Genomic DNA, 72,089 nt, shown 5'->3' with positions numbered 1-72,089 from the left:
GCTGAACATTTATTGGCTCCTACATTGGAATCAAAGGAAATGTATTCAGGATTATACGACACTTGAAGGTTAGAGTAAGTAGGCTGATAGCAGAGAGCTAACAGAATGGGTAAAACAAAACGAAGAATATATGTGTTCTGAAAGAAAGATAATAACTGTTCTTTGGAGTGATATTCCCATATGGACTGATAATCAATGCCTCTACTTGTTTTGTTCGGAATAATGGTGTGTGTGTGGGAGGGGGGGGGGGGGTTCCTCCAGGATAACATCCGACATCCCAGCAGGAATAAATAAAAGCTGTGTTACGATACGCCAACACAGATGTAACACAGTGGTCCAAACGCATGGATAAAACTGGCCCGCATGGCCCGCATGGCCAGCTAAAAGGTCTGTAAAACAGGAAGATATAACAGCCGTAGAGAAACACAACGCAGAAACTAAAGGCTCCACATCTCTGGACTACTTATCCGTAGATAAAGTCAGTGCGAAATGTGAACAAAATAAATGTCAGCGAAGATAGGTTTAGTTCCTACAGAAAAAGAGACGCCGTGACAAACATGTGTCAGGCTCTCAGCTCTCCACCCATAATAGCACCCCCTTGACTATTCTCCCCCAGCAACAGAGGATCTTATGGCAAGCTAGAGATGTAGTTCCAAACAGGGATCCGTTTCTACACCAAGCACTACTCCAGTCCCACGAGGCAGCATGATGAGAGGAAATCCCATCAGTCTATCCAAACCTAGAGCTATTAAAATATCCCAAGCCCCCAAAAAAATAAAACAACAAAATAAAAAGATCCCCAGCCAAACTGTGACGGCATTCAGAACTCATAAACAACTCAATGAACAGCTGGAAGAAGTTACAACACAAATAGGCAGCACTAACAAGACACCCAGACCGTGTAATACTATCTAGCAAATCCCCACGAGGAAAAACTGTCTCAACACCCATAGAGCATATTACCAGGTGTCAGTCACAGCTGTCCGGCAAGCGGATGAAACTTCTATAGATGAAGCACGGGAGAGATTAGTACACCATCCAGTCGTCCTTTCTGAGTTAATGGGGTTTAAACAAAACATGGCCCAGCTCCGTGACGGAGCTGCCAAATGATTTGAATGGGCAAACGACATTCTCACCGTATACAGGTGTAACAAGGGGGACATGGAACATGTATTTAGGACATACACAAGCTGCTAAACTAGTTATTCTCACTAGAGCCTGTGCTCTCTCCCAAGACAAAATTGCACACATTTTTACTGACTCCCGCTATGCTTGGAGGTCTATGATTTGGAAGGAGAGACTTTTCCTTACCAGTTCAGGGTAAAAACAAAGTAGCAAACGCACAGTATATTGGGCAATTACTAGAAAGCATCCAGTTACCCAGAGAACTAGCTATAATCAAACGTGAAGCTGTGGTCAGGATGTTGTTTCATTAGGTAACGAATTGATGGTCTGTAACGAGTTTCCAGATGGTAACGAGTTTCCAGATGGTAACGAGTTTCCAGATGGTCTGTAACTCTCCTCCTCATCTGGGTTTCCAGATGGTCTGTAACTCTCCTCCTCATCTGGGTTTCCAGATGGTCTGTAACTCTCCTCCTCATCTGGGTTTCCAGATGGTCTGTAACTCTCCTCCTCATCTGGGTTTCCAGATGGTCTGTAACTTTCCTCCTGATCTGGGTTTCCAGATGGTCTGTAACTCTCCTCCTGATCTGGGTTTCCAGATGGTCTGTTACTCTCCTCCTCATCTGGGTTTCCAGATTGTCTGTAACTCTCCTCCTCATCTGCCCACTCGATGGCGCTGCAGAAATGCAATCTGACACACCTGAAAGGGTACAGTGGCGTTGGATGGAGGCGGGTTACAAACTACGCGATGATGGTCTCTGGCGTCACCAGAATGGCCACCAGGTGGTGCCACCAACATTGTTGCCCTGTCTTGTACTCATGTTTCATGGAATTAATCATGTGTCCAAAACGGGGATGGTAAGATTATGCAAACAAGAATGGTTTGCACCAAAACGTTTCTCATTAGCAGCACAGATGTGCAAATTGTTTAATATGCCAAAAGCATAAAACAATAAAACCAACCACTCGATTGTCACGTTCGTCGTAATGATTGGACCAAGGCGCAGCGTGCGTAGAGTTCCACATATTTTAATTAATAGAAACTCACCAAACAAAACAACAAAAGCACAAACGAAACCTGAAGCTACTGCTGTGCACACAGGCAACTATCTGTAGACAAGATCCCACAAAAACACAAAGGGGAAATGGCTGCCTAAATATGATCTCCAATCAGAGAGAACAATAAACAGCTGTCTCTGATTGGAAACCATACCAGGCCAACATGAACCATTAAACACCTAGATGACCCACCCTAGTCACTATCACTCCCCAACCAACAGAGAATAAACAGCTCTCTATGGTCAGGGCTTGACATATATGGCCAATATACCACGGCTAAGGGCTGTGTCCAAGCACTAAAATATCAATATATCCTGTTCTATCGTGCTATCATATCCACAATAAACCCCTGGAGGTTTTGAGGGGAAGGTATCTATCTGGTCATGACTCCATGGTTTGACAGGTACTTTTCAGTGGTGGAAAAAGTATGCAATTTACATACTCTGAGTAAAGTAAAAGTAAAAGTAAAGATACCTTAATAGAAAATTACTACTTGAGTAAAAGTAAAGATACCTTAATAGAAAATTACTACTTGAGTAAAAGTAAAGATACCTTAATAGAAAATTACTACTTGAGTAAAAGTAAAGATACCTTAATAGAAAATTACTACTTGAGTAAAAGTAAAGATACCTTAATAGAAAATTACTACTTGAGTAAAAGTAAAGATACCTTAATAGAAAATTACTACTTGAGTAAAAGTCTACAAGTATTTCGTTTAAAATATAGATAAGTATCAAAAGGTTTTGAGTATCCTAAACTATTTACTAGTGCTGCCCACTCATTAATTAATGAATTGATTTGCATCACTCTCATTCATACACACTCTGCCATCAGCCACAGAAACAGACCTGATTCCTTTATTTTCTTTCAAAAACAGTTATTTAAGAAAGACAGACTCCTGCCCTGCATGCTTCAATACCCTCCCTGCATGCTTCAATACCCTCCCTGCATGCTTCCAATACCCTCCCTGCATGCTTCCAATACCCTCCCTGCATGCTTCAATACCCTCCCTGCATGCTTCAATACCCTCCCTGCATGCTTCAATACCCTCCCTGCATGCTTCCAATACCCTCCCTGCATGCTTCAATACCCTCCCTGCATGCTTCAATACCCTCCCTGCATGCTTCCAATACCCTCCCTGCATGCTTCAATACCCTCCCTGCATGCTTCCAATACCCTCCCTGCATGCTTCAATACCCTCCCTGCATGCTTCCAATACCCTCCCTGCATGCTTCAATACCCTCCTTGCATGCTTCAATACCCTCCCTGCATGCTTACAATACCCTCCCTGCATGCTTCCAATACCCTCCCTGCATGCTTCCAATACCCTCCCTGCATGCTTCCAATACCCTCCCTGCATGCTTCCAATACCCTCCCTGCATGCTTCAATACCCTCCCTGCATGCTTCAATACCCTCCTTGCATGCTTCAATACCCTCCCTGCATGCTTCCAATACCCTCCCTGCATGCTTCCAATACCCTCCCTGCATGCTTCCAATACCCTCCCTGCATGCTTCCAATACCCTCCCTGCATGCTTCCAATACCCTCCCTGCATGCTTCCAATACCCTCCCTGCATGCTTCCAATACCCTCCCTGCATGCTTCCAATACCCTCCCTGCATGCTTCCAATACCCTCCCTGCATGCTTCCAATACCCTCCCTGCATGCTTCCAATACCCTCCCTGCATGCTTCCAATACCATCCCTCCCTCCACCCCTCCTTCCTTTCCTCCCTCCCTCCCTCCCTCTCTCCCTCCCCCCTCCCTCCTTTCCTCCCTCCCTCCCTCCCTCCCTCCCTCCTACGCACTGACCTGGTTTTGACAGGTGGTTTTGACAGGTGGTTTTGACAGGTGGTTTTGACAGGTGTAACATACTTTATAAGCTTGAATTACCTGTTTCTCTCACCGTCAATGACTCAACTGGTGAAACAACTTTCAGTATCATAGTGACTACCCACACATGGATTTGTATTTATTGATACTTCTTATATTAAACACAAATAAGTTTACACATGTAGACTGTTAGCCGATAAACATCTGCCTGTGTAGAACAGCTGTGCTGTGATATCACAACCACCAGGTGCCGCTGTTGTGCCTTTTTCAAAACCAAACACCACACAGACAGTCCTTTCCATCTATTGTCTGTATAGCCTACAGTATGTAATGGAACTCAACGACAATGAGATATCGCTGCTGGTATTAGTTTTTGATTTGATTTATTAGGATCCTCATTAGCCAACGCCAATTGTGACAGGTAGTCTTGCTGGGGTCCGACACATAACGAAAAATACATTACTGACAAAATACTTCACAATTTAGATACATTTAAAAACGTTAACATGTAGTGTGTGTGTGTGTGTGTGTGTGTGTGTCAGTTACACATACATGTCAGTACATACACACAACAAGTAAGTCACATGTCAGTACATACACACAACAAGTAGGTCACATGTCAGTACACACACACCACAAGTAAGTCACATGACAGTACAGACACACAACCAGTAAGTCACATGTCAGTACAGACACACAACCAGTAAGTCACATGTCAGTACAGACACACAACCAGTAGGTCACATGTCAGTACAGACATACAACCAGTAGGTCACATGTCAGTACACACAACCAGTAGGTCACATGTCAGTACAGACAACCAGTAGGTCACATGTCAGTACATAAACACAACCAGTAGGTCACATGGGGGAGAGGCGTTGTGCCGTGAGGTGTTGCTTTATTTGTTTGTTGAAACCAGGTTTGCTGTTCACTTGCACTATATAAGAGTTCCATAAACTCATAGCTATGTATAATACTGCACTCATAGCTATGTATAATACTGTACTCATAGCTATGTATAATACTGTATAATACTGTACTCATAGCTCTGTATAATACTGTACTCATAGCTATGTATAATACTGTATAATACTGTACTCATAGCTATGTATAATACTGTACTCATAGCTCTGTATAATACTGTACTCATAGCTATGTATAATACTGTACTCGTAGCTATGTATAATACTGTATAATACTGTACTCATAGCTATGTATAATACTGTATAATACTGTACTCATATCTATGTATAATACTGTATAATACTGTACTCATAGCTATGTATAATACTGTATAATACTGTACTCATATCTATGTATAATACTGTATAATACTGTACTCATAGCTATGTATAATACTGCATAATACTGTACTCATAGCTATGTATAATACTGTACTCATAGCTATGTATAATACTGTATAATACTGTACTCATAGCTATGTATAATACTGTACGTTTCCTTACATTTGTTAAAAAGAAACAAGTTTGCAAAATTATGAAGGAGCTTTCTTTCCTTATAGTATTAACCACTAGATGTTTACTAACCAGGCAAGTCAGTTAAGAACAAATTCTTATTTTCAATGACGGCCTAGGAACAGTGGGTTAACTGCCTGTTCAGGTGCAGAATGACAGCTCGGGCATCTTCCGGTTACTAGTCCAACGCTCTAACCACTAGGCTACCCTGCCGCCCCTGTCAGCAGTGGTCTAGTTTACTAGTACTGGTTGTTATTAGGGACAAGCCGATCCTCCATCCCAAAGTGCAGCACTTACGGGCAGACAATGTGTGAAGTACGGACTTTTGCTCCCTATGCAAGCTGCAAACCATGCATGACCTCAGCTCAGTTGGTAGAGCATGACACTTGTGGGTTGTTTGTTTCTAGTCCCACGGGGGCCCAGTACGAGAACAAGTATGCATCTGCTAAATGACCAAAACATATATACATATATATATATATATATACAGTACCAGTCAAAAGTTTGGACACATCTACTCATTCAAGGGTTTGTCTTTATTTTTACTATTTTCTACATTGTAGAATAATAGTGAAGACATCAAACCTATGACTTTCCCACATATGCTGAGCACTTGTTGGCTGCTTTTCCTTGACTCTGCAGTCCAACTCATCCCAAACCATCTCAATTGGGTTGAGGTCAGGTGACTGTTGAAGCCAGGTCATCTGATGCAGCACTCCATCACTCTCCTTCTTGGTCAAATAGCCCTTACACAGCCTGGAGGTGTGTTTTGGGTCATTGTCCTGTTGAAAAACAATGATAGTCCCACTAAGAGCAAACCAGATGGGATGGCGTATCTCTGCAGAATGCTGTGGTAGACATGCTGGTTAAGTAAAGTCTAAATAAATCACTGACAGTGTCACCAGCAAAGCAACCCCACACAATCGCACCTCCTTAATGCTTCATGGTGGGAACCACACAGAGTTCATTCATTCACCCACTCTGCATCTCACAAAGACACGGTGGTTGGAACCAAGAATCGCTAATTTCCAACGGTCTAATGTCCATTGCTCGTGTTTCTTGGCACAAGAAAGTCTCTTCTTCTTATTGGTGTCCTTTAGTAGTGGTTTATATATAGCAATTCGACCATGAAGGCCTGATTCACACTGATCTCCTCTGTACAGTTGATACTATTACTTGAACTCTGTGAAGCATTTTTTTGGACTCCAATTTCTGAGGCTGGTAACTCTAATGAACTTATCCTCTGCAGCAGAGGTAACTCTGGGTCTTCCTTTCCTCACGAGAGCCAGTTTCATTATAGAGCTTGATGGTTTTTGCGACTTCCCTTGAAGTTCAACGTTCATGTATTAAAGAAATGATGGACTGTCGTTTCTCTTTAATTATTTGAGCTGTTCTTACCATAATATTGATTTGGTATTTTACCAAATAAGGATATCTTATGTACACCACCCCTACCTTGTCACAACACAACTGATTGGCTCAAACGCATTAAGATGGAAAGAAACTCCACAAATTAACTTTTAACACACCTGTTAATTGAAATGCATTCCAGGTGACTACCTCATGTAGTTGGTTGAGAGAATGCCAAGAGCGTGCAAAGTTGTCATCAAGGCAAAGGGTGGCTACTTGGAAGAATCTTAAATATAAAATATATTTTGATTTGTTTAACACTTTTTTGGTTGCTACCTGATTCCATATGTGTTATTTTATAGTTTGTATGTATTTACTATTATTCTACAATGTAGAAAATATTAAAAAAATAAAGAAAAACCATTGAATGAGTACTTGTGTCCAAACTTTTGACTTGTATTGTAAGTGCTGGCACAGCTTATACACTAGGAAAGTGAAACTCACATTTTCACAGCCATTGCCCTGCAGCAATATCATAAAAATAATCTCTAGAGATTCATCATACGAATACATCTGTTGAATGAACAGGCTTTCCATTGAGTGTGATATTATTACAATAATACAATATTGTTGGTTTGAATATTTTTTTCCTCATGAGAACAGCCTTTCCTGAAGGCCCCCTAGTAGTGTCACAATATAATATAATGTAGTATGGCCCTTTGTGATGAGGTGCCAGTTGGCACCAGTTCATACTTTCTCTTTCCCATCACATGTTATTCCAAAGGGTGCGAGCATGATGAGCAGCAGATTGCTCAAAGTGTTCCCATATGATAGAAAACGAGAGTGATCTCTGCAGAAAACCATCGGTAACAAGTCGTCTCTGTCTCCATCTTACTTCCTCAGCCATGTCTGCCTCTGAAACCTATTCATTCCATTTCAAAACGGTCCTCTGGGGACCGAAATATCTGTTCATTTATATCTATATCTGAGCCATAATGAAACAAAGAAGTAGGTTTGCATCAAGCTAATGCAACAGGAGAGAGAGAGAGAGAGAGAGACACACACACAGAGAGAGACTGAGAGACAGAGAGAGACAGAGAGAAAGAGAGAGAAAGAGACAGAGAGAGAGAGAGACAGTCAGAGGGAGAGAGACAGTTAGAGAGAGAGACAGTCAGAGAGAGAGACAGTCAGAGAGAGAGACAGTCAGAGAGAGAGACAGTCAGAGAGAGAGAGACAGACAGAGAGACCTCCTGCCAAGTGCATGACCATATTAGATACACATATTTCCCTCAGATTACACAGATCCACAAAGAATTCTAAAACAAACCCAATTTTGATAAAATCCCATATCTACTGGGTGAAATAGCAGTGTGCCATCACAGCAGCAAGATTTGTGACCTGTTGCCACGAGAAAAGGTCAACCAGTGAAGAACAAACACCATTGAAAATATAACCCATATTTATGTTTATTTATTTTCCCTTTTGTACTTTAACTTTAATTTGCACATCATTACAACAGTGTATATATACAACACTGTGTATATACATAATATGACATTTGTAATGTATTTATTCTTTTGGAACTTCTGTAAGTGTAATGTTAACTGTACATTTTTTATTGTTTATTTAACTTTTGTTTATTATCTATTTCACTTGCTTTGGCAGTGTTAAGATATGTTTCCCATGCCAATAAAGCCCCTTAAATTGAATTGACAGTGTCACGTTCTGACCTTTATTTCCGTTGTTTTGTATTTATTTAGTATGGTCAGGGCGTGAGTTGGGTGGGCAGTCTATGTTTGTTTTTCTATGTTTTGGGGCATTTCTATGTTTTCGGCCTAGTATGGTTCTCAATCAGAGGCAGGTGTCATTAGTTGTCTCTGATTGAGAATCATACTTAGGTAGCCTGGGTTGCACTGTTTGTTTGTGGGTGATTGTCTATGTTGATGGCTTGTTTCAGCACAGGTCTCATTCTGTAGCTTCACGGTCGAATTTGGTTTATTGTTTTTGTTACTCGTTTGTATAGTGTTCAGTCTTTCTTTATTAAAGATTTTACCATGGACACTTACCACGCCGCATATTGGTCCTCTGATCCTTCTCGCCTCTCCTCTTCAGACGAAGAGGAGGACGGCCGTGACAGAATCACCCACCAACCAAGGACCAAGCGGCGTGGTAGAAAACAGCGACGACAGCAGCAGCAGCAGCAACAACAACAGCGGCCGGTATCACAGGACTCCTGGACATGGGAGGAGATACTGAACGGAGAGGGACCCTGGGCACAGGCTGGGGAATATCGCCGCCCCAAAGCAGAGCTGGAGGCAGCGAAAGCTGAGCGGCGGCGATATGAGGAGGCAGCACGGCAGTGCGACAGGTACGAGAGACAGCCCCAAATTTTTTTTGGGGGGGGGCACACGAGGGGTGGAGCTAGGCCAGGTAGCAGACCTGCGCTCACCCCTCGTGCTTATTATAAGCAGCGCGATACTGGGCAGGCACCGTGTTATGCGGTTAAGCGCACGGTGTCGCCAGTACGTGTCCATAGCCCGGTGCGCTATAGGACAGCCCCCCGAGAGTGTCATGCGAGTGCGGGCATCGAGCCAGGGCGTATGGTGCCTGCTCAGCGGGTCTGGTCGCCGGTACGCAGTTTTGGCCCAGGGTATCCTGCGCCGGCTCTGCGTGCTGTGTCTCCGGGGCGCTGGGAGGGTGCAGTGCGTCCTCTGCCCGCGCTCCGCTCGTACCGGGCGACTGTGGGAATGGAGCCGAAGGGAGAGGTGCGTGTAGTAAGCATTAGATCTCCCGTGCTTACCCACAGCCCGGTTCAACCTGTGCCTGCACTCTGGACGGTCCGGGCTAGAGTGGTTATCCAGCCTGGGGAAGTGGTGCCAAGGTTGCGCACCAGAGCTCCAGTGCTCCCCCACAGCCCGGTCTTTCAGGTGCCTCCTCTTAACCCCAAGCCTCCTGAAGGTCTTCCCAGCCTGGTGGTTCCTGTGGCAGCCCCACGCACCAGGCTGTCTCTCTGTCTCCTCCCTGCAGGTGGTCCTGTCTGTCCGGCGCTGCTGCCGGAGTCTCCCGCCTGTCCGGCGCCTCTGCCGGAGTCTCCCGCCTGTCCGGCGCCTCTGCCGGAGTCTCCCGCCTGTCCGGCGCCTCTGCCGGAGTCTCCCGCCTGTCCGGCGCCTCTGCCGGAGTCTCCCGCCTGTCCGGCGCCTCTGCCGGAGTCTCCCGCCTGTCCGGCGCCTCTGCCGGAGTCTCCCGCCTGTCCGGCGCCTCTGCCGGAGTCTCCCGCCTGTCCGGCGCCTCTGCCGGAGCCTCCCGCCTGTCCGGCGCCTCTGCCGGAGCCTCCCGCCTGTCCGGCGCCTCTGCCGGAGCCTCCCGCCTGTCCGGCGCCTCTGCCGGAGCCTCCCGCCTGTCCGGCGCCTCTGCCGGAGCCTCCCGCCTGTCCGGCGCCTCTGCCGGAGCCTCCCGCCTGTCCGGCGCCTCTGCCGGAGCCTCCCGCCTGTCCGGCGCCTCTGCCGGAGCCTCCCGCCTGTCCGGCGCCGCTGCCGGAGCCTCCCGCCTGTCCGGCGCCGCTGCCGGAGCCTCCCGCCTGTCCGGCGCCGCTGCCGGAGCCTCCCGCCTGTCCGGCGCCGCTGCCGGAGCCTCCCGCCTGTCCGGCGCCGCTGCCGGAGCCCCTCTGCCCAGAGCAGCTGTCTCTCTGTCCCGAGCAGCTGTCTCTCTGTCCCGAGCAGCTGTCTCTCTGTCCCGAGCAGCTGTCTCTCTGTCCCGAGCAGCTGTCTCTCTGTCCCGAGCAGCTGTCCCTCTGTCCCGAGCAGCTGTCCCTCTGTCCCGAGCTGCCCCTCTGTCCAGTGGGGTCATTGAGAGGGGTGGTCATGCTGAGAGAGCCACGGAGGCGGACAATAAGGCGGACTAAGACAATGATGAGATGGGGTCCGCGTCCCGCGCCAGAGCCGCCACCGCGGACAGACGCCCACCCAGACCCTCCCCTATAGGTCAAGGTTTTGCGGCCGGAGTCCGCACCTTTGGGGGGGGGGTACTGTCACGTTCTGACCTTTATTTCCGTTGTTTTGTATTTATTTAGTATGGTCAGGGCGTGAGTTGGGTGGGCAGTCTATGTTTGTTTTTCTATGTTTTGGGGCATTTCTATGTTTTCGGCCTAGTATGGTTCTCAATCAGAGGCAGGTGTCATTAGTTGTCTCTGATTGAGAATCATACTTAGGTAGCCTGGGTTGCACTGTTTGTTTGTGGGTGATTGTCTATGTTGATGGCTTGTTTCAGCACAGGTCTCATTCTGTAGCTTCACGGTCGAATTTGGTTTATTGTTTTTGTTACTCGTTTGTATAGTGTTCAGTCTTTCTTTATTAAAGATTTTACCATGGACACTTACCACGCCGCATATTGGTCCTCTGATCCTTCTCGCCTCTCCTCTTCAGACGAAGAGGAGGACGGCCGTGACAGACAGAGACAGAGAGAGACAGACCGTGTGCTCACCCCTGACCGTTAACAGATACCAGACCTTGGTCAAATATAAATGTGAAAGCTAGAATTAGATTCAGTCATTCTAGTACTATGCCATTCGCCAGCAATACAATACTGTCTCTCTCTCTCTCTCTCTCCATAATCAGTGGATATGTCTGGCGTACCAACAAGATGCCAAGACACAGTGACCAATCTGGGGGATTTCTGCTTGTGACCTGCATGCTATGATTTTTTTTTTTAAATGTTATGTTTACGGTTATCTTTTCCTGTAAAAGACGATGCTAAGAATTTCCCTTGGCCTTTGTTGGTATTCATTTCAGACTGGGGATGACATCCCTTCCCACCATAAAACAATCAGAGGGTTATTTGGCTCAGGGTTATTGTGTGCTATTTGAATGGGAACTGGTTTGTCGTGCTGCCAATGCAGGAGGTAAATACAAACAGACAGACAGCCGCTATCAATGGAAAGCTTTATCAAAGATATGCTTGGTTCACTTCTATTCTACACGATTACCTGAAGGGGTTTTTCCTATGTTTGCGCTGATGAAATTCCCTGTACTGATACAGAAGAGATACAGATTTATTCATGTGTTCACAGGTAGACTACAAGAATAATAGAATAACCCTGTTTCCTGTAAATCAGATGATTCCATGACTCTACGCAGGTGTGACTAGACTCAAACTGGATTTTTAGTCTTCGGTCCAAACGGAACACTAACCCTACTACACTGTCTACGGCCCGCTCTCAACCACCTGAAGGACATTCTGGGACAGGGCATTCTCATTTAGATGTCAAACCCATCACTGGTGTGGGTTTTGCGTTTTACATTGGTTGGATAACATGAAAATAGTTATCCGACCAATGTAAAACGCCTGGAGTTTGCTAAACGGCAGTTGGACTTGGGATTGGAACTGGTGCGTTGGTCAGATGACATGAACACAGAGCTCTATGGCCACGCGTACCAGTGTTAGGATTGGCTTCGAAGTGAGAATGCATGAGCAGAAAATAACCCCATTACCTGTTTAATATGGTGGTGGATCTTTGATGTTATGAGGCTTCCACTGGTCCTGGGGCCCTTGTTGAACTTTACCCAGTACCAGGACATTTTAGCCAAAAAAAACATGTTTTCCTCTGCCAGGAGGCTGAAACTTTGCTGCAAGTGGTTCCCTCTTCACCGTAATGGTCTTGATCCATTTGGTTTGGTTAGGGACCAACACGAACAAACGCTGTTGACCTCCTAGGTCAAGAACATGTGATGCAGAGCCACGTGAAAGCTGTGACCGATTCACCTATGGATTCAGGTGTGTGTGTGTGGATTCAGGTGTGTGTGTGTGGATTCAGGTGTGTGTGTGTGTGGATTCAGGTGTGTGTGTGTGGATTCAGGTGTGTGTGTGTGGATTCACACTGCTGGAGGGATGCTTAAGGACCTCTTGACCAGGTGTATTCAACTCTGACCCTACGAGGTCCGGAGCCTGCTGGTTCTCTGTTCTACCTGATAATTAATAGCAAAAGCAGTGGAACTGGCTTCGAGGTCCAGAGTTGAAGTTTTAGGGCTTTAGACAATCAGCATCCTGACTGTTTGGGTCAGACTGTCTCACCTCACGTGTCAAACCTGTTACTACTATCTGTCTATGATGTAGGTCAGAAATGTCTTAATTTGTTCTCATGTGAGGCTTCCAGCCCTGTGGTTTTGGGGAAGTGGCAGCTTCCAGACTTGTGGTTATAGGGTAGTGGCAGGTTCCAGACCTGTGGTTATGGGGAAGTGGCAGGTTCCAGCCCTGTGGTTATTGGGAAGTGGCAGGTTCCAGACCTGTGGTTATGGGGAAGTGGGAGCTTCCAGACTTGTGGTTATGGGGAAGTGGCAGCTTCCAGACTTGTGGTTATAGGGTAGTGGCAGGTTCCAGACCTGTGGTTATGGGGAAGTGGCAGCTTCCAGACCTGTGGTTTTGGGGAAGTGGCAGCTTCCAGACCTGTGGTTATGGGGAAGTGGCAGCTTCCAGACTTGTGGTTATAGGGTAGTGGCAGGTTCCAGACTTGTGGTTATGGGGAAGTGGCAGGTTCCAGACCTGTGGTTATGGGGAAGTGGCAGCTTCCAGACTTGTGGTTATGGGGAAGTGGCAGCTTCCAGCCCTGTGGTTATGGGGAAGTGGCAGGTTCCAGACCTGTGTTAACTAGTCTGGAGGGGGGGTCTCAGTGTGGTGTGTTAACTAGTCTGGAGGGGGGAGGATCTCAGTGTTGTGTATTAACTAGTCTGGAGTGGGGGGGGGGGGGGTCTCAGTGTGCTGTGTTAACTAGTCTGGAGGGGGAGTCTCAGTGTGCTGTGTTAACTAGTCTGGGGTGGTCTTAGTGTGGTGTGGCTGATACCTACCTACTACACTGATGTAGAAGGACAGGTACACAGGCGAGGAAAGACTGGTTGATCAGTTTGTTGCCCTCTGAATCCACCAGGTTGAACCTGAGAAGGAGACGCTCCCTCCTTTCTCTCCCTTCTCATGACTGTACTCCAAAAGACCTGCAACACACACACACACACACAATGTAACTTTGCATGGATGATTGAACATCTCATTTGAGATATAAAAAATTAATTTTTTAATTTTTTTTTTACTTTAAACTTCTTTGGGATAGGGGGCAACATTTTCACTTTTGGATGAAAAGCGCCCAGAGTAAACTACCTCCTACTCAGTCCCAGATGTATTAGTATGTATTAGTTGTATTAGTATTGGATAGAAAACACTCTGAAGTTTCTAAAAACTGTTTGAATGATGTCTGTGAGTATAACAGAACTCATATGGCGAAAACCTGAGAAAAAATCCAAACAGGAAGTGGGAAATCTGGGGTTTGTAGTTTTTGAACTCAGCCCCTATCGAATTCACAGTGGGATATGGATTATTAAGTTCTTATGGCTGCAGGGGCAGTATTGAGTAGCTTAGATAAGGTGCCCACAGGTGCCCAGAGTAAACGGCCTGCTCCTCAGTCCCAGTTGCTAATATATGCATATTATTAGTACATTTGGATAGAAAACACTGAAGTTTCTAAAACTGTTTGAATGATGTCTGTGAGCATAACAGAACTCATATGGCAGGCAAAAACCTGAGAAAAAAAATCCAAACAGGAAGTGGGAAATCTGAGGTTTGTAGTTTTTGAACTCAGCCCCTATCGAATACACAGTGGGATATGGGTTATGTTGCACTTCCTAAGGCTTCCACTAGATGTCAACCGTCTTTAGAACGTTGTTTCAGGCTGCTCCTGTGAAGTGGGACCGGATGAGAGCTCTTTGAGTCAGTGGTCTGGCAGAGAGCCACGCGCTGGACACGCGCATTTCACATGCGAGCGACCTGCGTTCCATTACTTTTCTACAGACAATGGAATTCTCCGGTTGGAAGATTATTGAACATTTATGATAAAAACATCCTAAAGATTGATTCTATACTTAGTTTGACAAGTTTCTTCGACCTGTAATATAACTTTTTGAACTTTTCGTCCGTCTGGAACTGAACGCGCATTTGGATTTGTTTACTAAACGCCCTAACAAAAGAAGCTATTTGGACATAAATGGACATAAATGATGGACATTATCGAACAAAACATTTATTGTGGAACTGCGATTCCTGGGAGTGCATTCTGATGAAGATCATAAAAGGTAAGTGAATGTTTATAATGCTATTTCTGACTAATGTTGACTGCTCAACATGGCGGATATTTCTTTTGGCTGTTTTGGGCTCTGAGCGCCGTACTCAGATTATGTTTTTTCTGTAAAGTTTTTTTGAAATCTGACACAGTGGTTGCATTAAGGAGTAGTGTATCTAAAGTTCCATGCATAACACTTGAATTTTCATGAACATTTATAATGAGTATTTGTGTGAATTCATGTGGCTCTCTGCACAATCACTGCATGTTTTAAAACTACTGAACGTAACGCGCCAATGTAAAATTAGATTTTGTTATATAAATATGCACTTTATCGAATGAAATATACATGTATTGTGTAACATGAAGTCCTATGAGTGTCATCTGATGAAGATCATCAAAGTTTAGATATTAATTTGATCTCTATTTGTGCTTTTTGTGACTCCTCTCTTTGGCTGGAAAAATGGCTGGGTTTTTCTGTGGCTTGGTGGTGACCTAACAGAATCGTTTGTGGAGCTTTGCTGTAAAGCATTTTTGAAATCAGACACTGTGGCTGGATTAACGAGAATTTTATCTTTAAAATGGTGCCTAATACTTGTATGTTTGAGAAATTTGATTTATGAGATTTCTGTTGATTTGTATTTGGCGCCCTGCAATTTCCGCTAGCGGAACCCCAGTCCTAGACAGGTTAAGGGTTTATTTTAACAGATACTGTAGGAGTGCAATGCTCTGTCACTGTTAAAGAGGCGGACGAGACAGATTGACAGTAAATGAAGAGAAAGTCACAGAAGGAAAAAAACATGAGAGAAAGAAAGAAAGAAAGAAAGAAAGAAAGAAAGAAAGAAAGAAAGAAAGAAAGAAAGAAAGAAAGAAAGAAAGAAAGAAAGGAGGGAGGGAGGGAGAGAGAGAAGAAGAAGAAATTAAACGGCCTTGGATGAGATGCATTTACGGGACGAAGGCGGAGACTTTCACTTTGTTCCAAGTCAGAGTGAAAGTGAAAAAGACAGTATAAATACACCTGTAGTACCTGGCAGCGTCCTCACTCTCTCTGAGCTTCACACACCTGAACGACCTGCCTAAAACACAGCACAATCAGCAGCATCACCTGGCAGCGTCCTCACTCTCTCTCTCAGCTTCACACACCTGAACGACCTGCCTGAAACACAGCACAATCAGCAGCAACATGACATCTCAAGTGGCAGCACTTCTCTTCGTCGCGACAGTGTGCTTGGGCTATGCATCAGGTAATAGACGCACGCGCGCACGCACGCACGCACGCACGCACGCACGCACGCACACACACACACACACACACACACACACACACACACACACACACACACACACACACACACACACACACACACACACAGAGAAGTATTCCGTTCTGTGATTGATTTCGAAACTGCCGCTAGACTTGGGAATCTAGAAATAGAGCCTGGTCTGTGTCTGACTATATACTATATTGGCTTCCACACAGACGAATCCTGTGTGAAATCATCTTCAACACTTAAGAGGACATTGGCTTAAACTACATGACCTCCTTGAGGAAGTGCAGCTCTTCCAGAGGCAGTTTATATCTGTAAAAGGGTTTTACTCAGTTCCATTAAACATGTGTTTGGCCTTTAATGAGTTTTCTGGTAAATTATGTTGTTTCTCATCAGCGAGGGTCACTCATATTGATCTTTCTCTCTCTCTCTCTCTCTCTCTCTCTCTCTCTCTCTCCCTCTCTCCCTACCTCAGCATTCTCTGAGGTACCCGTGGATTGCTGTCTCCTCACCACTGAGACACGTTTCCCTCGCCACTTCAAGATGGTCTCCTACCTCCTGCAGACCACAGAGAAAGGCTGTGACATCGATGCCACTGTGTGAGTGTCTTGCTCTTTAAGACAAATTACTTCTCTTCCACCTGATACTCAGGCTGAATTCAACTTTTATACGACACACATTATAACAAGAACACGATTCCAAGTGTAGTACAATCCCTATGTTTAGAAACCACATTACTTACAGTTAAGGCAAGTTTCTGGTGTTGTCTTACACTCCTAAGCAGTTTGGAGGCCTGCCAGATTCTGCTCTCCATCAGCGGCTCACTGATCTCCTTATGTGGTCTCTGGAGCACTTTTTGGCAACCACTTAGTCTGATATCACTCTGAACCTTAACGATTGTCAACTTCTGATCTGTTCCCTCCAGGTTCATCACTAAGACAGGGGTGAGATTGTGCACGCCCCATCCCACAAAGAGCAAGTGGGTGGCAGACTACATCAAACGTCTGGAGCGAACCATCTCCCTCTGAATAGCTGATACACCTCGCCAGTAAATGAGGTAAGCATTTACTATACCAACGAGATAAATATGTACAAAACCTTTCGAGATTTATTCCTGAGTGTGTTTCTACGTCAGACTTTATTATTTGCTTTCTGTTCTTGTCTCTTTCCCCTAGGCTCATATTTAGGCTAAATTATATAGTTGTTTTAATGTTCTGCAGTGTTTTCATTCACAGCTCTCCCCTTTAACCAGCTCTGTAGGACTACATATCCTGTTTGTTAAGAATTCTTATCCCTTGTGCCGGTCTTCCACACAGGATGAAAACAGCAGATTGAGACCAGAAGAGGAATGAAGGAGAGGAGTGGAGAAGAGGAATGGAGGATGTTATTCGATGGGGAACAACTGAAGACGATACACAATTGTCCTGTCTTCGGCCACATTCATTTCAACCTTTTTTTTTAACCAGATACTGTAGTAGACTATTCGTCAGCAGTACATGATGTAAATGCATAGAACAGGAAGAAAATACATCAAACTGGATTTAAAAATTGGATATTCATGTAGTAAAATGTGTTTATATGGTTCGGTGGTTTTTGATTGTGATGAGTAACTGAAATATGGACCACACAACTGATAAGATTTTCCCAATGCCTGATGTGTATATCCACATTTGTTTTTGGTGCTACTGACGTTTTAAAACTATTATTTTTTTTAACTCTGTCTGTGAATAAAAGTACAAATTACTATTTCAATAAAAGATGAAGTAAAAAAAAAACTTAAAAAACTTTTGCCTTATCTGAGCCATGAATCTTCCAAAATGGTTTGAATTGTTCCGAGTAACTGACCAGAGCTCATAAGACCCATTTAATCATTTACACTAACATGGTCTAGTATGCATAATAAAGTTGATGGCAGTTTTGGAGCAGTGGTTTCTTCCTTGCTGAGTGGCCTTTCAGGTTTTGTCGATATAGGACTTGTTTTACTGTGGATATAGATACTTTTGTACCTGTTTCCTCCAGCATCTTCACAAGGTCCTTTGCTGTTGTTCTGGGATTGATTTGCACTTTTTGCACCAAAGTACGTTCATCTCTAGGAGACAGAACGCGTCTCCTTCCTGAGCGGTATGACGGCTGTTTGGTCCCATGGTGTTTATACTTGCATACTATTGGTGGTACAGATGAATGTGGTACCTTCAGGCGTTAGGAAATTGCTCCCAAGGATGAACCAGACCTGTTGAGTTCTTAACATTTTTTGTGAAATCTTGGCTGATTTCTTTTGATTTTCCCATGATGTCAAGCAAAGAGGCTTGAGTTTGAAGGTAGACCTTGAAATACATCCACAGGTACACCTCCAATTGACTCAAATTATGTCAATTAGCCTATCAGAAGCTTCTAAAGCCATAACATCTTTTTCTGGAATTTTCCAAGCAGGTTTAAAGGCACAGTCAACTTAGTGTGTGTAAACTTCTGAGCCACTGGAATTGTGATATGGTGAATTATAAGTGAAATAATCTGTCTGTAAACAATTGTTGGAAAAATTACTTATGTCATGCACAAAGTAGATGTCCTAACCGACTTGCCAAAACTATAGTTTGTTAACAAGACATTTGTGGAGTGGTTGAAAAACGAGTTTTAATGACTCCAACCTAAGTGTATGTAAACTTCCGACTTCAACTGTATAACAGTGCCAGTATATACAGTATATACAGTATTTACAGTATATCACAAAACTGAGTACACCTCTCACATTATTGTAAATATTTGAGTATATCTTTTCATGTGACAACACTGAAGAAATGACACTTTTCTACAATGTAAAGTAGTGAGTGTACAGCTTGGATAACAGTGTAAATTTGCTGTCCCCTCAAAATAACTCAACACACAGCCTTTAATGTCTAAACCGCTGGCAACAAAAGTGAGTACACCCCTAAGTGAAAATGTCAAAATTGGCCCCATTTATCCATTTTAAACAAAATAGTCCAAATTGGTGAAGTGAAATGAAAAAAATGACAAGTTAATAATTAATTCTAAAAAATAAAAAATGTAAAAGGGATGCGTGCATATGTATTCACCCCATTCGCTATGAAGCCCCTAAATCAAATCAAATGTATTTATAAAGCTGATATCTCAAAGTGCTGTACAGAAACCCAGCCTAAACCCAAATTAGCAAGCAATGCAGGTGTAGAAGCACAGTGGCTAGGAAAAACTCCCTCGAAAGGCCAGAACCTAGGAAGAAACCTAGAGAGGAACCAGGCTATGAGCGGTGGCCAGTCCTCTTCTGGCTGTGCCGGGTGGAGATTATAACAGAACATGGCCAAGATGTTCAAATGTTCATAGATGACCAGCAGGGTCAAATAATAATAATCACAGTGGTTGTTGAGGGTGCAACAGGTCAGCACCTCAGAAGTAAATGTCATTTGGCTTTTCATAGCCAATCACTCAGAGTATCTCTACCGCTCCTGCTGTCTCTAGAGAGTTGAAAACAGCAGGTCTGGGACAGGTAGCACTTCCAGTGAACAGGTCAGGGTTCCATAGCCGCAGGCAGAACAGTTGAAACTGGAGCAGCAGCACGGCCAGGTGGACTGGGGGCAGCAAGGAGTCATCAAGCCAGGTAGTCCTGAGGCATGATCCTAGGTCAGGGTGTGACGAGGGTGGGTATGCTATTTTTTGTATTGTCTAGGGTTTTTGTATGTCTAGGGGTTTGGTAGGTCTAGGTAATATGTATGTCTATGGTGGCCTGATATGGTTCCCAATCAGAGGCAGCTGTTTATCATTGTCTCTGATTGGGGATTATATTTAGGTGGCCATTTTCCCTTTTGTGTTTGTGGGTTCTTGTTCTATGTTTAGTTGCCTGGCTGCACTATTCATATTAGCGTCACGGTTCATTTTGTTATTCTGTTCAGTGTTCAGTCTAAAAAATAAAGAAGAATGTACGCATACCACGCTGCACCTTGGTCCGATTCATACGACGAACGTGACACTGGGACACCAGGTGGGTGCAATTAAGGATCAGGTAGAAGATGAAACCAGCAGGCTCTGTACCTCGTAGGGTCAGAGTTCAATACCTCTGGTAAACGGTAATAGAACAAAAATGAATGAAACTAAAGGGATCTGTTTTTTTTTGTTGTTTAAAAAATACTTTGCTACAATGACACACTTAATGAGATGTGTCATCTTTAGTTGTGGACACTACATCACAGCACTCCCTCTCTTTCTCTTGGTCCTCATGTCACGCCCTGATCTGTTTCACCTGATCTTGTGATTGTCTCCACCCCCCTCCAGGTGTCGCTTATTCTGTAGCAGCACAGAAGTAGACTACAAATGCATGCTGGGCCAGGCATGCCTTCAGCTCGTGAAGTGAGCTCTATTGGAGCGAAATTGGGGAAGAAGAGAAAGCCAGCACTCCAGCCTTTGGGAATCTCACTCCGCGCTCGAGTCAAATTGGGCATGCTCTGCTCCAGCTCCACTCACATACTCTGATTGGAGTCCAAGGTCCCTCCCCCACTGTGTTTAGAGAAGGAGACAAGGAGAGAGGACACAAGGGATTGCATAAAGATAAATTGATATAGAGCCAATGATCCAGACACTGTGCAGTTCCCTTATGCGCAATCACTCCCCATATGATATATGGCCTACACATACTGTACCTAGATTCATGACCTGACACTTGTCTGGGGTTATATTCTCCTGTTGTTGGAGCCACTGGCTTATCTGATCCTGTTTGAGAACAAAACAGACTGGAGTCTGGGGAATTACCCAACTCAGTTTTAGAGAAACCACTTCCACTTCTAAGAAACGTTTCTATGAAAATGCAACTATCTCTGTAGAGTAAATTGCGGTTTTATTACCTTTAAAAAATACTTACTGTAAATCCTGCAACACGCTGCGAATGAGCAAATATTTGTGCTTATTTCTCTCGACTTGAGAGGAACGTCAAATTTCAAAGTGTTCAAGGTTAAGTTCAGCCACTAACTCTGAATTTCAAAGGTTAAATTTAGGCATTAACTCAGAATGGTTAAGGTAAGGGTTAAGGTTTGGGATAGGCTTAAAACAAACATCTCAAAAATAACATTCTATTACTGGACTCAAACTTGAAACCTTTGTAATCAGAAGCAGATACTTACACCCATCCATGTCCACAACGCCTTAGGAAACCTACTAGATGGTAACAGCATTCAGTTGCCCTTATTTTCCACCTAATATCCCAGCGTCTTCAGACACAGATGGATGTTGAATACTGACGGGTGACCTGGCTGAGAAAACTATATTATTTTTTTGATCAGTTTTGGCGCAGCAACATGTTTTTTTTTTGTTGTGCGAAACTGCTGTTAGTTGACAGTTTGAGCATCTACAAATCATCTACAAATCATCTACAAATCATCTACAAATCATCTACAAATCATCTACAAATCATCTAAAAAAAAAGGTGGTACTCAGTGTTGGAAGAGAAGGAATTAGGCTAAGCCTCACACACAGGTTACTAAAGACAGTAGGTTACTAAACACAGTAGTCAACTAAAGACAATGTTACCATAGAGCGTAGGTTACCAAAGACAGTAGTTTACCAAAGACAGTAGGTTACCATAGACAGGTTACTGAAGACCGTAGGCTACTAAAGACTGTAGGCTACTAAAGACAGTAGGTTACTAAAGACAGTAGGTTACCATAGACAGGCTACTGAAGACCGTAGGCTACTAAAGATCGTAGGCTACTAAAGACAGTAGGTTACTAAAGACAGTAGGTTACTAAAGACAGTAGGTTACTAAAGACAATAGGTTACTAAAGACAGTAGGTTACTAAAGACAGTAGGTTACTAAAGACCGTAGGTTACTAAAGAACGTAGGCTGCTAAAGACAGTAGGTTGCCAAAGACAGTAGGTTACCATAGACAGGTTACTGAAGACAGTAGGCTACTGAAGACAGTAGGCTACTGAAGACAGCAGGTTACTAAAGACAGTAGGCTGCTAAAGGCAGTAGGTTACTAAAGACAGTAGGCTGCTAAAGGCAGTAGGTTGCTAAAGACAGTAGATTACTAAAGACAGTAGGTTGCTAAAGACAGTAGGTTACTAAAGACAGTAGGCTGCTAAAGGCAGTAGGTTGCTAAAGGCAGTAGGTTGCTAAAGGCAGTAGGTTACTAAAGGCCGCAGGTTACTAAAGACAGTAGTTTACCAAAGACAGTAGTTTACCAAAGACAGTAGTTTACCAAAGACAGTAGTTTACCAAAGACAGTAGTTTACCAAAGACAATATGATACAGAAGACAGTAGGCTACTAAAGATAGTAGGTTACTGGATGTGTAAAGCAATCCATTATTACTAGCCTGGATAACAAGGTAGGTTGCACAGGATCTGTAAAACAATCCATTATTACTAGCCTGGATAACAAGGTAGGTTGCACAGGATCTGTAAAACAATCCATTATTACTAGCCTGGATAACAAGGTAGGTTGCACAGGATCTGTAAAACAATCCATTATTACCAGCCTGGATAACAAGGTAGGTTGCACAGGATCTGTAAAACAATCCATTATTACCAGCCTGGATAACAAGGTAGGTTGCACAGGATCTGTAAAACAATCCATTATTACCAGCCTGGATAACAAGGTAGGTTGCACAGGATCTGTAAAACAATCCATTATTACTAGCCTGGATAACAAGGTAGGTTGCACAGGATCTGTAAAACAATCCATTATTACCAGCCTGGATAACAAGGTAGGTTGCACAGGATCTGTAAAACAATCCATTATTACCAGCCTGGATAACAAGGTAGGTTGCACAGGATCTGTAAAACAATCCATTATTACCAGCCTGGATAACAAGGTAGGTTGCACAGGATCTGTAAAACAATCCATTATTACCAGCCTGGATAACAAGGTAGGTTGCACAGGATCTGTAAAACAATCCATTATTACCAGCCTGGATAACAAGGTAGGTTGCACAGGATCTGTAAAACAATCCATTATTACTAGCCTGGATAACAAGGTAGGTTGCACAGGATCTGTAAAACAATCCATTATTACTAGCCTGGATAACAAGGTAGGTTGCACAGGATCTGTAAAACAATCCATTATTACCAGCCTGGATAACAAGGTAGGTTGCACAGGATCTGTAAAACAATCCATTATTACCAGCCTGGATAACAAGGTAGGTTGCACAGGATCTGTAAAACAATCCATTATTACCAGCCTGGATAACAAGGTAGGTTGCACAGGATCTGTAAAACAATCCATTATTACCAGCCTGGATAACAAGGTAGGTTGCACAGGATCTGTAAAACAATCCATTATTACCAGCCTGGATAACAAGGTAGGTTGCACAGGATCTGTAAAACAATCCATTATTACCAGCCTGGATAACAAGGTAGGTTGCACAGGATCTGTAAAACAATCCATTATTACCAGCCTGGATAACAAGGTAGGTTGCACAGGATCTGTAAAACAATACATTATTACTAGCCTGGATAACAAGGTAGGTTGCACAGGATCTGTAAAACAATCCATTATTACTAGCCTGGATAACAAGGTAGGTTGCACAGGATCTGTAAAACAATCCATTATTACCAGCCTGGATAACAAGGTAGGTTGCACAGGATCTGTAAAACAATCCATTATTACCAGCCTGGATAACAAGGTAGGTTGCACAGGATCTGTAAAACAATCCATTATTACCAGCCTGGATAACAAGGTAGGTTGCACAGGATCTGTAAAACAATCCATTATTACCAGCCTGGATAACAAGGTAGGTTGCACAGGATCTGTAAAACAATCCATTATTACCAGCCTGGATAACAAGGTAGGTTGCACAGGATCTGTAAAACAATCCATTATTACCAGCCTGGATAACAAGGTAGGTTGCACAGGATCTGTAAAACAATCCATTATTACCAGCCTGGATAACAAGGTAGGTTGCACAGGATCTGTAAAACAATCCATTATTACCAGCCTGGATAACAAGGTAGGTTGCACAGGATCTGTAAAACAATCCATTATTACCAGCCTGGATAACAAGGTAGGTTGCACAGGATCTGTAAAACAATCCATTATTACTAGCCTGGATAACAAGGTAGGTTGCACAGGATCTGTAAAACAATCCATTATTACTAGCCTGGATAACAAGGTAGGTTGCACAGGATCTGTAAAACAATCCATTATTACTAGCCTGGATAACAAGGTAGGTTGCACAGGATCTGTAAAACAATCCATTATTACTAGCCTGGATAACAAGGTAGGTTGCACAGGATCTGTAAAACAATCCATTATTACCAGCCTGGATAACAAGGTAGGTTGCACAGGATCTGTAAAACAATCCATTATTACCAGCCTGGATAACAAGGTAGGTTGCACAGGATCTGTAAAACAATCCATTATTACCAGCCTGGATAACAAGGTAGGTTGCACAGGATCTGTAAAACAATCCATTATTACCAGCCTGGATAACAAGGTAGGTTGCACAGGATCTGTAAAACAATCCATTATTACCAGCCTGGATAACAAGGTAGGTTGCACAGGATCTGTAAAACAATCCATTATTACCAGCCTGGATAACAAGGTAGGTTGCACAGGATCTGTAAAACAATCCATTATTACCAGCCTGGATAACAAGGTAGGTTGCACAGGATCTGTAAAACAATCCATTATTACCAGCCTGGATAACAAGGTAGGTTGCACAGGATCTGTAAAACAATCCATTATTACCAGCCTGGATAACAAGGTAGGTTGCACAGGATCTGTAAAACAATCCATTATTACCAGCCTGGATAACAAGGTAGGTTGCACAGGATCTGTAAAACAATCCATTATTACCAGCCTGCTGAAACGGCGATTTAAAACCCTCAATGGTGTCTGTCCCTCCTACCTGAGGTCAAGCTTTTCCACAACTGAGGGGCTTTAATAGAGAATGCAAAACCCCCCTAATTGGTCCTGCATCTACTGTAGGTACATTATGCTTGGTCTTGAATTTGGTACATTAAGCAGACAGACTCCTTGTTCCTGCATCTAGGTATATTTTACAGACCGACACCGTGGTCCTGCATCTAGGTATATTTAAACAGACCGACTCCTTGGTCCTGCATCTAGGTATATTTAACAGACCGACTCCTTGGTCCAGCATCTAGGTACAGTAAACAGACCGACTCCTTGGTCCTGCATCTAGGTATATTTAACAGACCGACTCCTTGGTCCTGCATCTAGGTATATTTAACAGACCGACTCCTTGGTCCTGCATCTAGGTATATTTAACAGACCGACTCCTTGGTCCTGCATCTAGGTATATTTAACAGACCGACTCCTTGGTCCTGCATCTAGGTATATTTAACAGACCGACTCCTTGGTCCAGCATCTAGGTACAGTAAACAGACCGACTCCTTGGTCCAGCATCGAGGGACATTAAACAGACCGACTCCTTGGTCCTGCATCTAGGTATATTTAACAGACCGACTCCTTGGTCCTGCATCTCGGTATATTTAAGAGCCCGACTCCTTGGTCCAGCATCGAGGTACACTAAACAGACCGACACCGTGGTCCTGCATCTAGGTATATTTAAACAGACCGACTCCTTGGTCCTGCATCTAGGTATATTTAACAGACCGACTCCTTGGTCCAGCATCTAGGTACAGTAAACAGACCGACTCCTTGGTCCAGCATCTAAGTACATTAAACAGACCGACTCCTTGGTCCAGCATCTAGGTACATTAAACAGACCGACTCCTTGGTCCTGCATCTAGGTATATTTAACAGACCGACTCCTTGGTCCAGCATCTAGGTACAGTAAACAGACCGACTCCTTGGTCCAGCATCTAGGTACATTAAACAGACCGACTCCTTGGTCCAGCATCTAGGTATATTTAACAGACCGACTCCTTGGTCCTGCATCTAGCTATATTTAACAGACCGACTCCTTGGTCCTGCATCTAGGTATATTTAAACAGACCGACTCCTTGGTCCAGCATCTAGGTATATTTAACAGACCGACTCCTTGGTCCAGCATCTAGGTATATTTAAACAGACCGACTCCTTGGTCCTGCATCTAGGTATATTTAAACAGACCGACTCCTTGGTCCAGCATCTAGGTATATTTAACAGACCGACTCCTTGGTCCAGCATCTAGGTATATTTAAACAGACCGACTCCTTGGTCCAGCATCTAGGTATATTTAAACAGACCGACTCCTTGATCCTGCATCTAGGTACATTAAACAGACTGACTCCTTGGTCCTGCATCTAGGTACATTAAACAGACCGACTCCTTGGTCCTGCATCTAGGTACATTAAACAGACCGACTCCTTGGTCCTGCATCTAGGTATATTTAACAGACCGACTCCTTGGTCCTGCATCTAGGTATATTTAAACAGACCGACTCCTTGGTCCTGCATCTAGGTATATTTAACAGACCGACTCCTTGGTCCTGCATCTAGGTATATTTAAACAGACCGACTCCTTGGTCCTGCATCTAGGTACATTAAACAGACCGACTCCTTGGCATTGGAGAACCCTCACTGTATGAAAGGTGCATGTCTATCAGATAAGAGGGGGCACGGCAGTGCCTTAAAAGTTACGTGTAAGATCTTGACATCAGATTGATACTTTACAGGCAGTTAATGTAGTGCAGAGAAGTTCTCCTAACTACCAATATAAATTCTCCCCGTACATTTCCTTTGTTATGATGCAACAAGCAGCCTGGTCTCAGAGGAAAACCTATAAAATCTCCAAGATGTATGATCAGTTTACATCATCCAATTCGTGTGATATTGTACGACCAGGTAAGACGTATAATACTATACGTCCTCTAATTTGTATTATATTGTACGGCTGCTATTATATACAGAATGTAATCTAAAGTAAGGTAATGGATTATAAGAAATGGAGAGGCACAGATTTACATACCAAATCTTGGGAATTGCCCTGAAGCTAGATTGCACGCATGCACAAACACACACACACTCTCACAAACACACACACACGCACACACACACACACACACACACTCTCACAAACACACGCACACGCACGGGGGTGTGACTAAAAGTGAAACTTAAACGAGTCTATAAACACAGATTAACAGAGAGGTTCTCATCGCAGAGCAGAGATAATCTCATCACAGAGCAGAGATAGTCTTATCACACAGCAGAGAAGAGAAGACAGACAGACAGAGGAAACCTTTACAGAGAATCACAAACAGACATAATCTACATTTCACACATCTCTCCTCCGTTCTCTGGAAGACATCTTCACTCAGTGTTAGTCCAGACACCTCCGTACGGCTCAGTTTATCAGTGACCTATCATGGCGTCTACCATGGACAGTGCCAAGATCCTCTTCTCTGTTCTGTTTCTCTACGTCTGCTACCAGGGTAAGTCCTCTCTGTTCCTGGACAGGTTGGTTACTTTATCATCATGATGGGATGCAGATATGTCTTTTTTTATGCTGTTCATTACTGGAAGACAAGGTACACAGATAAACTAGTACACACAGGTACACACACACACATGCACGCAGTGGAGTAAAGTACTTAAGTAAAAATACACTAAAGTATTACTTAAATAGTTTTTGGGGTATCTGTACTTTAATTTTGACAACTTTTATTTTTAATTCACTACATTCCTAAATAAATAATGTACTTTTTAATCCATACATTTACCATGACACCCAAAAGTATAATTTTGAATGCTTAGCGGGACAGGAAAAAGGTCCAATTCACCTACTTATCAAGAGAAGACCCCTGGTCATCTCTACTGCCTCTGATCTGACAGACTCACTAAACAGAGAAGACCCATGGTCATCCCTACTGCCTCTGATCTGACAGACTCACTAAACAGAGAACATCCCTGGTCATCTCTACTGCCTCTGATCTGACAGACTCACTAAACAGAGAAGACCCATGGTCATCCCTACTGCCTCTGATCTGACAGACTCACTCAACAGAGAACACCCCTGGTCATCTCTACTGCCTCTGATCTGACAGACTCACTAAACAGAGAACATCCCTGGTCATCCCTACTGCCTCTGATCTGGTGGACTCACTAAACAGAGAACATCTCTGGTCATCTCTACTGCCTCTGATCTGACAGACTCCCTAAACAGAGAATATCCCTGGTCATCTCTACTGCCTCTGATCTGACAGACTCACTAAACAGAGAGCATACCTGGTCATCACTACTGCCTCTGATCTGACAGACTCCCTAAACAGAGAATATCCCTGGTCATCTCTACTGCCTCTGATCTGACAGACTCACTAAACACACATGCTTTGTTTGTAGATGATGTTAGAGTGTCCCCCTTTGCTATCTGTACATTTAAAAAGCAAGAAAATTGTGCCGTCTGGTTTTCTGAATATAAGGAATTTTAAAAGATTTATAGTTTTACTTTTGAAACTTAAGTATATTTTAGCAATTACATTTATTTTTGATACTTAAGTATATTTAAAAACAAAATACCTTTAGACTTTCTCAGGTAGTATTTTACTAGGTAACTTTCACTTTTACTCGAGTCATTTTCTCTTAAGGTATCTTTACCTTTACTCAAGTATGACAATTGGGTACTTTTTCCAACACTGCACGCACACGCACACACAAACACACACGCACACACACGCACACAAACACACACAAACACACACAAACGCACGAACACTAGAAAATGCTTCCATGGTGGGAATCCCCAGGCAGACAGCATCCATCCTTACCTAGTGTCTCTTTATCTCTCTCTCTTATCAATCTTAAACAATTTCTCTCTCTCTCTCTCTGTGTGTGTGTGTGTGTGTGTGTGTATGTGTGTGTGTGTGTGTGTGTGTGTGTGTGTGTGTGTGTGTGTGTGTGTGTGTGTGTGTGTGTGTGTATGTGTGTGTGTGTGTGCGCTGCACTTGACTCAAAGGCCCTTCCATAGAAACATCCACATTTTGGACTGAAATAGCAAGGATAACATTGGACAGTGTCAATGACCCTGTTTCCCACTACTATACTACATCAACCCTGAGACACTCAAGCCATAACTAATCATGGTCACAGCGAAGGGAGTATTACATTTCAAATGTAGGCTAAAACCCATTCAAAACTAGTATTTCATATTTCAGTTGTGGGATACCCAAATCTCTCCCACAAGGACACACTGTAATATGTGTGACATATTCACCTCCGGTTCTCTCCCTCCTTTCTGTTTCCTGTCCTCCCTCTTTGTCACACGTTGTTCTTTTGACTCAGTGCTCTGTGTCCTATCCCCCCATCTGTTTCCTATCCCCCTTCGGTCTCCTATCCCTCCCTCGGGCTCCTATCCCTCCATCGGTCTCCTATCCCTCCCTCTGTCTCCTATCCCTCCATCAGTCTCCTATCCCTCCCTCGGTCTCCTATCCCTCCCTCGGTCTCCTATCCCTCCCTCGGTCTCCTATCCCTCCAGCTGTCTCCTATCCCTCCCTCGGTCTCCTATCCCTCCATCGGTCTCCTATCCCTCCCTCGGTCTCCTATCCCTCCCTCGGTCTCCTATCCCTCCCTCGGTCTCCTATCCCTCCAGCTGTCTCCTATCCCTCCCTCGGTCTCCTATCCCTCCCTCGATCTCCTATCCCTCCCTCGGTCTCCTATCCCTCCCTCGGTCTCCTATCACTCCCTCGGTCTCCTATCCCTCCCTCGGTCTCCTATCCATCCCTCGGTCTCCTATCCCTCCAGCTGTCTCCTATCCCTCCATCGGTCTCCTATCCCTCCCTCGGTCTTCTATCCCTCCCTCGGTCTCCTATCCCTCCCTCGGTCTCCTATCCCTCCCTCGGTCTCCTATCCCTCCCTCGGTCTCCTATCACTCCCTCGGTCTCCTATCCCTCCCTCGGTCTCCTATCCATCCCTCGGTCTCCTATCCCTCCAGCTGTCTCCTATCCCTCCATCGGTCTCCTATCCCTCCCTCGGTCTTCTATCCCTCCCTCGGTCTCCTATCCCTCCCTCGGTCTTCTATCCCTCCCTCGGTCTCCTATCCCTCCCTCGGTCTCCACCCCTCCCTCGGTCTCCTATCCCTCCCTCGGTCTTATATCCCTCCCTCGGTCTCCTATCCCTCCCTCGGTCTCCTATCCCCCCATCGGTCTCTTATCCCTCCAGCTGTCTCCTATCCCTCCAGCTGTCTCCTATCCCTCCAGCTGTCTCCTATCCCTCCAGCTGTCTCCTATCCCTCCAGCTGTCTCCTATCCCCCCATCGGTCTCCTATCCCTCCCTCGGTCTCCTATCCCTCTCTCGGTCTCCTATCCCTCCATCGGTCTCCTATCCCTCCCTCTGTCTCCTATCCCTCCATCTATCTCCTATCCCTCCCTCGGTCTCCTATCCCCCCACCGGTCTCCTATCCCTCCCTCGGTCTCCTATCCCTCCATCGGTCTCCAATCCCTCCCTCGGTCTCCAATCCCTCCATCGGTCTCCTATCCCTCCATCGGTCTCCTATCCCTCCATCGGTCTCCTATCCCTCCATCGGTCTCCTATCCCTCCCTCGGTCTCCTATCCCTCCATCGGTCTCCTATCCCTTCCTCGGTCTCCTATCCCCCCATCGGTCTCCGATCCCTCCATCGGTCTCCTATCCCTCCCTCGGTCTCCTATCCCCCCATCGGTCTCCTATCCCTCCCTCGGTCTCCTATCCCTCCCTCGGTCTCCTATCCCTCCATCGGTCTCTTATCCCTCCCTCGGTCTCCTATCCCTCCATCGGTCTCCTATCCCTCCCTCGGTCTCCTATCCCCCCATCGGTCTCCTATCCCTCCAGCTGTCTCCTATCCCTCCATCGGTCTCCTGTCCCTCCATCGGTCTCCTGTCCCTCCATCGGTCTCCTGTCCCTCCATCGGTCTCATATCCCTCCCTCGGTCTCCTATCCCTCCCTCGGTCTCCTATCCCTCCAGCTGTCTCCTATCCCTCCATCGGTCTCCTATCCCTCCCTCGGTCTCCTATCCCTCCATCGGTCTCCTATCCCTTCCTCGGTTTCCTATCCCCCCATCGGTCTCCTATCCCTCCATCGGTCTCCTATCCCTCCCTCGGTCTCCTATCCCCCCATCGGTCTCCTATCCCCCCATCGGTCTCCTATCCCTCCATCGGTCTCCTATCCCTCCCTCGGTCTCCTATCCCTCCATCGGTCTCCTATCCCTCCCTCGGTCTCCTATCCCTCCACTGGTCTCCTATCCCTCCCTCGGTCTCCTATCCCCCCATCGGTCTCCTATCCCTCCCTCGGTCTCCTATCCCTCCATCGGTCTCCTGTCCCTCCATCGGTCTCCTGTCCCTCCATCGGTCTCCTGTCCCTCCATCGGTCTCCTATCCCTCCCTCGGTCTCCTATCCCTCCCTCGGTCTCCTATCCCTCCAGCTGTCTCCTATCCCTCCCTCGGTCTCCTATCCCTCCCTCGGTCTCCTATCCCTCCATCGGTCTCCTATCCCTCCCTCGGTCTCCTATCCCTCCCTCGGTCTCCTATCCCTCCCTCGGTCTCCTATCCCTCCCTCGGTCTCCTATCACTCCCTCGGTCTCCTATCCCTCCCTCGGTCTCCTATCCATCCCTCGGTCTCCTGTCCCTCCAGCTGTCTCCTATCCCTCCATCGGTCTCCTATCCCTCCCTCGGTCTTCTATCCCTCCCTCGGTCTCCTATCCCTCCCTCGGTCTTCTATCCCTCCCTCGGTCTCCTGTCCCTCCCTCGGTCTCCTGTCCCTCCCTCGGTCTCCTATCCCTCCCTCGGTCTTATATCCCTCCCTCGGTCTCCTATCCCTCCCTCGGTCTCCTATCCCCCCATCGGTCTCTTATCCCTCCAGCTGTCTCCTATCCCTCCAGCTGTCTCCTATCCCTCCTATCCCTCCAGCTGTCTCCTATCCCTCCAGCTGTCTCCTATCCCTCCAGCTGTCTCCTATCCCCCCATCGGTCTCCTATCCCTCCCTCGGTCTCCTATCCCTCTCTCGGTCTCCTATCCCTCCATCGGTCTCCTATCCCTCCCTCTGTCTCCTATCCCTCCATCTATCTCCTATCCCTCCCTCGGTCTCCTATCCCCCCACCGGTCTCCTATCCCTCCCTCGGTCTCCTATCCCTCCATCGGTCTCCTATCCCTCCCTCGGTCTCCAATCCCTCCATCGGTCTCCTATCCCTCCATCGGTCTCCTATCCCTCCCTCGGTCTCCTATCCCTCCATCGGTCTCCTATCCCTCCCTCGGTCTCCTATCCCTCCATCGGTCTCCTATCCCTTCCTCGGTCTCCTATCCCCCCATCGGTCTCCTATCCCTCCATCGGTCTCCTATCCCTCCCTCGGTCTCCTATCCCCCCATCGGTCTCCTATCCCTCCCTCGGTCTCCTATCCCTCCCTCGGTCTCCTATCCCTCCATCGGTCTCTTATCCCTCCCTCGGTCTCCTATCCCTCCATCGGTCTCCTATCCCTCCCTCGGTCTCCTATCCCCCCATCGGTCTCCTATCCCTCCAGCTGTCTCCTATCCCTCCATCGGTCTCCTGTCCCTCCATCGGTCTCCTGTCCCTCCATCGGTCTCCTGTCCCTCCATCGGTCTCATATCCCTCCCTCGGTCTCCTATCCCTCCCTCGGTCTCCTATCCCTCCAGCTGTCTCCTATCCCTCCATCGGTCTCCTATCCCTCCCTCGGTCTCCTATCCCTCCATCGGTCTCCTATCCCTTCCTCGGTTTCCTATCCCCCCATCGGTCTCCTATCCCTCCATTGGTCTCCTATCCCTCCCTCGGTCTCCTATCCCCCCATCGGTCTCCTATCCCCCCATCGGTCTCCTATCCCTCCATCGGTCTCCTATCCCTCCCTCGGTCTCCTATCCCTCCATCGGTCTCCTATCCCTCCCTCGGTCTCATATCCCTCCCTCGGTCTCCTATCCCTCCCTCGGTTTCCTATCCCTCCAGCTGTCTCCTATCCCTCCATCGGTCTCCTATCCCTCCCTCGGTCTCCTATCCCTCCATCGGTCTCCTATCCCTTCCTCGGTTTCCTATCCCCCCATCGGTCTCCTATCCCTCCATCGGTCTCCTATCCCTCCCTCGGTCTCCTATCCCCCCATCGGTCTCCTATCCCCCCATCGGTCTCCTATCCCTCCATCGGTCTCCTATCCCTCCCTCGGTCTCCTATCCCTCCATCGGTCTCCTATCCCTCCCTCGGTCTCCTATCCCTCCACTGGTCTCCTATCCCTCCCTCGGTCTCCTATCCCCCCATCGGTCTCCTATCCCTCCCTCGGTCTCCTATCCCTCCATCGGTCTCCTGTCACTCCATCGGTCTCCTGTCCCTCCATCGGTCTCCTGTCCCTCCATCGGTCTCCTATCCCTCCCTCGGTCTCCTATCCCTCCCTCGGTCTCCTATCCCTCCCTCGGTCTCCTATCCCTCCATCGGTCTCTTATCCCTCCCTCGGTCTCCTATCCCTCCATCGGTCTCCTATCCCTCCCTCGGTCTCCTATCCCCCCATCGGTCTCCTATCCCTCCAGCTGTCTCCTATCCCTCCATCGGTCTCCTGTCCCTCCATCGGTCTCCTGTCCCTCCATCGGTCTCCTGTCCCTCCATCGGTCTCATATCCCTCCCTCGGTCTCCTATCCCTCCCTCGGTCTCCTATCCCTCCCTCGGTCTCCTATCCCTCCAGCTGTCTCCTATCCCTCCATCGGTCTCCTATCCCTCCCTCGGTCTCCTATCCCTCCATCGGTCTCCTATCCCTTCCTCGGTTTCCTATCCCCCCATCGGTCTCCTATCCCTCCATCGGTCTCCTATCCCTCCCTCGGTCTCCTATCCCCCCATCGGTCTCCTATCCCCCCATCGGTCTCCTATCCCTCCATCGGTCTCCTATCCCTCCCTCGGTCTCCTATCCCTCCACTGGTCTCCTATCCCTCCCTCGGTCTCCTATCCCCCCATCGGTCTCCTATCCCTCCCTCGGTCTCCTATCCCTCCATCGGTCTCCTGTCCCTCCATCGGTCTCCTGTCCCTCCATCGGTCTCCTGTCCCTCCATCGGTCTCCTATCCCTCCCTCGGTCTCCTATCCCTCCCTCGGTCTCCTATCCCTCCATCGGTCTCCTGTCCCTCCATCGGTCTCCTGTCCCTCCATCGGTCTCCTGTCCCTCCATCGGTCTCCTATCCTTCCCTCGGTCTCCTATCCCTCCCTCGGTCTCCTATCCCTCCCTCGGTCTCCTATCCCTCCAGCTGTCTCCTATCCCTCCCTCGGTCTCCTATCCCTCCCTCGGTCTCCTATCCCTCCATCGGTCTGCTATCCCTCCCTCGGTCTCCTATCCCTCCATCGGTCTCCTATCCCTCCCTCGGTCTCCTATCCCTCCCTCGGTCTCCTATCCCTCCCTCGGTCTCCTATCCCTCCCTCGGTCTCCTATCCCTCCATCGGTCTCCTATCCCTCCCTCGGTCTCCTATCCCTCCATCGGTCTCCTATCCCTCCAGCTGTCTCCTTATTTCTCCATCACTAATTCTCTATAACTTTACAACATTAGTTGTTGTTGGGGCAATTATCTGCTTGACTGTTTAACAGAATTCAATGTTTTTGTAAATTCTCTTTCTCTCCTCTTTCAGTGACTCATGGCCAGATGGTGATGGACTGCTGTCTGGAGGTCAACAAAAAAGAGATCCCACAACGCATTGTCACTGGTTACCAACCTCAGGTTAGGGGTCAAGGCTGCTCCATTGACGCCATGGTGTGAGTATCCTATTGACTGAGAGACCGGAGGTTCAGGTATTCGCTTAAAGACTTAGGCCGCGTTCCAGGCTGACCACATTGCAGTCAACTGACAGATTTCACAATGCCTGAATAAGTCTTTAACATATTAGCTAGACTCTTCAGATGATACAGCAATTGGATATCTGACTCAACAGCCAATGACATGGCATGTAACCACACGACTGCAATGAGGTCGCCCCGGAATGCCACCAGTGTCCAATCCAAAACTCTTCCTGGAGATCAGAGAGGATTGGATTGGCCTAAAAGCAGTGTGGTGAAAACTCCAACTGACGTTATGGTTGTATATAGACGATGGTCTGTACTGATGTGGTGCTTGTATTGTGTTCCAGCTTCAACACCAGAAAGGGACGTAGGCTGTGTGCCCCCACCGACCCTGCCTGGGTTACTAACCTGATGAAACACATGGACAAGCTGATCAAGATGTGCGATGACACCAACTTCAAGGTATGCTGTTCTCACTTAGACTGCACGCTCAGTTCAACGTCTGCATTGGGCCGTACAGCATTTACAGGGATACGGCCTCTGCAGAAGTCAGGACATTCATACCTCTTGCTCTTCGCCGAGCAGCGCAGAGCTGTTTTGAATGAAGTCGTCAAGGAAGTGAGTTTGTGTTTATACAGTACCTCCCTCCCCCACCTACTGTCAACCAATCGTGACCAACGCGGAGTTGTCTGTGTTATTGCAGCATTTGAGAGGCGCACGGCGAAGGGGATTCAGAGCTAAATTTGGCCTCTGCGTGCCTCCTGAGGCGCCATCTGTAGGGAGCCTCTGACCACATATTCAGATCAAGTGTAAATGGTCTCTTAGACTCCATCTTTTAGCAACATGTTACGTTACTCTTACGTTGTGTCATTGTCCTGAAGACTAAGGGCTGGATTTAATCCTTATCGCGGACGATCTGCCAAGAAAACATGTGATAGTAATTTCTGATTGAGCCTAGACATGCAGCGTTTACAGGGAATGTGGTCTCAAGACACATCGCCTTTTTAAATTTAAATCTATCATCAACTAGGATCTTCTGCAATACGTCTGTGATTCGGATCAAATCCAGTGCTAACGTTCAAACTCCAACTGATCTAACACTGTCTGTGTGTATCTGTGTGTTTGCAGGGTAAACACTGTAAGAAGTTGATGTCCAAGCAGTCCTAAAGTCCCAATTGGACGCCCTCCCTCCACCCTCACTGCCACCTCACTGCCACCTCCACCCCCCTTCTCCTGGTCCATGGGAGTTTTTTTTTTTTAAATGAATGGAAAAATGTGATTCCTCCTACCACTAGTGCACTTTTTCAGTTTCCTTCCATCTTCAGTCTTTATCCAGCAGACCATGTTGTTTCTTCTGTCAGTTTTTACCCAGCATGCCATGTTGTTTCCTTCTGTCTTCAGTTTTTACCCAGCATGCCATGTTGTTTCCTTCTGTCTTCAGTTTTTACCCAGCAGACCATGTTGTTTCCTTCTGTCTTCAGTTTTTACCCAGCAGACCATGTTGTTTCCTTCTGTCTTCAGTTTTTACCCAGCATGCCATGTTGTTTCCTTCTGTCTTCAGTTTTTACCCAGCAGACCATGTTGTTTCCTTCTGTCTTCAGTTTTTACCCAGCAGACCATGTTGTTTCCTTCTGTCTTCAGTTTTTACCCAGCATTCCATGTTGTTTCCTTCTGTCTTCAGTTTTTACCCAGCATGCCATGTTGTTTCCTTCTGTCTTCAATTTTTACCCAGCAGACCATGTTGTTTCCTTCTGTCTTCAGTTTTTACCCAGCAGACCATGTTGTTTCCTTCTGTCTTCAGTTTTTACCCAGCATGCCATGTTGTTTCCTTCTGTCTTCAGTTTTTACCCAGCATGCCATGTTGTTTCCTTCTGTCTTCAGTTTTTACCCAGCATGCCATGTTGTTTCCTTCTGTCTTCAGTTTTTACCCAGCAGACCATGTTGTTTCCTTCTGTCTTCAGTTTTTACCCAGCAGACCATGTTGTTTCCTTCTGTCTTCAGTTTTTACCCAGCATGCCATGTTGTTTCCTTCTGTCTTCAGTTTTTACCCAGCATGCCATGTTGTTTCCTTCTGTCTTCAATTTTTACCCAGCAGACCATGTTGTTTTCTTCTGTCTTCAGTTTTTACCCAGCATGCCATGTTGTTTCCTTCTGTCTTCAGTTTTTACCCAGCATGCCATGTTGTTTCCTTCTGTCTTCAGTTTTTACCCAGCAGACCATGTTGTTTCTCAGTGGCACATTCATGTACTATATCTTTTATAACTTTTATGTGACAAAATGATAAATAACATTCCAGAAAGAGTAAATTAGCTTTGATTCCACCTGGGAACCTTAAAGCTACAGTCTGGGATTGGAAAAGTAATAAAACAACTATTTTATTAACATGTATTTAATCAGGGGAGCCACATTGAGACCAGGGACTCATTTTCAATGGTGCCTTTAGATCACAAAGCTATAACGTGTTTAGCTAGCTGATATGTGAAATACCTATTCTGTCAAGTCAAGGTTTCAGCAACGCCTGGGCTGAGGAGAGTGCCCTATAGCTTTAAGGTCATAAGTCAGGGGTTAAAGGTCAGGGGTCAAAACGTACTGGCAGCTGGTTCAAACACCCATCTTTAAATTAAACTCAGAGACAATCAAACATTTGCTAACTTTTTGTGAACTTTGCATTTAATTAATATAGATTTTTCATTGATCCTTTTTAACAATGACTGTCAAATCAAGATTTTGAGTGAACTTGAATTCATTTTTTAATTAAATGAGACCTTTAATGACTAACCTCAAAAGGTAAAATATTGTAGTTCATTGATACCTTGCTCTTGTCTATTTTGAAGGATTAAACTGTGAGTAGATGAAATTAAAGGAACTGTAAAGTGACTGGTCCATTTATGGGTGTAACATTTATAAAACGTGTTGTGGTCCCTAGCTACAGTTATTGATGCAGGTTTAGAGTGCATCCTAATTGGCACCCTATGGGCCCTATGGGTCCTGGTTAAAATAAGTGCACTATGGAGGGAATATGTTGGGATACGGATAAGTTTGATTAAGATATCAGACATTGATTTGAGAGTCCAGATAAAAGTCCCCAGAACCAAAAAAAAAAAATCCATCTTTATCTACACTGTTTAAGATTGCTGCATATTTTTTTTACATCTAGGGGCTATTTCCAAAAGCCTATTCCAACCCTATTCCACAAAAAGGCATTTTTTTTTTTTTGGGGGGGGGGGGGGTGGTTGTGAGAGAGAGACAGAGAGAGAGTGAGAGAGAGAGCGAGAGCAAGCGAGGGAGAGCAGGTGAGAAAAATAAATCCGAAATGAAAACTACAGTGAAAGCTAAAGCCTTACCAAAATAGAGGCTACAGCCAAACAAAAGAAGAAGTTATAGCAAACAAGAGTAGAGTTCAGCCACCTTGTGATTAGAAATCTGTGAACTGAGAGACAACAAAGAATACTGGAACACACACACACTAAATGGGAACTGGGCCAGACTGTAGGAGTATTGCTTCATACCACATTTGAACACAAACTTGAATTTATTGCCACATTTACAAGGTGTGTTTTTCCATAGAACTCCAGGCTATGACATCTGGGAGTTTTCCCACCTTTGGGAGCGATGAAAGAAAACATTGGGGAGCACAATACGTCAGAATACACAGTTAATAGTATTTTTCTTTAGGAGGTGTGTGCAAACATCTTGAGAATGGGGGTGGATGGGAAAAACCGGCATGTCATGACTTCCTTTCCAGCGAAGGGGTTCACGCATCCTGTTTTCCTTCTAGCATGTCATCTAGATTGACAATTAATTACAAGTCCATAACATGTTGTGCCGTTAAATGAAACACACAATAAGATAATAATAATAATAATAAATAATAATAATAATAATATAATAATAATAATAATAATATAATAATAATAATAATATAATAATAAATAATAATAATAATAATAATAATAATATAATAATAATAATAATAATAATATAATAATAAATAATAATAATAATAATATAATAATAAATAATAAATAATAATAATAATAATAATAAATAATAATAATAATAAATAATAAATAATAATATAATAATAATAATAATAATATAATAATAATAATAAATAATAAATAATAATAATAATAAATAATAATAAATAATAATAATAATAATAATAATAATAATAAATAATAATAATAATAAATAATAAATAATAATAATAATAATAATATAATAATAATAATAATATAATAATAATAATATAATAATAATAATATAATAATAATAATAAATAATAATAATAATAATAAATAATAATAATAATAATATAATAATAATAATTAATAATAATAATAAATAATAATAAATAATAATAATAAATAATAATATAATAATAATAATAATAATAATAATATAATAATAATAATAATAACTTTATCCTCGTGGGGAAGTTTTGGTTGCGGCTCTGTGCAAAATGGAAGATTATCCCCCGTATAAAGACAGAGGATAAATACAAGTAGGAAATGCATTCCTTTTCCACAACTGTTTACACCCGTTTGCTGAATCTTTGGGCCATTTTTCCCCCAAACCACTAAATATAAAACGCTACAAATCTCTAGCAAAAGCAAACGCTACATTGAAAACTGTTCTCTTTACAAAATGTTTTTATTTTGCAACACGCCACATGAATAGAGGTGTCTACCAACACACTGATGTGTTCAACACAAACCACTACTATGAATAGAGCTGTCTACCAACACACTGATGTGTTCAACACAAACCACTACTATGAATAGAGGTGTCTACCAACACACTGATGTGTTCAACACAAACCACTACTATGAATGGAGGTGTCTACCAACACACTGATGTGTTCAACACAAACCACTACTATGAATAGAGCTGTCTACCAACACACTGATGTGTTCAACACAAACCACTACTATGAATGGAGGTGTCTACCAACACACTGATGTGTTCAACACAAACCACTACTATGAATGGAGGTGTCTACCAACACACTGATGTGTTCAACACAAACCACTACTATGAATAGAGCTGTCTACCAACACACTGATGTGTTCAACACAAATAACTACTATGAATAGAGCTGTCTACCAACACACTGATGTGTTCAACACAAACCACTACTATGAATAGAGCTGTCTACCAACACACTGATGTGTTCAACACAAACCACTACTATGAATAGAGGTGTCTACCAACACACTGATGTGTTCAACACAAACCACTACTATGAATAGAGGTGTCTACCAACACACTGATGTGTTCAACACAAACCACTACTATGAATAGAGCTGTCTACCAACACACTGATGTGTTCAACACAAACCACTACTATGAATAGAGGTGTCTACCAACACACTGATGTGTTCAACACAAATAACTACTATGAATAGAGCTGTCTACCAACACACTGATGTGTTCAACACAAATAACTACTATGAATAGAGGTGTCTACCAACACACTGATGTGTTCAACACAAACCACTACTATGAATAGAGCTGTCTACCAACACACTGATGTGTTCAACACAAACCACTACTATGAATAGAGCTGTCTACCAACACACTGATGTGTTCAACACAAAACACTACTATGAATAGAGCTGTCTACCAACACACTGATGTGTTCAACACAAATAACTACTATGAATAGAGCTGTCTACCAACACACTGATGTGTTCAACACAAAGAACTACTATGAATAGAGGTGTCTACCAACACACTGATGTGTTCAACACAAATAACTACTATGAATAGAGCTGTCTACCAACACACTGATGTGTTCAACACAAACCACTACTATGAATAGAGCTGTCTACCAACACACTGATGTGTTCAACACAAACCACTACTATGAATAGAGGTGTCTACCAACACACTGATGTGTTCAACACAAACCACTACTATGAATAGAGGTGTCTACCAACACACTGATGTGTTCAACACAAAACACTACTATGAATAGAGCTGTCTACCAACACACTGATGTGTTCAACACAAACCACTACTATGAATAGAGGTGTCTACCAACACACTGATGTGTTCAACACAAACCACTACTATGAATAGAGGTGTCTACCAACACACTGATGTGTTCAACACAAAACACTACTATGAATATCCCATCAGTTATGTCTTTTGCATTTTCAGTGTGACACTGTAGCCGGTTGTAAAATATTGTTACAGTCATGTATGACTACGCAAATATACATAAATAAAACACTCAAATGCACTACAGTAACAAAAACATTGTAATTGATTTCCAAAATATAGTATTTTTGAACACTTGTGTTTGGCACCCTATGTATCACTTACCCAAGAGGAGAAAACCAGGAAAACAATTCAGTAAGATAAAGGGCTTTCTGTACAAGAACAAAAAATGAAAGTAGCTCATTCTTTAAAAAAATCTAAAAACAAAGACAAAAATGCATGCAAAATGTAAGAATAGAAGACATTAGGCTGCATCCTGCCTCCTATTTTGGTCTGACCACAGTACCTCATCTACATCACAAGCCATGTTCTCCCTGGCTCAACAGCACCTCATCTACATCACAAGCCATGTTCTCCCTGGCTCAACAGCACCTCATCTACATCACAAGCCATGTTCTCCCTGGCTCAACAGCACCTCATCTACATCACAAGCCATGTTCTCCCTGGCTCAACAGCACCTCATCTACATCACAAGCCATGTTCTCCCTGGCTCAACAGCACCTCATCTACATCACAAGCCATGTTCTCCCTGGCTCAACAGCACCTCATCTACATCACAAGCCATGTTCTCCCTGGCTCAACAGCACCTCATCTACATCACAAGCCATGTTCTCCCTGGCTCAACAGCACCTCATCTACATCACAAGCCATGTTCTCCCTGGCTCAACAGCACCTCATCTACATCACAAGCCATGTTCTCCCTGGCTCAACAGCACCTCATCTACATCACAAGCCATGTTCTCCCTGGCTCAACAGCACCTCATCTACATCACAAGCCATGTTCTCCCTGGCTCAACAGCACCTCATCTACATCACAAGCCATGTTCTCCCTGGCTCAACAGCACCTCATCTACATCACAAGCCATGTTCTCCCTGGCTCAACAGCACCTCATCTACATCACAAGCCATGTTCTCCCTGGCTCAACAGCACCTCATCTACATCACAAGCCATGTTCTCCCTGGCTAAACAGCAGAGAAAGACTCTTCTGGAGTGACGGATCCAGCCGCCCAAAGCCCCCACATCAACGTCACCACATCCATCCTCCATTGCCTGGAGAAGAGGCAGGCGTGCAAGGGGATGGCGGTCACACACCTTCCATCACCATGCCGAAAAAAAACTCTTCAATTGTGTGTAGGAATGGGGAATATGGTGGGAGGTATAGAACAATACATTGTGGGTGGTTAATGAACCAGTTGCGGACCAGAGCAGCCCGGTGGAAACTCACGTTAACCCTCTGAGTTTTGCTCAAATGGCACCCTGTAGACCGGTTTCAGCCGAATTCGGTTGAATTGTAATACACAGTCCAATGTAGAAAAGCCCACCTGGTGAATGTTATTGAATATTGTTTTGTCTGCAATGATGTGGTTCTGGATTTCTCGTAGTCTAATGGTATTGTTTGCCACCACCATGTTCACACTAGCCGGTCTCCTGTTCTGGTGTGAACAGCCGGTGTCTTCCATCATGGCCTGGCCATCTCTCAGTTCTGAACAAGACCCAAACATGATTGGTTACAGTAAGATAAAATAATCTATTTTCTTTCAATATGAAATGACATTACCGTAACATTGGCCAACAACCACTGGGTAACATAGGCCTACTGATATGTCGGACTACAGTATAAATACATAAAGACCATAGAGTATATAGTAGGCAACTTACCGGATCTCATTTCTAAATGTACAGATGATAGATGCAACCGTGTAGCGGCTCAGGTTGGGCTGAACTCTCTGCCCAGCCTCCCTCATACTCAATCCATGGATGAGCACATGGTCAACCAATGAGGCCCTGATCTCATCTGAGACAACTGTCCTCGTCTCACTCCCTTCACCTCCAGCTCTTTCTTCACCATTGACTTCCATTTTCCTCCAGAACAGGAGAGCTCCTCTGTGGCCTTTTATAGTGCTAAAGCTCTGATTTCTAAGTGAACAACTTAGCAGCTAGTGTTTACACCTGTGAGGAGTGGGTGTTGCCAACTAGTATATAGAGCTTGGCATTGGGATCGGTGTTGCTTTCCAAAGGGACTAAAGAGATCTTCATTTTGAATGTTGTGCCTAATGTAGAGAACTGTGTGTAATGTTTTGCAAAAAGTGTGATATAGAATTGAAAACTGAGTGTAAAGCAGGAATTGTGCTTGCAATTTTGCAGACTCGGTTTAGGGATTTGGTACATGAGTTTCAGGTTTCGGTGATTTATAGAACTGGTGGTAGAGGTTAACACAGGGGATCTAGTAGTGTGTGTGTGTGTGTGTGTGTGTGTGTGTGTGTGTGTATGTGTATGTGTATGTGTGTGTGTGTGTATGTGTATGTGTGTGTGTGTGTGTGTGTGTGTGTGTGTGTGTGTGTGTGTGTGCGTGTGTGTGTGTGTGTGTGTGTGTGTGTGTGTGTGTGTGTGTGTGTGTGTGTGTGTGTGTGTGTGTGTGTGTAAAACTGTGATGATCATCTGGTCCTACTGGTGGTTTTAAACATTCAGGAGCCTTACTGCCGCTGGGATAAAGGATCGCTTGGCCTCATTTCTCCCTGAGGGGAGTAGCTCAAACCTCTGGTAAAGAGAATGTCTGGGCTCCATCAGTACCTTGTGGGCTTTTGGGAAGGATCTTATGACATAAATAACCTCCTCATCTGTCTGCTTGACCCCCCTAGCACCTTAGTAGCAGAGCGAACAATTGTATTGCAGCTTTTTGTCGATTGCTTACACACTGAAAGTGAATGCTTAGACAAAAGCATCAACACTTAACTTTTGTATCTATGCCTTAAACAAAGGTACAAAAAGTACAAACACATTTTCCACTTAGCAATTTGTTTGCAATTCTGCAAACCACTTTCTAAACACTACACACGGTTTCTTAAATTAGACACTTTGTTCAAGAATGAAATCTCTGGGAAAACACTTCTATTGAAAATGCAAAACATACCTGAAACTGGCTACACACACACACACACACACACACACACACACACACACACACACACACACACACACACACACACACACACACACACACACACACACACACACACACACACACACACACACGAAAACACTTCTACAGTAATTGAACACCAATTAGTCTGAACCTTACCACTACAAATAGACCTCAGGTAAGATCACATCTTTGGTGAGAACTTTACAAACATGGAGGCAGTGAGAGGCAAAGGCAGAGGCCAAAGAGCACCAATAGACGGAGACATATTTCCGACAACATTAAGGGCAACTTTGGTGGACCGTGTCATAAATCATGGCCTTTACGGAGAGTCCAGCCCAACCTGAGTCGCTACACGGTAGCATCCAGAATACGGACATTTAGACTGGAGAACAGGTATGTCTTCAACTTTCTACACTAGACTGTACCTATGGAATTGTTGCACATCAATCTGCATCACAGTATAATGTAGTCCTACAATATTAGGTCTATACTCAGTGAACATAAAAAATAGGTATAGTGCTGTGAAGTACATGTAATACCGTTGTGACGTTACTGTGTACAGTATTACACTACAGTACGTAAAAAAAATAAACTAACCAATGACATTCTTGCATTTTCTACAGAACTGGGTGGAAGATGACGTCTGTTCTTCATGAACAGGAACTGGCCGTTGTCAATCTAGTGTTGGCAAACCATACCATCTGCCTACATAAACCACAAGAGCAAATCATCACAGAACCCACAGCATTCCATAATATCAACCGCGTCAGTATGTCGACACTCTGCCGCATCTTGCGTCAACAACAACTTACAATGAAGTAGCTGTACAGGGCTAATCTGAGAGGAACAGCATTAGTCAGACCTTTGCTATGATTATGTGGAAGTAAGTGTCACTGTACTATACTGTGATACAGTAATGGCAGGAGATTGTTTCAATGCAGTGCCAATAGGACACATTCAGACAGCATTATGTGACCTAGGCACAAAGTCTACATTTTCACACAAGGATGGGGGGTGTGGGGGGCACACCTGCCTTGCCTTGCCTGTTGTAGTTTTGACTGAATGTGTCTGACCCAACCCACCCCACACCCCCCATCCTTGTGTGAAAATGTAGACTTTGTAGTCCTGTGTTTTAAGTTACACCGCGGTACAGCATCTTCTGTTAGAGACCTGGGCTTCGATGCAGCCGCCTCATGAGTTTATTTTCCGTTGAAGCTGGGTTCAATCTAGCTAAAACCAGGCGTCGGGGCCAAAATGTTACAGGCCAAAGAGCCGTTGTGAATGTCCCTGGGCAGCACGGTGGGGGGGGGGGGGGATATCACCTTGTGTGCCGCTGTTAGTCTGCAAGGAATTCTCCATCACCATGCCACCCTCGGTCCCTACAATACTGCAACACATAATCATATTTCTGGATGTATCACCATGCCACCCTCGGTCCCTTCAATACTGCAACACATAGTCATATTTCTGGATGTATCACCATGCCACCCTCGGTCCCTTCAATACTGCAACACATAAACATATTTCTGGATGTATCACCATGCCACCCTCGGTCCCTACAATACTGCAACACATAATCATATTTCTGGATGTATCACCATGCCACCCTCGGTCCCTACAATACTGCAACACATAATCATATTCCTGGATGTATCACCATGCCACCCTCGGTCCCTACAATACTGCAACACATAATCATATTTCTGGATGTATCACCATGCCACCCTCGGTCCCTACAATACTGCAACACATAATCATATTCCTGGATGTATCACCATGCCACCCTCGGTCCCTACAATACTGCAACACATAATCATATTCCTGGATGTATCACCATGCCACCCTCGGTCCCTACAATACTGCAACACATAATCATATTCCTGGATGTATCACCATGCCACCCTCGGTCCCTACAATACTGCAACACATAATCATATTCCTGGATGCACTACATAGTACAGCTGTACAGGACGGGCCAGAGCAGTCCAGGTTTGTTGTCATCTGGGATAATGTTAATTTCCACCGGGCTGCTCTGGTCAGGGACTGGTTCACCAACCACAATAACTTCACATTTGTATACTTGCCCCTCTCACTCCCTATTTCTCAATCTGATTGAGGAATTATTTTCGGCTTGGGGTTGGAAAGTGTTTGACCGCCAACCACAACCGCCTGCCTCTTCTGTAAACAATGGAAGAGGCATGCAGAGACATTGAGGTGGACACAGTCCAGGGTTGGATACGGCACGCAATGCAACATTTTATCCAGGGATGACGTTGCTTGTGACGTGGATGAGGTGATGTGGCCAGACCCTAACAGAAGGCAGGATCCATAAACCGTCCTGTCCTGTCACGTTCTGACCTTTATTTCCGTTGTTTTGTCATTATTTAGTATGGTCAGGGTGTGAGTTGGGGTGGGCAGTCTATGTTTGTTTTTCTATGATTTGGGGATTTCTATGTTTCGGCCTAGTATGGTTCTCAATCAGAGGCAGGTGTCATTAGTTGTCTCTGATTGAGAATCATACTTAGGTAGCCTGGGTTGCACTGTTTGTTTGTGGGTGATCGTCTATGTTGATTGCTTGTGTCAGCACAGTTCTCATTAGCTTCACGGTCGTTATTTCGTTTATTGTTTTTGTACAGTGTGTTTCCGTGTCTGTGTTTTTCACCACACGGTACTGTTTTGGGTTTCGTTCGTTCCACATTTATTGTTTTTGTATTTCAGTCGTGTTCATGTGTAGTACTTCTTATTAAAAGAACCATGGACACTTACCACGCCGCATATTGGTCCTCCGATCCTTCTCGCCTCTCCTCTTCGGAAGAAGAGGAGGAAATCCCTGACAACTCCATCTCTTACAATCCCTTTTACAATACTTTTGTTTACCACTGTAGTTATTTTTCTTTCTGTGAGTTTACAGTAATGTATTGTATTGATTACTGTAATGTAATTCTACTGTATTTTTTTGTTGTTGTAAAGCCTTTCTATTTTTGTGTTCATTGAAATGTGAGTAGATTTTCTGGAACAATCTTTAACAGAAGCCTGTGTATGAAAACATCAAAGGTATACAAAGTACGGAAGACGCTAGTGTTTTGTATGAAAGTACATCAGTGTGTTGCTGCTTTGGAAGAGTAATTCAAATGGTGCATGTGTGTATCATTTTGTAGCAAAAAATGCCCTTTTGAAAAACGATTGTTAGGTTTTGTTTGCAGAGTTGTCACATTCTGACCTTGTTTTGTCTTTATTTAGTATGGTCAGGGCGTGAGTTGGTGGTGAGTTGGGGTGGGCAGTCTATGTTTGTTTTTCTATGTTTGGTTTCTGTGTTCGGCCTAGTATGGTTCTCAATCAGAGGCAGGTGTCGTTGGTTGTCTCTGATTGAGAATCATACTTAGGTAGCCCTTTTCCACCTGTGTTTTCGTGGGTGTTTGTTTTCCGTGTCAGTGTTTGTCGCGGGACTGTTTTGTTTATGCACGTTATTTTTGTTTTGTTCGAGTGTTCAGTTGTTTTTTGTGAATAAATCATTATGGACACTGTGTTTTGGTCAGATCCTTGCTACACCTCAGACGAAGAGGAGGAAATCCGTTACAAGAGTTTCATTTTGACATAGAAGTGAGATGTTATTCTCCAAGTGTTGTGTCTTATTTGGCTTGTGTGTTGAGATGACACTATGAGGCAAATTCCACAACAAGTGTTGCGATTGCAAAAAAAATGAACATTTCTGAGACATTAGCATATCCTTAGAAACAGATGCAATATGTTAGGATACTTGTAAAACTGTGACAACAGAACATACTTCAGACTGTTTTCTATCCAATACTAATAATAATATGCATATATTAGCAACTGGGACTGAGGAGCAGGCCGTCTACTCTGGACACCTCTGGGCACCTTTCATCCAAGCTACTCAATACTGCCCCCTGTAGCCATAAGAAGTTAAAGCAACAAGCTGTCCGGTCTCACAACAGATGTTTGTCAAATTTCAAAGGTTAAATGAATTCATTGATTAATTCTGAATGGTTAAGCTAAGGATTGGCATAGGGAAAAACTAAATAGCCTAGTACTGGGCTTGAACAATGAGACCCTCAGAGCCGGAGCTCGCGGCTCACGCACAAGTTTCCTCGATTGTAATAGCTCTCACTGTTGACCCTAGTGGACGGGTTTTAATGTAGTCTCCTGACGTCCCGCTTACTTGGACAGACGTCTTACACCTCGACTCAATCTGTGTTGCCGAGTGTTTACGGTGAATGCAGTCTCTGCCAACACAGGAACATTTTGCCTTTAAATTTCAATCACGCTGTAACGCTGAACTTCGAGAGGTACAGATGGGATAGATCCCCTAATTTTGGATCTTGAGCGACCTGGCTGTATTATAGATGCTCATCCTCCTTATCTGGGCTAAAATACATGGGAACGGGGCCATACTGTACAGACTAGGAGTATTTCCTCATATTTCATCTTAACACACAAACTGGATTTTTTTTCAACATTCCCAAGGTGGGCTTTTCCATAGAACTCCAGGTGGCATGTGGGAGTTTTCATACACCTCCTTTGGTAGAGATGAGAGAGAAACACAACATGTGTGGGGTGAGCAAAATACTCATCCACACTACGTCAGAATAAACAGTCACTTTATAGTCAGACACTTTACAGTCATGTACATTACATGACCAAAATGCTCGTTGAACATCTCATTGCAAAATCATGGGCATTAATACAGAGTTGGTCCCCCCTCTGCTGCTAAAACAGTGTCCAGTCTTTTGGAAAGGCTTTCCACAAGACATGGAACATTGCTGCAGGGACTTGCTTCCATTCAGCCACAAGAGCATTTGTGATGTCAGGCACTGATGTTGGGGGATTAGGCCTGGCTGGCAGTCAGAGTTCCAATTCATCCCAAATGTGTTCGAAGGGGTTGAGGTCCTATGAAGGTGCCACGTTGAAAGTCACTGAGCTCTTCAGAAAAGGCAATTTTACTGCCATTGTTTGTCTATGGAGATTGCATGGCAATGCGCTCAATTTTATACACCTGTCAGCAACAGGTGTGGGTGAAATAGCCAATTCCACTAATTTGAAGGGGTGTTCACATACTTCTGTATATACAGTACCAGTCAAAAGTTTGGACACAGCTACTCATTCAAGGCTTTTTCTTTATTTTTACTATTTTCTTCATTGTAGAATATAATCTTCAAAGTAGACACCCTTTTCCTTGATGACAGCTTTGCACCCTCTTGACATCCTCTCAACCAGCTTGATGAAGTAATCACCTGGAATGCATTTCAATTAACAGGTGGGCCTTGTTAAAAGTTAATTTGTGGGATTTCTTTCCTTCAACTGATTGGCGTTTGAGCCAATTTGTTGTGTTGTGACAAGGTAGGGGTGGTATACAGAAGATAGCCCTATTTGGTAAAAGACCAAGTCCATATTATAGTAAGAACAGCTCAAATAAGCAATCAGAAACGACAGTCTGTCATTAGGACATGAAGGTCAGTCAATCCAGGAAATTTCAAGAACTTTGAAAGTAGAAAATAGTAAAAAATAAAGAAAAGCCCTTGAATGAGTAGGTGTGCCCAATCTTCTGACTGGTACTGTATAGTGTATTTTACAATCAGAAACTTTACAGTCAGTTACTTTATAGTCAGATACTTTACAGAAAGATACCTTACAGTCAGATACTTTACAGTCAAATACTTTACAGTCAGTTACTTTATAGTCAGATACTTTACAGAAAGATACCTTACAGTCAGATACTTTACAGTCAAATACTTTACAGTCAGTTACTTTATAGTCAGATACTTTACAGGTACTTTATAGTTGGTTACTTTACAGTCAGACACTTTACAATCAGATACTTTATAGTAAGTTACTTTACAGGTACTTTATAGTTGGTCACTTTACAGGCAGATACTTTACAGTCAGTTACTTTATAGTCAGATACTTTACAGGTACTTTATAGTTGGTTACTTTACAGTCAGACACTTTACAATCAGTTACTTTATAGTCAGTTACTTTACAGGTACTTTATAGTTGGTCACTTTACAGTCAGATACTTTACAGTCAGACACTTTACAGTCAGACACTTTACAGTCAGATGCTTTACAGTCAGTTACTTTACAGTCAGATGCTTTACAGTCAGATGCTTTACAGTCAGTTACTTTACAGTCAGAAGCTTTACAGTCAGACACTTTACAGTCAGACACTTTACAGTCAGACACTTTACAGTCAGATGCTTTACAGTCAGTTACTTTACAGTCAGATGCTTTACAGTCAGATGCTTTACAGTCAGTTACTTTACAGTCAGAAGCTTTACAGTCAGATGCTTTACAGTCAGATACTTTACAGTCAGATACTTTATAGTCAGATACTTTACAGTCAGATGCTTTACAGTCAGTTACTTTATAGTCAGATGCTTTATAGTCAGTTACTTTATAGTCAGATACTTTATAGTCAGATACTTTACAGTCAGATGCTTTACAGTCAGTTACTTTATAGTCAGATGCTTTATAGTCAGTTACTTTATAGTCAGATACTTTACAGTCAGACGCTCGTCAGATATTTCTACTGGAGTGATGAGTGTTGCTCACACACATTGAAGAAGAAGAGGAGGAGGAAGATGAGGAAAAGGAGGAGGAGGAGGAAGAGGGGCAGATGAGGAAACACATGTACATTATTAAAGGTAATAGGCATGTCATTAAATCAAATCAAATTGTATTGGTCGATTATATGTTTGCAGGTGTTGTAGCAGGTGCAGTGAAATGCTTATGTTACTAGCTCCAAACGTGCAGAATGTCTAGCAAATACAATACAATACAAGAAATGAAGAAATGTCATAATGACACATTATAAATACTGTATGTGGTGTGTATGAACTGAATATCATTTGGAAAATAAAATGGTAGGTACATTAGGATGGGTTATATGAAGAATGCAGTATATACACACATAGTGAGTATATAACAGTATATAAACACTATATCTAGTGATCAGTTTTCAATATCTATCTATACTATATGCATTAGTCTGAAGGTGCAGGGCAGAACACCAGGTAGGTAGCTGGCTAGTGATGGCTGTTCAACAGTCTGATGGTAATAGAAGCTGTTCAACAGTCTGATGGTGATAGAAGCTGTTCAACAGTCTGATGGTAATATAAGCTGTTCCACAGTCTGATGGTGATAGAAGCTGTTCAACAGTCTGATGGTGATAGAAGCTGTTCAACAGTCTGATGGTGATAGAAGCTGTTCAACAGTCTGATGGTGATAGAAGCTGTTCAACAGTCTGATGGTGATAGAAGCTGTTCAACAGTCTGATGGTGATAGAAGCTGTTCACCAGTCTGATGGTGATAGAAGCTGTTCAACAGTCTGATGGTAATAGAAGCTGTTCAACAGTCTGATGGTAATAGAAGCTGTTCAACAGTCTGATGGTAATAGAAGCTGTTCAGCAGTCTGATGGTCTGGTAATAGAAGCTGTTCAACAGTCTGATGGTGATAGAAGCTGTTCAACAGTCTGATGGTGATAGAAGCTGTTCACCAGTCTGATGGTGATAGAAGCTGTTCAACAGTCTGATGGTGATAGACGCTGTTCAACAGTCTGATGGTGATAGAAGCTATTCAACAGTCTGATAGTGATAGAAGCTATTCAACAGTCTGATGGTGATAGAAGCTGTTCAACAGTCTGATGGTGATAGAAGCTGTTCAGCAGTCTGCTGGTCTGGTAATAGAAGCTGTTCAACAGTCTGATGGTGATAGAGGCTGTTCAACAGTCTGATGGTGATAGAAGCTGTTCAACAGTCTGATGGTAATAGAAGCTGTTCAACAGTCTGATGGTGATAGAAGCTGTTCAACAGTCTGATGGTAATAGAAGCTGTTCAACAGTCTGATAGTAATAGAAGCTGTTCAACAGTCTGATGGTAATAGAAGCTGTTCAACAGTCTGATGGTGATAGAAGCTGTTTAACAGTCTGATGGTGATAGAAGCTGTTCAACAGTCTGATGGAGATAGAAGCTGTTCAACAGTCTGATGGTAATAGAAGCTGTCCAACAGTCTGATGGAGATAGAAGCTGTTCAACAGTCTGATGGTGATAGACGCTGTTCAACAGTCTGATGGTGATAGAAGCTATTCAACAGTCTGATAGTGATAGAAGCTATTCAACAGTCTGATGGTGATAGAAGCTGTTCAACAGTCTGATGGTGATAGAAGCTGTTCAGCAGTCTGCTGGTCTGGTAATAGAAGCTGTTCAACAGTCTGATGGTGATAGAAGCTGTTCAACAGTCTGATGGTGATAGAAGCTGTTCAACAGTCTGATGGTGATAGAAGCTGTTCAACAGTCTGATGGTGATAGAAGCTGTTCAGCAGTCTGATGGTCTGGTAATAGAAGCTGTTCAAAAGTATGATGGTGATAGAAGCTGTTCAACAGTCTGATGGTGATAGAAGCTGTTCAACAGTCTGATGGTGATAGAAGCTGTTCAACAGTCTGATGGTGATAGAAGCTGTTCAACAGTCTGATGGTAATAGAAGCTGTTCAGCAGTCTGATGGTCTGGTAATAGAAGCTGTTCAACAGTCTGATGGTGATAGAAGCTGTTCAACAGTCTGATGGTGATAGAAGCTGTTCAACAGTCTGATGGTGATAGAAGCTGTTCAACAGTCTGATGGTGATAGAAGCTGTTCACCAGTCTGATGGTGATAGAAGCTGTTCAACAGTCTGATAGTCTGGTGATAGAGGCTGTTCAACAGTCTGATGGTGATAGAAGCTGTTCAACAGTCTGATGGTAATAGAAGCTGTTCAACAGTCTGATGGTGATAGAAGCTGTTCAACAGTCTGATGGTGATAGAAGCTGTTCAACAGTCTGATAGTAATAGAAGCTGTTCAACAGTCTGATGGTAATAGAAGCTGTTCAACAGTCTGATGGTGATAGAAGCTGTTTAACAGTCTGATGGTGATAGAAGCTGTTCAACAGTCTGATGGAGATAGAAGCTGTTCAACAGTCTGATGGTAATAGAAGCTGTCCAACAGTCTGATGGAGATAGAAGCTGTTCAACAGTCTGATGGTGATAGAAGCTGTTCAACAGTCTGATGGTGATAGAAGCTATTCAACAGTCTGATAGTGATAGAAGCTATTCAACAGTCTGATGGTGATAGAAGCTGTTCAACAGTCTGATGGTGATAGAAGCTGTTCAGCAGTCTGCTGGTCTGGTAATAGAAGCTGTTCAACAGTCTGATGGTGATAGAAGCTGTTCAACAGTCTGATGGTGATAGAAGCTGTTCAACAGTCTGATGGTGATAGAAGCTGTTCAACAGTCTGATGGTGATAGAAGCTGTTCAGCAGTCTGATGGTCTGGTAATAGAAGCTGTTCAAAAGTCTGATGGTGATAGAAGCTGTTCAACAGTCTGATGGTGATAGAAGCTGTTCAACAGTCTGATGGTGATAGAAGCTGTTCAACAGTCTGATGGTGATAGAAGCTGTTCAACAGTCTGATGGTGATAGAAGCTGTTCACCAGTCTGATGGTGATAGAAGCTGTTCATCAGTCTGATAGTCTGGTAATATAGGCTGTTCAACAGTCTGATAGTGATAGAAGCTGTTCAACAGTCTGATGTTGATAGAAGCTGTTCAACAGTCTGATGTTGATAGAAGCTGTTCAACAGTCTGATGGTAATAGAAGCTGTTCAACAGTCTGATGGTGATAGAAGCTGTTCAACAGTCTGATAGTAATAGAAGCTGTTCAACAGTCTGATGGTAATAGAAGCTGTTCAACAGTCTGATGGTGATAGAAGCTGTTCAACAGTCTGATGGTAATAGAAGCTGTTCAACAGTCTGATAGTAATAGAAGCTGTTCAACAGTCTGATGGTAATAGAAGCTGTTCAACAGTCTGATGGTGATAGAAGCTGTTCAACAGTCTGATGGTGATAGAAGCTGTTCAACAGTCTCATGGTGATAGAAGCTGTTCAACAGTCTGATGGAGATAGAAGCTGTTCAACAGTCTGAAGGTGATATAAGCTGTTCAACAGTCTGATAGTCTGTTGATAGAAACTGTTCAACAGTCTGATGGTAATAGAAGCTGTTCAACAGTCTGATGGTGATAGAAGCTGTTCAACAGTCTGATGGTGATAGAAGCTGTTCAACAGTCTGATGGTGATAGAAGCTGTTCAACAGTCTGAAGGTGATATAAGCTGTTCAACAGTCTGATAGTCTGGTAATAGAAGCTGTTCAACAGTCTGATGGTGATAGAAGCTGTTCAACAGTCTCATGGTGATAGAAGCTGTTTAACAGTCTGATGGAGATAGAAGCTGTTCAACAGTCTGATGGTGATAGAAGCTGTTCAACAGTCTGATGGTAATATAAGCTGTTCAACAGTCTGATGGTGATAGAAGCTGTTCAACAGTCTGATGGTAATAGAAGCTGTTCAACAGTCTGATGGTGATAGAAGCTTTTCAACAGTATGATGGTAAAAGAAGCTGTTCAACAGTCTGATGGTGATAGAAGCTGTTTAACAGTCTGATGGTGATAGAAGCTGTTTAACAGTCTGATGGTGATAGAAGCTGTTCAACAGTCTGATGGTAATAGAAGCTGTTCAACAGTCTGATGGTGATAGAAGCTGTTCTACAGTCTGATGGTGATAGAAGCTGTTCTACAGTCTGATGGTGATAGAAGCTGTTCTACAGTCTGATGGTGATAGAAGCTGTTCTACAGTCTGATGGTGATAGAAGCTGTTCTACAGTCTGATGGTCTGGTAATAGAAGCTGTTCAACAGTCTGATGGTGATAGAAGCTGTTCAACAGTCTGATGGCCTGGTGATAGAAGCTATTCAACAGTCTGATGGTAATAGAAGCTGTTCAACAGTCTGAAGGTAATAGAAGCTGTTCAACAGTCTGATAGTCTGGTATTAGAAGCTGTTCAACAGTCTGATGGTGATAGAAGCTGTTCAACAGTCTGATGGTGATAGAAGCTGTTCAACAGTCTGATGGTGATAGAAGCTGTTCAACAGTCTGATGGTGATAGAAGCTGTTCAACAGTCTGATGGTGATAGAAGCTGTTCAACAGTCTGATGGTGATAGAAGCTGTTCAACAGTCTGATGGTGATGGAAGCTGTTCACCAGTCTGATGGTCTGGTAATAGAAGCTGTTCAACAGTCTGATGGTGATAGAAGCTGTTCAACAGTCTGATGGTGATAGAAGCTGTTCAACAGTCTGATGGTGATAGAAGCAGTTCAACAGTCTGATGGTGATAGAAGCTGTTCAACAGTCTGATGGTGATAGAAGCTGTTCAACAGTCTGATGGTGATAGAAGCTGTTCACCAGTCTGATGGTCTGGTAATAGAAGCTGTTCAACAGTCTGATGGTGATAGAAGCTGTTCAACAGTCTGATGGTGATAGAAGCTGTTCAACAGTCTGATGGAGATAGAAGCTGTTCAACAGTCTGATGGTGATAGAGGCTGTTCAACAGTCTGATGGTAATAGAAGCTGTTCAACAGTCTGATGGTAATAGAAGCTGTTCAACAGTCTGATGGTAATAGAAGCTGTTCAACAGTCTGATGGTGATAGAAGCTGTTCAACAGTCTGATGGTGATAGAAGCTGTTCAACAGTCTGATGGTAATAGAAGCTGTTCAACAGTCTGATGGTGATAGAAGCTGTTCAACAGTCTGATGGTGATAGAAGCTGTTCAACAGTCTGATGGTGATAGAAGCTGTTCAACAGTCTGATGGTGATAGAAGCTGTTCAACAGTCTGATGGTAATAGAAGCTGTTCAACAGTCTGATGGTGATAGAAGCTGTTCAACAGTCTGATGGTAATAGAAGCTGTTCAACAGTCTGATGGTAATATAAGCTGTTCAACAGTCTGATGGTCTGGTAATAGAAGCTGTTCAACAGTCTGATGGTGATAGAAGCTGTTCAACAGTCTGATGGTGATAGAAGCTGTTCACCAGTCTGATGGTGATAGAAGCTGTTCAACAGTCTGATGGTAATAGAAGCTGTTCAACAGTCTGATGGTGATAGAAGCTGTTCAACAGTCTGATGGTCTGGTAATATAAGCTGTTCAACAGTCTGATGGTAATATAAGCTGTTCAACAGTCTGATGGTCTGGTAATAGAAGCTGTTCAACAGTCTGATGGTGATAGAAGCTGTTCAACAGTCTGATGGTAATAGAAGCTGTTCAACAGTCTGATGGTGATAGAAGCTGTTCAACAGTCTGATGGTGATAGAAGCTGTTCAACAGTCTGATGGTGATAGAAGCTGTTCAACAGTCTGAAGGTGATATAAGCTGTTCAACAGTCTGATAGTCTGGTAATAGAAGCTGTTCAACAGTCTGATGGTGATAGAAGCTGTTCAACAGTCTCATGGTGATAGAAGCTGTTTAACAGTCTGATGGAGATAGAAGCTGTTCAACAGTCTGATGGTGATAGAAGCTGTTCAACAGTCTGATGGTAATATAAGCTGTTCAACAGTCTGATGGTGATAGAAGCTGTTCAACAGTCTGATGGTAATAGAAGCTGTTCAACAGTCTGATGGTGATAGAAGCTTTTCAACAGTATGATGGTAAAAGAAGCTGTTCAACAGTCTGATGGTGATAGAAGCTGTTTAACAGTCTGATGGTGATAGAAGCTGTTTAACAGTCTGATGGTGATAGAAGCTGTTCAACAGTCTGATGGTAATAGAAGCTGTTCAACAGTCTGATGGTGATAGAAGCTGTTCTACAGTCTGATGGTGATAGAAGCTGTTCTACAGTCTGATGGTGATAGAAGCTGTTCTACAGTCTGATGGTGATAGAAGCTGTTCTACAGTCTGATGGTGATAGAAGCTGTTCTACAGTCTGATGGTCTGGTAATAGAAGCTGTTCAACAGTCTGATGGTGATAGAAGCTGTTCAACAGTCTGATGGCCTGGTGATAGAAGCTATTCAACAGTCTGATGGTAATAGAAGCTGTTCAACAGTCTGAAGGTAATAGAAGCTGTTCAACAGTCTGATAGTCTGGTAATAGAAGCTGTTCAACAGTCTGATGGTGATAGAAGCTGTTCAACAGTCTGATGGTGATAGAAGCTGTTCAACAGTCTGATGGTGATAGAAGCTGTTCAACAGTCTGATGGTGATAGAAGCTGTTCAACAGTCTGATGGTGATAGAAGCTGTTCAACAGTCTGATGGTGATAGAAGCTGTTCAACAGTCTGATGGTGATGGAAGCTGTTCACCAGTCTGATGGTCTGGTAATAGAAGCTGTTCAACAGTCTGATGGTGATAGAAGCTGTTCAACAGTCTGATGGTGATAGAAGCTGTTCAACAGTCTGATGGTGATAGAAGCAGTTCAACAGTCTGATGGTGATAGAAGCTGTTCAACAGTCTGATGGTGATAGAAGCTGTTCAACAGTCTGATGGTGATAGAAGCTGTTCACCAGTCTGATGGTCTGGTAATAGAAGCTGTTCAACAGTCTGATGGTGATAGAAGCTGTTCAACAGTCTGATGGTGATAGAAGCTGTTCAACAGTCTGATGGAGATAGAAGCTGTTCAACAGTCTGATGGTGATAGAGGCTGTTCAACAGTCTGATGGTAATAGAAGCTGTTCAACAGTCTGATGGTAATAGAAGCTGTTCAACAGTCTGATGGTGATAGAAGCTGTTCAACAGTCTGATGGTGATAGAAGCTGTTCAACAGTCTCATGGTGATAGAAGCTGTTCAACAGTCTGATGGAGATAGAAGCTGTTCAACAGTCTGAAGGTGATATAAGCTGTTCAACAGTCTGATAGTCTGTTGATAGAAACTGTTCAACAGTCTGATGGTAATAGAAGCTGTTCAACAGTCTGATGGTGATAGAAGCTGTTCAACAGTCTGATGGTGATAGAAGCTGTTCAACAGTCTGATGGTGATAGAAGCTGTTCAACAGTCTGAAGGTGATATAAGCTGTTCAACAGTCTCATGGTGATAGAAGCTGTTTAACAGTCTGATGGAGATAGAAGCTGTTCAACAGTCTGATGGTGATAGAAGCTGTTCAACAGTCTGATGGTAATATAAGCTGTTCAACAGTCTGATGGTGATAGAAGCTGTTCAACAGTCTGATGGTAATAGAAGCTGTTCAACAGTCTGATGGTGATAGAAGCTTTTCAACAGTATGATGGTAAAAGAAGCTGTTCAACAGTCTGATGGTGATAGAAGCTGTTTAACAGTCTGATGGTGATAGAAGCTGTTTAACAGTCTGATGGTGATAGAAGCTGTTCAACAGTCTGATGGTAATAGAAGCTGTTCAACAGTCTGATGGTGATAGAAGCTGTTCTACAGTCTGATGGTGATAGAAGCTGTTCTACAGTCTGATGGTGATAGAAGCTGTTCTACAGTCTGATGGTGATAGAAGCTGTTCTACAGTCTGATGGTGATAGAAGCTGTTCTACAGTCTGATGGTCTGGTAATAGAAGCTGTTCAACAGTCTGATGGTGATAGAAGCTGTTCAACAGTCTGATGGCCTGGTGATAGAAGCTATTCAACAGTCTGATGGTAATAGAAGCTGTTCAACAGTCTGAAGGTAATAGAAGCTGTTCAACAGTCTGATAGTCTGGTAATAGAAGCTGTTCAACAGTCTGATGGTGATAGAAGCTGTTCAACAGTCTGATGGTGATAGAAGCTGTTCAACAGTCTGATGGTGATAGAAGCTGTTCAACAGTCTGATGGTGATAGAAGCTGTTCAACAGTCTGATGGTGATAGAAGCTGTTCAACAGTCTGATGGTGATAGAAGCTGTTCAACAGTCTGATGGTGATGGAAGCTGTTCACCAGTCTGATGGTCTGGTAATAGAAGCTGTTCAACAGTCTGATGGTGATAGAAGCTGTTCAACAGTCTGATGGTGATAGAAGCTGTTCAACAGTCTGATGGTGATAGAAGCAGTTCAACAGTCTGATGGTGATAGAAGCTGTTCAACAGTCTGATGGTGATAGAAGCTGTTCAACAGTCTGATGGTGATAGAAGCTGTTCACCAGTCTGATGGTCTGGTAATAGAAGCTGTTCAACAGTCTGATGGTGATAGAAGCTGTTCAACAGTCTGATGGTGATAGAAGCTGTTCAACAGTCTGATGGAGATAGAAGCTGTTCAACAGTCTGATGGTGATAGAGGCTGTTCAACAGTCTGATGGTAATAGAAGCTGTTCAACAGTCTGATGGTAATAGAAGCTGTTCAACAGTCTGATGGTAATAGAAGCTGTTCAACAGTCTGATGGTGATAGAAGCTGTTCAACAGTCTGATGGTGATAGAAGCTGTTCAACAGTCTGATGGTAATAGAAGCTGTTCAACAGTCTGATGGTGATAGAAGCTGTTCAACAGTCTGATGGTGATAGAAGCTGTTCAACAGTCTGATGGTGATAGAAGCTGTTCAACAGTCTGATGGTGATAGAAGCTGTTCAACAGTCTGATGGTAATAGAAGCTGTTCAACAGTCTGATGGTGATAGAAGCTGTTCAACAGTCTGATGGTAATAGAAGCTGTTCAACAGTCTGATGGTAATATAAGCTGTTCAACAGTCTGATGGTCTGGTAATAGAAGCTGTTCAACAGTCTGATGGTGATAGAAGCTGTTCAACAGTCTGATGGTGATAGAAGCTGTTCACCAGTCTGATGGTGATAGAAGCTGTTCAACAGTCTGATGGTAATAGAAGCTGTTCAACAGTCTGATGGTGATAGAAGCTGTTCAACAGTCTGATGGTCTGGTAATATAAGCTGTTCAACAGTCTGATGGTAATATAAGCTGTTCAACAGTCTGATGGTCTGGTAATAGAAGCTGTTCAACAGTCTGATGGTGATAGAAGCTGTTCAACAGTCTGATGGTAATAGAAGCTGTTCAACAGTCTGATGGTGATAGAAGCTGTTCAACAGTCTGATGGTGATAGAAGCTGTTCAACAGTCTGATGGTGATAGAAGCTGTTCAACAGTCTGAAGGTGATATAAGCTGTTCAACAGTCTGATAGTCTGGTAATAGAAGCTGTTCAACAGTCTGATGGTGATAGAAGCTGTTCAACAGTCTCATGGTGATAGAAGCTGTTTAACAGTCTGATGGAGATAGAAGCTGTTCAACAGTCTGATGGTGATAGAAGCTGTTCAACAGTCTGATGATAATAGAAGCTGTCCAACAGTCTGATGGAGATAGAAGCTGTTCAACAGTCTGATGGTGATAGAAGCTGTTCAACAGTCTGATGGTGATAGAAGCTATTCAACAGTCTGATAGTGATAGAAGCTATTCAACAGTCTGATGGTGATAGAAGCTGTTCAACAGTCTGATGGTGATAGAAGCTGTTCAACAGTCTGATGGTGATAGAAGCTGTTCAACAGTCTGATGGAGATAGAAGCTGTTCAACAGTCTGATGGTGATAGAAGCTGTTCAACAGTCTGATGGTGATAGAAGCTGTTCAGCAGTCTGATGGTCTGGTAATAGAAGCTGTTCAAAAGTCTGATGGTGATAGAAGCTGTTCAACAGTCTGATGGTGATAGAAGCTGTTCAACAGTCTGATGGTGATAGAAGCTGTTCAACAGTCTGATGGTGATAGAAGCTGTTCAACAGTCTGATGGTAATAGAAGCTGTTCAGCAGTCTGATGGTCTGGTAATAGAAGCTGTTCAACAGTCTGATGGTGATAGAAGCTGTTCAACAGTCTGATGGTGATAGAAGCTGTTCAACAGTCTGATGGTGATAGAAGCTGTTCAACAGTCTGATGGTGATAGAAGCTGTTCACCAGTCTGATGGTGATAGAAGCTGTTCAACAGTCTAATAGTCTGGTGATAGAGGCTGTTCAACAGTCTGATGGTGATAGAAGCTGTTCAACAGTCTGATGGTAATAGAAGCTGTTCAACAGTCTGATGGTGATAGAAGCTGTTCAACAGTCTGATGGTAATAGAAGCTGTTCAACAGTCTGATAGTAATAGAAGCTGTTCAACAGTCTGATGGTAATAGAAGCTGTTCAACAGTCTGATGGTGATAGAAGCTGTTTAACAGTCTGATGGTGATAGAAGCTGTTCAACAGTCTGCTGGAGATAGAAGCTGTTCAACAGTCTGATGGTAATAGAAGCTGTCCAACAGTCTGATGGAGATAGAAGCTGTTCAACAGTCTGATGGTGATAGAAGCTGTTCAACAGTCTGATGGTGATAGAAGCTATTCAACAGTCTGATAGTGATAGAAGCTATTCAACAGTCTGATGGTGATAGAAGCTGTTCAACAGTCTGATGGTGATAGAAGCTGTTCAGCAGTCTGCTGGTCTGGTAATAGAAGCTGTTCAACAGTCTGATGGTGATAGAAGCTGTTCAACAGTCTGATGGTGATAGAAGCTGTTCAACAGTCTGATGGTGATAGAAGCTGTTCAACAGTCTGATGGTGATAGAAGCTGTTCAGCAGTCTGATGGTCTGGTAATAGAAGCTGTTCAAAAGTCTGATGGTGATAGAAGCTGTTCAACAGTCTGATGGTGATAGAAGCTGTTCAACAGTCTGATGGTGATAGAAGCTGTTCAACAGTCTGATGGTGATAGAAGCTGTTCAACAGTCTGATGGTGATAGAAGCTGTTCACCAGTCTGATGGTGATAGAAGCTGTTCAACAGTCTGATAGTCTGGTAATATAGGCTGTTCAACAGTCTGATAGTGATAGAAGCTGTTCAACAGTCTGATGTTGATAGAAGCTGTTCAACAGTCTGATGTTGATAGAAGCTGTTCAACAGTCTGATGGTAATAGAAGCTGTTCAACAGTCTGATGGTGATAGAAGCTGTTCAACAGTCTGATGGTAATAGAAGCTGTTCAACAGTCTGATAGTAATAGAAGCTGTTCAACAGTCTGATGGTAATAGAAGCTGTTCAACAGTCTGATAGTAATAGAAGCTGTTCAACAGTCTGATGGTAATAGAAGCTGTTCAACAGTCTGATGGTGATAGAAGCTGTTCAACAGTCTGATGGTAATAGAAGCTGTTCAACAGTCTGATAGTAATAGAAGCTGTTCAACAGTCTGATGGTAATAGAAGCTGTTCAACAGTCTGATGGTGATAGAAGCTGTTCAACAGTCTGATGGTGATAGAAGCTGTTCAACAGTCTCATGGTGATAGAAGCTGTTCAACAGTCTGATGGAGATAGAAGCTGTTCAACAGTCTGATGGTGATAGAAGCTGTTCAACAGTCTGAAGGTGATATAAGCTGTTCAACAGTCTGATAGTCTGTTGATAGAAGCTGTTCAACAGTCTGATGGTGATAGAAGCTGTTCAACAGTCTGATGGTGATAGAAGCTGTTCAACAGTCTGAAGGTGATATAAGCTGTTCAACAGTCTGATAGTCTGGTAATAGAAGCTGTTCAACAGTCTGATGGTGATAGAAGCTGTTCAACAGTCTCATGGTGATAGAAGCTGTTTAACAGTCTGATGGAGATAGAAGCTGTTCAACAGTCTGATGGTGATAGAAGCTGTTCAACAGTCTGATGGTAATAGAAGCTGTTCAACAGTCTGATGGTGATAGAAGCTGTTCAACAGTCTGATGGTAATAGAAGCTGTTCAACAGTCTGATGGTGATAGAAGCTTTTCAACAGTATGATGGTAAAAGAAGCTGTTCAACAGTCTGATGGTGATAGAAGCTGTTTAACAGTCTGATGGTGATAGAAGCTGTTTAACAGTCTGATGGTGATAGAAGCTGTTCAACAGTCTGATGGCAATAGAAGCTGTTCAACAGTCTGATGGTGATAGAAGCTGTTCTACAGTCTGATGGTGATAGAAGCTGTTCTACAGTCTGATGGTGATAGAAGCTGTTCTACAGTCTGATGGTGATAGAAGCTGTTCTACAGTCTGATGGTGATAGAAGCTGTTCTACAGTCTGATGGTCTGGTAATAGAAGCTGTTCAACAGTCTGATGGTGATAGAAGCTGTTCAACAGTCTGATGGCCTGGTGATAGTAGCTATTCAACAGTCTGATGGTAATAGAAGCTGTTCAACAGTCTGAAGGTGATAGAAGCTGTTCAACAGTCTGATAGTCTGGTAATAGAAGCTGTTCAACAGTCTGATGGTGATAGAAGCTGTTCAACAGTCTGATGGTGATAGAAGCTGTTCAACAGTCTGATGGTGATAGAAGCTGTTCAACAGTCTGATGGTGATAGAAGCTGTTCAACAGTCTGATGGTGATAGAAGCTGTTCAACAGTCTGATGGTGATAGAAGCTGTTCAACAGTCTGATGGTGATAGAAGCTGTTCACCAGTCTGATGGTCTGGTAATAGAAGCTGTTCAACAGTCTGATGGTGATATAAGCTGTTCAACAGTCTGATGGTGATAGAAGCTGTTCAACAGTCTGATGGTGATAGAAGCTGTTCAACAGTCTGATGGTGATAGAAGCTGTTCAACAGTCTGATGGTGATAGAAGCTGTTCAACAGTCTGATGGTGATAGAAGCTGTTCACCAGTCTGATGGTCTGGTAATAGAAGCTGTTCAACAGTCTGATGGTGATAGAAGCTGTTCAACAGTCTGATGGTGATAGAAGCTGTTCAACAGTCTGATGGAGATAGAAGCTGTTCAACAGTCTGATGGTGATAGAAGCTGTTCAACAGTCTGATGGTAATAGAAGCTGTTCAACAGTCTGATGGTAATAGAAGCTGTTCAACAGTCTGATGGTAATAGAAGCTGTTCAACAGTCTGATGGTGATAGAAGCTGTTCAACAGTCTGATGGTGATAGAAGCTGTTCAACAGTCTGATGGTAATAGAAGCTGTTCAACAGTCTGATGGTGATAGAAGCTGTTCAACAGTCTGATGGTGATAGAAGCTGTTCAACAGTCTGATGGTGATAGAAGCTGTTCAACAGTCTGATGGTGATAGAAGCTGTTCAACAGTCTGATGGTAATAGAAGCTGTTCAACAGTCTGATGGTGATAGAAGCTGTTCAACAGTCTGATGGTAATAGAAGCTGTTCAACAGTCTGATGGTAATATAAGCTGTTCAACAGTCTGATGGTCTGGTAATAGAAGCTGTTCAACAATCTGATGGTGATAGAAGCTGTTCAACAGTCTGATGGTGATAGAAGCTGTTCAACAGTCTGATGGTGATAGAAGCTGTTCAACAGTCTGATGGTAATAGAAGCTGTTCAACAGTCTGATGGTGATAGAAGCTGTTCAACAGTCTGATGGTCTGGTAATATAAGCTGTTCAACAGTCTGATGGTAATATAAGCTGTTCAACAGTCTGATGGTCTGGTGATAGAAGCTGTTCAACAGTCTGATGGTAATAGAAGCTGTTCAACAGTCTGATGGTGATAGAAGCTGTTCAACAGTCTGATGGTGATAGAAGCTGTTCAACAGTCTGATGGTGATAGAAGCTGTTCAACAGTCTGAAGGTGATATAAGCTGTTCAACAGTCTGATAGTCTGGTAATAGAAGCTGTTCAACAGTCTGATGGTGATAGAAGCTGTTCAACAGTCTCATGGTGATAGAAGCTGTTTAACAGTCTGATGGAGATAGAAGCTGTTCAACAGTCTGATGGTGATAGAAGCTGTTCAACAGTCTGATGATAATAGAAGCTGTTCAACAGTCTGATGGTGATAGAAGCTGTTCAACAGTCTGAAGGTGATAGAAGCTGTTCAACAGTCTGATGGTGATATAAGCTGTTCAACACTCTGGGTGTACAGGGATACACCAGGTCTGTAATGTTACATTTAATTTAATTTAATGGCTTCCCTTTTCCTTCTAGAATGTGTGGATTCTGAGGAAAATGAGTTGTAGCATAAAGAGGAAATCACATTTATTTTTACACGGTCCATCAAATTCTGAAGTGCACTCATTGAAACACACACACAGCACACACACACACACACACACACACACAAACACTCAGAATCCGAGCACCCCACGTGCAATGAATCCTGAATAAGCAGATTATTTTAACAGAAAACTTGTGTCAAAGAGAGAGAAGTGGAACCAAGTAAACGGTGTGGAAAGTGTTTTTTTCTACCACTTCCCTTCCAGTTCATTATGCTGCATCTTTCAAATCAGCAGTGCCTCTCGGCTCTCTTCTCATTCTGATATTTACCTACACAGCCTGGCTGGATGTACAGTCATGTCCATAATTATTGGTCACCCTGATAAAGACGAGCAACAAATACTGTATATAATAAATAATAAAATACTGAGCTATATCGTATGCAATTTTTGGGGAGAATATTATTTACATTATATCACAAATGTGAGTACACCCCTCACATTTTTGTAAATATTTGAGTACATCTTTTCATATGACAACACTGAAGAAATTACACTTTTGTTGCCAGCGGTTTAGACATTAATGGCTGTGTGTTGAGTTATTTTGAGGGGACAGCAAATTGACACTGTTATACAAGCTGTACACTCACTACTTTACATTGTAGCAAAGTGGCATTTCTTCAGTGTTGTCACATGAAAAGATATACTCAAATATTTACAAAAATGTTAGGGGTGTACTCACTTTTGTGATATACTGTATATATTAAATCAAATCAAACTTTATCAGTCACATGCGCCGAATACAACAGGTTTAAGACCTTACTGTGAAATGCTTACTTTACAAGCCCTTAACCAACAGTGCAGTTCAAGAAATACTTGTTGAACAAAATATCTTATTTTGAACAATTGTATAAGTATAAAATACTATAACAATATAAAAAGTAGCAAAACAATATCTCTCAGTATTTGTACGATTTATTTGATTCAGTCTTTTGTGCTCATCTTTATCAAGGGTGCCAAAAATGTGGGACCTGACTTTCTTTTCCTTGGCAGCAGTGTTGTTGGAGTGTATTGATTTCAATCGAGTGCAATAATGGCTCTATCTAGTGGCAAGATTTGACAATTACATTAGGTGCCTTGACCTTCTTTATATCAATATACAATATACAATACCATAGAGGTTCAGATACATAAAACATTAATGCTCTCAAAGAGGCAATACATTTCTCAGCAATAATAATACACATAGCTTGTCTTTTGTTCCCTTCCCTCTCTTTCTGTCTTCAATAAAATGCTGTCTTATGTCCAAATCTTTCTTTCTTTCCCTCAATAATGATATCTCTCTCTCTCTCTCTCTCTCTCTCTCTCCTCCTCTCTATTCTGTTGTCAATAAAATGCTGCATCATCCCCCAATTTTTCTTTATTTTTCTCAAAACGTCTCTCTCTTTCTCTCTCCATAACAACCTTTGAAACAATATTTGTTTCTCTTTGTCTGGGTGTTTACTTGTTTTGTTTGTCAAAAAGAGATCATTCCTCAGCGATGTCGTTAAGGGTTACCAGCCTCAGGTCAATGCAAAATCAAAAATCTAATCAAATCAAAGTTTTTGGGTCGCATAAACAGATTTGCTGATGTTATCGCAGGTGTTTGTGACTCTAGCGCCAACGGTGCAGTAATACCAAACAATACACATATTATCCATGAAGTAAAAATAAATCAATTAAGATAGACAGAGCAGGTGAGGGCAGGTAGGATAGACAGAGCAGGTGAGGGCAGGTAGGGTAGACAGAGCAGGTGAGGGCAGGTAGGATAGACAGAGCAGGTGAGGGCAGGTAGGATAGACAGAGCAGGTGAGGGCAGGTAGGATAGACAGAGCAGGTGAGGGCAGGTAGGGTAGACATAGCAGGTGAGTGCAGGTAGGATAGACAGAGCAGGTGAGTGCAGGTAGAATAGACAGAGCAGGTGAGGGCAGGTAGGATAGACAGAGCAGGTTAGGGCAGGTAGGATAGACAGAGCAGGTGAGGGCAGGTAGGATAGACAGAGCAGGTGAGGGAAGGTAGGATAGACAGAGCAGGTGATGGCAGGTAGGATAGACAGAGCAGGTGAGGGCAGGTAGGATAGACAGAGCAGGTGAGGGCAGGTAGGATAGACAGAGCAGGTGAGGGCAGGTAGGATAGACAGAGCAGGTGAGGGCAGGTAGGATAGACAGAGCAGGTGAGGGCAGGTAGGGTAGACATAGCAGGTGAGTGCAGGTAGGATAGACAGAGCAGGTGAGTGCAGGTAGGATAGACAGAGCAGGTGAGGGCAGGTAGGGTAGACAGAGCAGGTGAGGGCAGGTAGGATAGACAGATCAGGTGAGGGCAGGTAGGATAGACAGAGCAGGCGAGTGCAGGTAGGATAGACAGAGCAGGTGAGTGCAGGTAGGATAGACAGAGCAGGTGAGGGCAGGTAGGGTAGACAGAGCAGGTGAGGGCAGGTAGGATAGACAGAGCAGGTGATGGCAGGTAGGTTAGACAGAGCAGGTGAGTGCAGGTAGGGTAGACAGAGCAGGTGAGGGCAGGTAGGATAGACAGAGCAGGTAGGGTAGACATGGCAGGTAGGATAGACAGAGCAGGTGAGTGCAGGTAGGTTAGACAGAGCAGGTGATGGCAGGTAGGATAGACAGAGCAGGTGAGGGCAGGTAGGATAGACAGAGCAGGTGAGGGCAGGTAGGATAGACAGAGCAGGTGAGGGCAGGTAGGATAGACAGAGCAGGTGAGGGCAGGTAGGGTAGACAGAGCAGGTGAGGGCAGGTAGGATAGACAGAGCAGGTGAGGGCAGGTAGGATAGACAGAGCAGGTGAGGGCAGGTAGGATAGACAGAGCAGGTGAGTGCAGGTAGGATAGACAGAGCAGGTGAGGGCAGGTAGGATAGACAGAGCAGGTGATGGCAGGTAGGTTAGACAGAGCAGGTGAGTGCAGGTAGGGTAGACAGAGCAGGTGAGGGCAGGTAGGATAGACAGAGCAGGTAGGGTAGACATGGCAGGTAGGATAGACAGAGCAGGTGAGTGCAGGTAGGTTAGACAGAGCAGGTGATGGCAGGTAGGATAGACAGAGCAGGTGAGGGCAGGTAGGATAGACAGAGCAGGTGAGGGCAGGTAGGATAGACAGAGCAGGTGAGGGCAGGTAGGATAGACAGAGCAGGTGAGGGCAGGTAGGATAGACAGAGCAGGTGAGTGCATGTAGGATAGACAGAGCAGGTGAGGGCAGGTAGGATAGACAGAGCAGGTGAGTGCAGGTAGGATAGACAGAGCAGGTGAGTGCAGGTAGGATAGACAGAGCAGGTGAGGGCAGGTAGGATAGACAGAGCAGATGAGGGCAGGTAGGATAGACAGAGCAGGTGAGTGCAGGTAGGATAGACAGAGCAGGTGAGTGCAGGTAGGATAGACAGAGCAGGTGAGTGCAGGTAGGATAGACAGAGCAGATGAGTGCAGGTAGGATAGACAGAGCAGGTGAGTGCAGGTAGGTTAGACAGAGCAGGTGAGTGCAAGTAGGATAGACAGAGCAGGTGAGGGCAGGTAGGATAGACAGAGCAGGTGAGTGCAGGTAGGATAGACAGAGCAGGTGAGTGCAGGTAGGATAGACAGAGCAGGTGAGGGCAGGTAGGATAGACAGAGCAGGTGAGTGCAGGTAGGATAGACAGAGCAGGTGATGGCAGGTAGGATAGACAGAGCAGGTAGGATAGACAGAGCAGGTGAGGGCAGGGAGGATAGACAGAGCAGGTGAGTGCAGGTAGGATAGACAGAGCAGGTGAGTGCAGGTAGGATAGACAGAGCAGGTGAGGGCAGGTAGGATAGACAGAGCAGGTGAGGGCAGTTAGGGTAGACAGAGCAGGTGAGGGCAGGTAGGATAGACAGAGCAGGTGAGGGCAGGTAGGATAGACAGAGCAGGTGAGGGCAGGTAGGATAGACAGAGCAGGTGAGGGCAGGTAGGATAGACAGAGCAGGTGAGGGCAGGTAGGGTAGACAGAGCAGGTGAGGGCAGGTAGGACAGACAGAGCAGGTGAGGGCAGGTAGGGTAGACAGAGCAGGTGAGGGCAGGTAGGATAGACAGAGCAGGTGAGGGCAGGTAGGATAGACAGAGTAGGTGAGTGCAGGTAGGATAGACAGAGCAGGTGAGGGCAGGTAGGATAGACAGAGCAGGTGAGGGCAGGTAGGATAGACAGAGCAGGTGAGTGCAGGTAGGGTAGACAGAGCAGGTGAGGGCAGGTAGGATAGACAGAGCAGGTGAGGGCAGGTAGGATAGACAGAGCAGGTGAGTGCAGGTAGGATAGACAGAGCAGGTGAGGGCAGGTAGGATAGACAGAGCAGGTGAGGGCAGGTAGGATAGACAGAGCAGGTGAGGGCAGGTAGGGTAGACAGAGCAGGTGAGGGCAGGTAGGATAGACAGAGCAGGTGAGGGCAGGTAGGATAGACAGAGCAGGTGAGGGCAGGTAGGGTAGACAGAGCAGGTGAGGGCAGGTAGGATAGACAGAGCAGGTGAGGGCAGGTAGGATAGACAGAGCAGGTGAGGGCAGGTAGGATAGGCAGAGCAGGTGAGGGCAGGTAGGTTAGACAGAGCAGGTGAGGGCAGGTAGGATAGACAGAGCAGGTGAGGGCAGGTAGGATAGACAGAGCAGGTGAGGGCAGGTAGGATAGACAGAGCAGGTGAGGTTAGGTAGGGTAGACAGAGCAGGTGATGGCAGGTAGGTTAGACAGAGCAGGTGATGGCAGGTAGGTTAGACAGAGCAGGTGATGGCAGGTAGGATAGACAGAGCAGGTGAGGGCAGGTAGGTTAGACAGAGCAGGTGATGGCAGGTAGGTTAGACAGAGCAGGTGATGGCAGGTAGGATAGACAGAGCAGGTAGGATAGACAGAGCAGGTGAGTGCAGGTAGGATAGACAGAGCAGGTAGGATAGACAGAGCAGGTGAGGGCAGGTAGGGTAGACAGAGCAGGTAGGTTAGACAGAGCAGGTGAGGGCAGGTAGAATAGACAGAGCAGGTGAGGGCAGGTAGGATAGACAGAGCAGGTGGGGGCAGGTAGGGTAGACAGAGCAGGTGAGGGCAGGTAGGGTAGACAGAGCAGGTGAGGGCAGGTAGGGTAGACAGAGCAGGTGAGGGCAGGTAGGGTAGACAGAGCAGGTGAGGGCAGGTAGGGTAGACAGAGCAGGATTCGCCAAATGTTTTTCCTGCGGTGGTTGAATAACGAGGACATTCACTGTGAATGAGAATTTATGGCCAAAAGTTCAGTACAGGCTTGATGCAAGTTAATGCATGCTAAATGTTTTATTTTCATTCATTTCATTTCATTCATTCATGTAATTTCTTAAATTTGATTACAGACAGCACACATGTTGCAATTATATCAGAAAATACATATACAGTGGGGAGAACAAGTATTTGATACACTGCCGATTTTGCAGGTTTTCCTACTTATACAAAAAAATGTAGATGATTTACTTAAAAATCATACAATGTGATTTTCTGGATTTTTGTCTTAGATTCCGTCTCTCACAGTTGAAGTGTACCTATGATAAAAATGACAGACCTCTACATGCTTTGTAAGTAGGAAAACCTGCAAAATCGTCAGTGTATCAAATACTTGTTCTCCCCACTGTAGCTCCACATTGATCTGTTCCTGGTACTCCCTGTATATAGCTCCACATTGATCTGGTACTCCCTGTATATAGCTCCACATTGATCTGGTACTGGTACTCCCTGTATACAGCTCCACATTGATCTGGTACTCCCTGTATATAGCCCCACATTGATCTGGTACTGGTACTTCCTGTATATAGCTCCACATTGATCTGGTATTGGTACTCCCTATTGGTACTCCCTGTGTATAGCTCCACATTGATCTGGTACTGGTACTTCCTGTGTATAGCTCCACATTGATCTGGTACTGGTGCTTCCTGTATATAGCTCCACATTGATCACAAGCATTTCGCTACACTCGCATTAACATCTGCTAACCATGTGTATGTGACAAATAAAAAATTTGATTTGATCTGGTACTTCCTGTATATAGCTCCACATTGATCTGGTACTTCCTGTATATAGCTCCACATTGATCTGGTACTTCCTGTATATAGCTCCACATTGATCTGGTACTTCCTGTATATAGCTCCACATTGATCTGCTACTTCCTGTATATAACTCCACATTGATCTGGTACTTCCTGTATATAGCTCCACATTGATCTGGTACTTCCTGTATATAGCTCCACATTGATCTGCTACTTCCTGTATATAGCTCCACATTGATCTGTTACTTCCTGTATATAGCTCCACATTGATCTGCTACTTCCTGTATATAGCTCCACATTGATCTGGTACTTCCTGTATATAGTTCCACATTGATCTGGTACTTCCTGTATATAGCTCCACATTGATCTGCTACTTCCTGTATATAGCTCCACATTGATCTGGTACTTCCTGTATATAGCTCCACATTGATCTGCTACTTCCTGTATATAACTCCACATTGATCTGGTACTTCCTGTATATAGCTCCACATTGATCTGGTACTTCCTGTATATAGCTCCACATTGATCTGCTACTTCCTGTATATAGCTCCACATTGATCTGCTACTTTCTGAATATAGCTCCACATTGATCTGCTACTTCCTGTATATAGCTCCACATTGATCTGGTACTTCCTGTATATAGTTCCACATTGATCTGGTACTTCCTGTATATAGCTCCACATTGATCTGCTACTTCCTGTATATAGCTCCACATTGATCTGGTACTTCCTGTATATAGCTCCACATTGATCTGCTACTTCCTGTATATAGCTCCACATTGATCTGGTACTTCCTGTATATAGTTCCACATTGATCTGCTACTTCCTGTATATAGCTCCACATTGATCTGCTACTTCCTGTATATAGCTCCACATTGATCTGGTACTTCCTGTATATAGCTCCACATTGATCTGCTACTTCCTGTATATAGCTCCACATTGATCTGCTACTTCCTGTATATAGTTCCACATTGATCTGGTACTTCCTGTATATAGCTCCACATTGATCTGCTACTTCCTGTATATAGCTCCACATTGATCTGCTACTTCCTGTATATAACTCCACATTGATCTGGTACTTCCTGTATATAGCTCCACATTGATCTGCTACTTCCTGTATATAGCTCCACATTGATCTGCTACTTCCTGTATATAGCTCCACATTGATCTGCTACTTCCTGTATATAGCTCCACATTGATCTGCTACTTCCTGTATATAGCTCCACATTGATCTGGTACTTCCTGTATATAACTCCACATTGATCTGGTACTTCCTGTATATACGCTCTGTTCTTGTATATATATTTTTAGTCCCTTTTTGTTACTCTTTTTACTTTTTAATCCTGCAGTCAAGTGTCCTCACGGGTGGAATGTTATTTACATTTTTACTTATTTCATAAATAGTCAACATGTTTTGATG

The 72,089-nt window shown here is 44.0% G+C and overlaps 2 protein-coding genes across 2 annotated transcripts; both read left to right on the top strand.

Annotated features, from left to right (window-relative positions):
- Positions 1–15,959: 15,959 nt before the first annotated feature.
- On the top strand, positions 15,960–17,986 carry LOC110536450 (uncharacterized). Its single transcript, XM_021622215.3, has 4 exons — positions 15,960–16,178; positions 16,678–16,801; positions 17,128–17,259; positions 17,519–17,986. The coding sequence occupies exons 1-3, from the start codon at positions 16,118–16,120 to the stop codon at positions 17,228–17,230; spliced, it is 288 nt and encodes a 95-aa protein (XP_021477890.1). The 5' UTR covers positions 15,960–16,117; the 3' UTR covers positions 17,231–17,259; positions 17,519–17,986.
- A 9,123-nt stretch (positions 17,987–27,109) lies between these two features.
- Positions 27,110–37,703, top strand: LOC110536449 (C-C motif chemokine 19). The gene is made up of 4 exons (XM_036936451.2): positions 27,110–27,543; positions 34,679–34,802; positions 35,174–35,288; positions 35,955–37,703. Exons 1-4 carry the CDS (start codon positions 27,477–27,479, stop codon positions 35,991–35,993), a joined length of 345 nt encoding a protein of 114 aa, XP_036792346.2. The 5' UTR covers positions 27,110–27,476; the 3' UTR covers positions 35,994–37,703.
- Positions 37,704–72,089: the final 34,386 nt, after the last annotated feature.

Source organism: Oncorhynchus mykiss, chromosome 11 (genome assembly GCF_057628025.1).
Source record: "Oncorhynchus mykiss isolate SJ-2025 chromosome 11, ASM5762802v1, whole genome shotgun sequence".
Taxonomy (NCBI): Eukaryota; Metazoa; Chordata; class Actinopteri; order Salmoniformes; family Salmonidae; genus Oncorhynchus; species Oncorhynchus mykiss.
Note: the sequence above shows the minus strand (reverse complement) of the source record. Positions and strands in the feature narration are given on the sequence as shown.

Coding starts and splice junctions, on each gene's coding strand:
- LOC110536449 (XM_036936451.2), top strand. CDS start 27,477: ATGGCGTCTACCATGGACAGTGCCAAGATCCTCTTCTCTGTTCTGTTT. Junction 34,803..35,173: donor TGCTCCATTGACGCCATGGT/GTGAGTATCCTA, acceptor ATTGTGTTCCAG/CTTCAACACCAGAAAGGGAC. Junction 35,289..35,954: donor GCGATGACACCAACTTCAAG/GTATGCTGTTCT, acceptor GTGTGTTTGCAG/GGTAAACACTGTAAGAAGTT.
- LOC110536450 (XM_021622215.3), top strand. CDS start 16,118: ATGACATCTCAAGTGGCAGCACTTCTCTTCGTCGCGACAGTGTGCTTG. Junction 16,179..16,677: donor GTGCTTGGGCTATGCATCAG/GTAATAGACGCA, acceptor TCCCTACCTCAG/CATTCTCTGAGGTACCCGTG. Junction 16,802..17,127: donor TGTGACATCGATGCCACTGT/GTGAGTGTCTTG, acceptor TGTTCCCTCCAG/GTTCATCACTAAGACAGGGG.